The 72,089-nt window shown below is 36.0% G+C and overlaps 1 non-coding gene across 2 annotated transcripts; it reads left to right on the top strand.

Moving 5' to 3' along the window:
- Positions 1-7,371: 7,371 nt before the first annotated feature.
- LOC25480897 (uncharacterized) lies at positions 7,372-10,713 on the top strand. Of its 2 annotated transcripts, none has more exons than XR_005645957.1 (6): positions 7,372-7,597; positions 8,508-8,587; positions 9,528-9,613; positions 9,714-9,801; positions 9,925-10,022; positions 10,367-10,713. It is a non-coding gene; the product is annotated as an uncharacterized protein (transcript). The 2 variants fall into 2 exon arrangements; XR_005645956.1 differs by having other exon boundaries at positions 7,373-7,597; positions 8,487-8,587.
- The last annotated feature ends 61,376 nt before the right edge of the window (positions 10,714-72,089 follow it).

Here is a 72,089-nt window from a genome sequence, read left to right on the forward strand (position 1 = left end):
CAACAAATGGTAATTAAAACCAACAACAACGACTCATGCAACAACTCGACACCACCGCTAAGAATCATGCAAGACATGACAACTCCACTAAGACTCCTCAACAAATGCAACTATGCATGTGGTACCATAATCAGGGCCGTGACCCACACCGCTGTCGAATGGTTAAAGCATTCTCATCAGGACATAAGTCCTCACCGCTCAACACCGCTTTGAACAACTAGTGTTCCACCGCTTTGAACGACAAGGCGTTCCAGAGCCGAAGCTCTCCCACTTTTATGCTTATGCAACTGACTCCACTTGTGTATATCTACATACAACTCAACAACATCAACGACAACTACTACTCATCAATGCATATATGTAAATATGACTTCACCTCGACAATCCAATTAATAATACTTCAACCTTTGAAAAGAATTCAGCAACATGTATAATTTATTTAAATATAAATATACATCACAGTCAACAATAATCCATCATAATTGATCCAACGATTCCAGAAAATACACAATTTATCATAATCAACTAATGCATCAAGTTCATTCAACATAGTATATGTACGCTTGGTTTCATACTCAATCATCTCCAAATTCACTAAACTCAACAACGGCAACATCAACGACAACGTAGACAACGACAACTGTGTATAAATAATTATGACTTACTCCACAACTTGGTCAACATCAACAACTTAAGACTCCAATACTTTGGAACGACATCTTACATCTTAAACCGACACATGCAGCTTAATCAATTTACAACAGCAACATAGGCAGCACATAAACATCTCAAGATATAACAATACCAAATGATAATCAACATCAACTTAAAACATCTTATATAATCCACATAATGCATATACAAATATATCTCATTACTAACAACATCAAATCATATTATATATGACTCACTGAAAGGCTATACCTTTATAAACAACTTCCATTCCTACCCCAAGGACCAACTCATCAGACGCTTTATACAACGTTATTTCTTTCCTAAAAACATCTCTAGATGGTTAGGATAAAGTCCCTACACTTAGGAAGATGTTTGGAAGCATTTGGAGTGAAGAAAATTGCATTTTTAACGTTTCTTGGGTGACAGAATCGTGGCACGTTGGTCTCCCATCGTGGCACGATTTTTCCAGATTCGACAGACGACTTCAGATTTTCAACCTTCACGTTTTCGCACATAAAAATCAAACTGTTAACCCGTTTTCAATGCCGTTTTTGCCTAAACGCTGACACTTAGCTCTATCATAATCTACAGAAAAATTCAAGTTTCAACCACCCAAAAATCGATTTCCAAAACCTCACATAATCGCTTATTTGCAAAACGTTTAGACACCGACTTTTCAAGGGAAAATCCCAATTTTCATTAACCCAACCCCAAAACTGATTGGAACATTAGACAATGAATAACCTATAATCAGAACACCATCTGTACACAAATTCTATGAATTTTCTAGTGAATTAACAACTAATTATAAATCTCAAACCCTAATTCCCAACTAATTATAATTCTCAAACCACAACATGTCAAACTCAATTCCAGAATTTACATACACTATAATTATTGAAAGTTAGCCTCACCCTTACCTTGAATTTATGAATCAAACTCTACCAAAAATCTGATTCTCTTCACTTGACTCTTCTCCTAGCTTTCTCTTGGTTTTTCTCCCAAAAACTGTTTGTACGTGAAACTGCTTCTGACCAATTCTAATTTTCCACTTTTCTTTTCTAAACCTAATTCCACTTCTTCTACTTCCACTTAATCCCACACAACTCTCTTTATTTCTAAATCAGCCCCTTGAACTCCAAATATTCTAAATTCCCACTTATTCTATTAAATAGTAAAATAACTCATTTAATAAAATATAACACACCACATAATAATATAAAATCATATATAAAAAGACTTTAAATCAACCAATAATAATTAAATAAAATTTGGGGCGTTACAACTCTCCCGAACTTAAAGAATTTTCGTCCTCAAAAATATTACCTCATGAGAACAACTCTGGATAAGACTCCTCTACACAACAAACAATAATCAGGACAACAACAAGACAGTATTAACTGTCACACGACACTACGCGGCTCGACACGACTCTACTACTTGGCCGGACGGACCGACCTGCTCTGATACCAATTGTAACACCCCGTTATCCCAACATAAAAATTTCATAAATCAATCAGAGTAAAACACCTTAGACGGAATGTTACACTTCTTTTCATAAAAATCATAAATGGAATAATTAGATAATTATCCTTCAAATTTCAACAACGTAATAATTAAAACTTTGCAGCGGAATTAATTCAACGACAATAAGAGCTTCAACAACATGTTCCAAAATTGACACATAAAGGAATGATAAACATAGCAACAATTTCCCATCCCGTTATGTATCAGAGCCCTAAGACACTTGAGCCACCACTCCTACTAATCTTTAATACCTGCAAGTTACCCATACGAAGAGCAACATTTTTAAGCAGAAGGGATGAGATTCACAATCAATAATAATAATATATAATTCATCAAATGCATCTAACAACTTAAACTCCATCGGTTAGTAATAATAATTCCTTTAACGACTCCTAAACCATATCATGTACTCATCATATCCACTGTCATAACTCGATATCATAAACAACATCATAACGGCATCATTTAGCATCATAATCAACATCTTAATCATAATCATATAACATCATACTCATAATTCGTATACAACATGACAACTTCATAATCAATGACATAAACAACGTACCAACATCATATTCATAGTTCATATACAACATAACAACATCATTAATTCGTATTAACATTCTCCACCAAGCACCTCATTAACAACTCATGAATAGAGGACAACTTAGCAACTATACGTAACATCATCATTTCATAATAATAATTATTCATCAAACATTCCATTAGCAATTCATGAATAAAAGACAACTTATCAACTTAACATAACCATCATCAAGTACATTTAACAACTCATAGATAACATCACATAATCGTGATCACAACATTCATAATCATCATCATGTAACATCCTAACAACCTCATATTCAACACCATAAACAGTCATCATAACATTATAATCAATATCATAATAATATAAACAACAACAAATATTCAACAATAATGTTCTTACTTCTTTAACTTTAGTATCACTTGCTAATTCAACCAACAACGACGACAACACAAGATTCAACAACAACGACAACAACTTAATTAACAACAACAACAACAAATCTCTCAAGAACAATGACAACTACAATTATCCAATATATCTACATATTTCATAATCAACAATATCATCCATAATAGATATCTAATTCATCAATTAAATCTAACACCCTGTCATAATAATAGTTCATCAATATATAAGTATATCATCATTAACAACATCAACAACAAATGGTAATTAAAACCAACAACAACGACTCATGCAACAACTCGACACCACCGCTAAGACTCATGCAAGACATGACAACTCCACTAAGACTCCTCAACAAATGCAACTATGCATGTGGTACCATAATCAGGGCCGTGACCTACACCGCTGTCGAATGGTTAAAGCATTCTCATCAGGACATAAGTCCTCACCCCTCAACACCGCTTTGAACAACTAGTGTTCCACCGCTTTGAACGACAAGGCGTTCCAGAGCCGAAGCTCTCCCACTTTTATGCTTATCCAACTGACTCCACTTGTGTATATCTACATACAACTCAACAACATCAACGACAACTACTACTCATCAATGCATATATGTAAATATGACTTCACCTCGACAATCCAATTAATAATACTTCAACATTTGAAAAGAATTCAGCAACATGTATAATTTATTTAAATATAAATATACATCACAGTCAACAATAATCCATCATAATTGATCCAACGATTCCAGAAAATACACAATTTATTATAATCAACTAATGCTTCAAGTTCATTCAACATAGTATATGTATGCTTGGTTTCATACTCAATCATCTCCAAATTCACTAAACTCAACAACGACAACATCAACGACAACGTAGACAACGACAACTGTGTATAAATAATTATGACTTACTCCACAACTTGGTCAACATCAACAACTTAAGACTCCAATACTTTGGAACGACATCTTACATCTTAAACCGACACATGCAGCTTAATCAATTTACAACAGCAACATAGGCAGCACATAAACATCTCAAGATATAACAATACCAAATGATAATCAACATCAACTTAAAACATCTTATATAATCCACATAATGCATATACAAATATATCTCATTACTAACAACATCAAATCATATTATATCTGACTCATTGAAAGGCTATACCTTTATAAACAACTTTCATTCCTACCCCAAGGACCAACTCATCGAACGCTTTATACAACGTTATTTCTTTCCTTAAAACATCTCTAGATGGTTAGGATAAAGTCCCTACACTTAGAAAGAAGTTTGGAAGCATTTGGAGTGAAGAAAATTGCATTTTTAACGTTTCTTGGGTGACAGAATCGTGGCACGTTGGTCTCCCATCGTGGCACGATTTTTCCAGATTCGACAGACGACTTCAGATTTTCAACCTTCACGTTTTCGCACATAAAAATCAAACCGTTAACCCATTTTCGATTCAGTTTTCGCCTAAATGCACCTGACACTTAGCTCTATCATAATCTACAGAAAAATTCAAGTTTCAACCACCCAAAAATCGATTTCCAAAACCTCACATAATCGCTTATTTGCAAAACGTTTAGACACCGACTTTTCAAGGGAAAATCCCAATTTTCATTAACCCAACCCCAAAACTGATTGGAACATTAGACTATGAATAACCTATAATCAGAACACCATTTGTACACAAATTCTATGAATTTTCTAGTGAATTAACAACTAATTATAAATCTCAAACCCTAATTCCCAACTAATTATAATTCTCAAACCACAACATGTCAAACTCAATTCCAGAATTTACATACACTATAATTATTGAAAGTTAGCCTCACCCTTACCTTGAATTGATGAATCAAACTCTACCAAAAATCTGATTCTCTTCACTTGGCTCTTCTCCTAGCTTTCTCTTGGTTTTTCTCCCAAAAACTGTTTGTACGTGAAACTGCTTCTGACCAATTCTAATTTTCCACTTTTCTTTTCTAAACCTAATTCCACTTCTTCTACTTCCACTTAATCCCACACTACTCTCTTTATTTCTAAATCAGCCCCTTGAACTCCAAATATTCTAAATTCCCACTTATTCTATTAAATAGTAAAATAACTCATTTAATAAAATATAACACACCACATAATCCACATAATAATATAAAATCATATATAAAAAGACTTTAAATCAACCAATAATAATTAAATAAAATTTGGGGCGTTACAGAATTCAAAGAGGAGGGAATCAAGTAGTCCCCAACAACAACCCGAATTTCGTTAGATTTATTTTAATTCATCTTATGTGTGTTTATATGTGCTTGTTTGTGATTAATTGCCTCTGTGTGTATTTTGGTTGGGATTAGTAGAATTCGGTATTAGAAGGGCATTTTGGTCATTTTCTGAGCAGAAATAAATTAGTAATTTCACTATGAGTATTATTTTTACTGTTTAAGTGGGAACCATTATTTTACTAAGTTACTAGTGGGTTGTGGTAATTAGTTATGAGCCGATAATTATTCGATAACTTTTAACTGTAAGTGAATAGATACGTTGTGAATTAGTCTTGAGCCCATTAAGACATTTTCAGGGTTAAACCCTATTGTGTAGAGCCTATATAATATCTAGTCTTTAGAGGAAATAGGGTTACACATTCATTTAATAAGATTTTGAGAGAGGTAGAGAGAGAAAGTCCAAGAGGAAGAGAAAAAGGGTTAGAAGAGGAAAGCTTGAAGAATCTAGAAGGGGGTAGAGATTCAAGGAGCTAAATTGAAGATAAGGCTAGGTTGTGATTCAATTTAGGTAAGGGGGGGGGATATATTTCATTCATAATCTTTAAGTTATAATCTCTTTTCAACTTATATTCAAAAGTCCTTATTTGTGAAAAGTGATTAATTGTGAATTTAAATGTTGAAATTGGTGCTTGTGTTTTGATGTAATGTTTGGGTATGTGAGTTTGATGATAATTAAGTTGTTGAAGATGAAATTACATGTTCAATATATATATACATACACACACACATGTTGATGAAGTCATGGTTTATTGATGTTGTTGTTGTGAGATGTTTTTGTTGTTGCTCTATACCATGGGTATCGATAACCATGGAGTTTAATGTGAATTTGAGTTGTTCTTAACAGTTTTATGAAAAATGGGTCAAATGGTGATTTGTGATGGAATGATGTTTTGATTCAAGTTTCATACGGAATTGAGTGCCTTTTTATGTTTATAAACGTTTAGACAAACTTTGGGAACAAATTTGGGTGTTTGGTGTCACACCCTATTTCTATTAAAGCGATAAAACACGTGAATAAAGCATATATTTGATGAGATAAAACCGCAAGTGCACGGTCTTACCGAAGTAGTATGAAAAGAGTATCGTTCCGACAGGGAGTAGTTTAATTCAATTAACCTTTGATTATGATTAGAGGAGAAAAGAGTTGTAAGTTAGGGTTTTCAAGCGATTGAAAGATAATAATAATAAAAGGAGCCTTGGGATCGTTGGTTCATCTAAATGACAAGTCCTTCACAAACCAAACTATAAGCTTATAACTTTATGTTAGACCTAATTTCTCGAGACAGTTTCTCTTTTGTTCCTCTAGCAACCAAGCCTATTTCGCTGACTTGATTACTATTAGATTTTGGTTCCTCTAACAACCAAGCCTATTTCGCTGACTTGATCATTATTAGTTCCCTTGAAGATCGAAACTATATGTCTCAAAGATTGCAAAGACTATTTCGCTGCCTTTCCAATCCTTGTCTAACTTCACTTGTTCGAATATCAAAGCTCCACTTTCGTTTTATGAATTGATATTTGAGATGATGGATAAACAATTATCAAACCCTCCACTTTCGTTTCCACAGTTTGATAATGGTTGATCCAATTTAAAGCGGTGAATTTAGATAAGAAATTAGGGTTACATAAGATTAAGGCTTGGCTTGATTAGGATTATGTCATTTAGACTTATCCAACAATCCCAAGACAAAGAGAAGTCTACTCACTCATCACTACAAGAAATTTGTGATTTTCCTACAAAAATTACCTAGGGAATTACCGAGGAAATTACCGACGGAAATTCGTCGGAAAGCAGATGTCAGGCAAAAGGGGTCCCACATTCAAAGAAAAGACTTGAAACAGAGGACGTGGCGCTATGTGGTTGGTTGTAGTTACCGAGAATTTATTTCCTCGGAAAGCCTGGGGTCCATACGCTAAACTAAAACAAATGGTATATGCATATGTTGGTAAAACGTGTTACTTCTCTCCCCTCTCACCCCCAGTGTTCTCCCTCTTTCATGAAAACCTAAATCCCAAAATCCCCAAATTTCTTCTCCATTCAACGATCTCTCCATCTCACCGTCGTTGCTCTCAACCCAGTTCTATCGTTGACCGCCGATACCATCTTCCTCTGCATCTTTCGTTTGGGATTTGACTTTGCTTCATAGGTAAACTCATCTCTTTTGCTGATGTGTTAGTTTGTTCTTCTTTTTGGTGATTTTGTGGGGCTGATTATTGGGTTTCTGCTTATTAGTGCTCTACTTTACGATTTTCATACTGGGTTTCTGCTTAATAGTGCTCAAGTTCATACCTTTCTTACTGTGTCGATGCTTATTTTTGCAATAGTTTTCATTTTATTGCTGGGTCTATGTTTAATAATGATCAAGTTTAGGTTTTTCTTGTTGGGTCTTTGCTTGACAATGTTTAAGTGTAAAATTGTGATGTGCATTTAATCTGGTCCTGTTCATTGAATGAATCTTGCTCTGGACATGAATATGTGTTGGCTCTGTACATGAATATGTGTTATGATTCTTCTAAGTTCTAATTTGATTTTTGTATTAATATCCTTCGGTTAATTGAATCATGGCAAATGGGTTTAGTTATGAGAAAGAGGGGTTCTATGCAAATGGGTTCTGTTAATATGCTTATTTTGTTTTGGTAATTGAATCATGGCAAATAGGTTCCGTTGTTGGGTTTCTCACTTCTTAGTTCTGTTAATTGATCATGGCATGTTTGTCAGTCTGCAAGCTACAACCTGAATCATCTGCCTTCTGATTTTGTTAATTGATCTTTCAACTCTAGTAAGTCATCACTAGTTTGGATTCTATAGATCATTTATCACAGATTAAAATCGAATTGATCTTTCACAAAAAAAAAAATTTAAAAAAACTATTTGAGCATTGTGAAAATGAATGGTTAGTGTGATCTTAGTATTGCTCATTTTTTATGATATGTTCTTTGTTATCTTGTACGTACCATGATCATAGTATTGCCCATTTTTTATGATCTTAGTATTGCTCTTTTATTTTATTTTATGTTTTTTTGGTAAATTTCTAGATTTGTATTATGCATTCTCAGTTCTAAGTTCTATGCAATTGGTTTTGCTATTGGGTTTCGCCGTCGTTTGCACTTCAACTCTCCTACTCAACTTTCTCAAGGTAAAATTTATTCATATGAATCTTTGTTATCGGTATAGAAGAATAAGGAAATTACTCTTTAGGATTTTTGATATCGATATGCCTGATAACAAATTTTCACTGCTAGATATGCTACTCTGAATATTAGTCACATCTTTTCCATACATTATGCCTTGATTCCCACTGTCATTACTACTAACTATGCTGCTGCTGTTGCTGCTATTCTTCTACTTCTTTAACATCTTCGTCTTCTCATTATCTAAGTGATGTAACCTTCTAGGATTGAATATGAAACTTTTACTTGTTCTTATCTTTTAAATGTAAAGGAAAATTACTTGAAATAGAAAGGGGATTTATACGATCTTTGTTGAATGTTGTTTTTGGATTGTTTTCTCATAAGATTTTTGGGTTTATGATTCATGTTTATCATAAGTTTTGTTAAGTTTTCTTGTAACTTTAATTGATGACCATATGCTAGATGCTTTTGTTCACACATTTTGCAGATGGGAAACAACTGTTTCATGGTGATAACAGTAAAACCTACTAAACTACTATTACTTAATCCTCACCTCACCTACATTGCTCTCCTTGTGTTTGTAGTCTTGCCCTTTAGGAATAATGGTGTTTTTCGTTGCTACCACTATGACAAATGAGAAAATAATGCTCGGTAGTTACTAATTTATTTATTGTAACTTTTTATAAAATTATAGTGAGTCATTTGAGCTTATCCTCGGTATGTTCAGGCTCCCTTCATAACTCATTGCAGCTAGCATATAATTTAGTTATACTGATGAAAGTTTTTTTTGTAAAATATAGTTTTTTTTTTAGAAAATTGAGCTTTGCTGAGTTTGAAGGAAGAATTGATAGAAATAGAGATGTTTGTGGCCTTTCCTTAGACAAGGAACCCATGTTGTGATAGTAAAGTTCTAATCAATGTGATTTGGGTACTTTCATAATGCAGGAACCCATGTTGCATATTCCACATATGAAAATTATCAGCTGGCCAATGCATTAAACCTTGAGGACGCAATTAATGATCTCCCACTAGTATGTTGATTTTGTTCACTGATACATTGTGAATATAGTTTGTTTGATTCTTATAAAATTTTGATTCGACTTCTTTACTAGGTTTTCTTTTATCAAACAGGTTGAAAATGATGATAGCGATGATGAAAGGAGCTATGGGACTACTCCTCGTACTTATTTTCAAAAATATATCAGATTAAAGAGAAGCGGTAAGTTTTGTATTGATTTTTGAGTTTTGAAGTAGTCTTGGTTGTTTGCATTTTTAGTGTGTGAATCATATGGTGTTTGAATTAAATGTATTTTGATTTATCTAATTTAAACTATGTTTATAGGAACTTGGATCAACTTGAGGTGTTATCGAAGAAATAGAAGAAGCTTAATCAAAGACTATAAGAGTCGAGGCGTCTTCACAATCCATTGCTGCAACTAGGTTATCTGGTTGTGTTTTTCAATTTTAATTATTTATATAAGTATTGTATGATTCTGTTTTTAGCTATCAATGAACTTTGGATGACATATATTCAAGGTTATTATCTTTTTACCTCCGCTTCTTCAGCCATGTTTGATTGATGCTCATATCCGTACTTTGAAAGTTTCCTCCATAATACATATTATGTTCCTACTATTTTCTTAGTCATTACTTGACACATATATATATCTTATAGGCTAATATTACTATGTCAATTGTGTCCTGCAAATTTAATTATGTATTGACATGAGACTCTCTAGTCATTCCTATTATATTAATTTTTGTTTATTGTATAATCATACCAGGGATGTCTGGGCAAGACAATGATAAGGGTAAGGTTCATGTTGTAGAGGACGACGACAACATTGCACCAATTTAAATTGAGTTTGGGTGAAGCTGTTGCTGTACTGGTGTTTTATCTGTGTTATTGTAGTGTTGTTGGTGTTCTCTAGGCGATTTTTGGTGCATTTAGGTAGAAGCTTTGGAGCTGGTTTTTTTCCTGCTGTGTTTAGGATCCTGGGAATTATTAAATTTGAAATATGGGATTTTTTTATATATATATATATTACTTTCCTAGGAAAAGTTTCCTCGGAAACAATTATTAAAATAATAATAAAGTTTCCTAGGTAATTCCTCGGAAAACATGTGTCAATTGTGTCAGACTGTGCAAAAGCTAATTTCGTCGGTATTTCGTCGGAAAGCACATTTCCTCGGAAATTCCTAGGAATAGACCCAAAATTTCCTATAAAATTGTTCCTCGCTAATTTCTTCGGAAATCAATTTTTCCGACGAAAATGGTCTGTTTTCCTAGGAATTTTTTCCTAGGTAATTCGATGATTTCTTGTAGTGCATGTTCATCGTAGACAAGGGGAAGAAGAGAGAAAGCATAAAAGTAAATGATAAGAAAATAAAGGAAAAGGAAAGAACTTTTATTAGAAAAGCAATTGTCACTTATTGAATTCCAAGAAAAGATGAATATTTGTGATGGATAGCTACTCTATTTATAGCATACATTCGACTTAAAATCTAAGCAATTACATTACTGGAATGTTCCACAAGAAACTGCAGGCTAAAATAGAGTAGCTTAAAATCTAAGCAAAAGCAGCAAAAGTGACTCTGGAGGGTGGCACGGCTGTGCCAATGTTAGCACGGGCCGTGCCAAGCTTCTGACTTTGGGGAGACGTATTTTTGTCTCTGAATCTTCGTATTTTCGTACTAAATCAGCTCCAAGTTCCTTTCTTTTGCTCCAAGACTCAATCCATCAAATATTCGTTCCTGAAATATAATAAAATGCAATTTGTAGTAAACTAACTCAAAAAGGAAATAATACTAATATAAAATAAATTAAAATCTATTTAAAACTAAACTAAATAACATATAAAAATAGATATTAAATGACTCATCAATATTCAAGAAATAGACGCTACGTCTTCAACAAATAACATCAACATGCATATATAAAAATTCCTCAATAGCCGCAGCGGATATAAATCATACATCTCCAAAGTATACATGCCATGAGATCAATATGCATCATCACAAAAATCCTCCAAATCCCGACATATGGGTAAAATCTCAATAATAAATAAATCCAACAAAGACATAAAGACTAATGCCTAATTAGAGCCTAATCTAAGACTCAAAGAAACGATAATGGAGATTAGCTCCCGCTATCCAAAAGCAAACTACTCCTACAATCCGTCTACCCATTCATACAAACAGGTAGGCGGTCAAAACCACTAGGGGTTAGTTTTACATCAATCATAATCAACATAAACAAACATAACATTCAAGGATTTCATGCATAACATATATATATATATATATATATATATATATATATATATCCCTCCTAGAATACTAGCACCACATGATTATTATTGTAACACCCTATTTAATTATTTGATTATTTTATTGAGTTTAGAGTCCAGTTTTATGACTTATGTGATTTATATGATTTTTATGATGTGTTGTGATTTATTAAGTGACTTATTTTATTATTTAATAGAATAAGATTTGAAAATAAAATAAGATTAAGTTGTGTGGATTGTTTTGGAATTTGGAAGAATTTAGGGGAATAAGTGGAAATAAGATAAAGAGGGATGAGGAATAATTAGGAGAAACCTAAGTCAGAATAGTTTTTACGTGAAACAAGTTTTGGAGAAAAAGGGAGAAACAAGAGAAGTGAAGAACCAAGAGAAGAGAGGTTGCCGATCGTTAATCCTAAGGTAAGGGTGGGACTAACCTTCAATAATTCTGAGTATGTGATTCTGAAATCGAATTTAACATGGTTGTAGGTTGAAGTTTTAGAATTTGAGAGATTAGGGTTAAAAGTGAGTAATTGATGATTGGATGATGGACAACCGTTGAATTGATGTAGAAACTGTGTACATACCTTAGATAATCCATATGATGATAATCAAAATCAGTTTTAAGGTTAGAAACATGAGATTGGATGACTTTTGGAGAAAATATGCATTCTGCCCGAGCTGACATTCATCGCTCGCATCGCGAGCAAAACCTTTCGCCTCGCGAATGACCCATTGTTGCTCGCTGTAGCGAGTTGCCCAGTGAGTGAAACATGATTTTGTGAATTAATGTTAGAGTTCGAGTTTTAGATGATTTTGAGTGCCTTAATACGTATAAGAACGATTAGGCAAGTTTTTAGGTTTGAATTGGACATAGAGAAGTCAGAAAATGGTAATTTTGAGTGAAAAATGTCAAGTTCCCGAGATCACCCAGTTCTAGCTTGCCAAGGTGAGTAGCCTTTTTCCTGAACTCATCCTAGCGAGTAGAGTGGCTCGCCTCGCGAGTTATACAGTGGTAGACTACCTTGTTTAGGGTTCTTGCTATCTTTGTCGCACGAGAGGTTATGAGTTGGTCCTTGGGGTAGGAATGAGAGTTGTTTATAATATATTATTGTTTAGAGAGCCTGATTTAAGATGAATTAACGTTGTTGGTAATGTGATATAGTTATATAAGTATTGTGTGGAAAATGTTTGATCTTGAAGTTGTCGTTGATTACCATTGATTATTGTTATGTTGTGAGTTGCTTATGTGCTGCCTCTGCTGATGTTGAATATTAATTAAGTTGCAAGTGTCGGTCTAAGTTACAGAGTTGTAAGATGTTGTTCCAAAGTATTGGAGTCGTATAAGTTGTTGACGTTGTCCAAGTTGTAAGTTGTTGAGTCCATGCATACTCATTGAGTTGAGAGCTTGATGCCCTGTGAGCTTTTGCTCCTTACGTTGAGGGCTTGACGCCCTGTGAGATTTTTCTCTTATGTTGAGGGCTTGATGCCCTGTGAGTGTATTTATGCTCTTATGTTGAGGGCTTGATGCCCTGGTTGGTACCACATGCATGATTAAGAAGAAGTGGTTGCACTGTCGAGTTGAAGTCGTAGATGTTGCATAGCCGTTGTTGATAAGTTGTCATATACCCATAAGTTGTTAATGAAGTATTATATGAAGAATTATTATTATTATAAATTGATGTTGTTTATGTTGTTAAATGCTTTTGATGAATTATATGCTTATTATTATTGAATGTGAAATCTCACCCCTTCTGCTTGGAAATGTTGCCCTCACAATTGGGTAACTTGTAGGTGATCAAGAATAGTTGCAGTCGTGAGTGGATCTTCTCTCACGTGTGTCTTAGGTGCTCTGATACGTAATAGGATGAGAATTTTGTTGTTGCTTTCTATTTCTTACGTATTATTTTATGAACTTTCATGAACATGTTGTTAGAATAATTTTAAGAGATTTTAAGTTGAGGCCTCGGTGCCAAAGATGTTTAAATGTTGAATAAATTCCGATGCGATGTAATAATTGGTATGTTGTTGAATCTGAAGGATAAATAGTTATTTTATTCTGCTTATGATTTTATGAAAGAAGTGTGACATTCCGTTTATGTTGAAATACTCTAATTTATATGTGAAATTTTTAAGTTGGGAAAACGGGATGTTACAATTGGTATCAGAGCTGGTCTGTCCGTCCGGCCAAGTAGTTGATTCGTGTCATGTAGAGTAATAGTTGTAATACTGTCTTAAGCTTTCTTGTTGTTGTGTAAAGAACTAAAATGGCTGGAAGAAATGACGCTGCGATTGCTGCTGCTTTGGAAGTTCTGGCTCAAGCTGTGGGGCAATAGCCTAATGCTGGTGCTGGTGCTAATGCTGAGGTTAGAATGTTGGAAACTTTTATGAGGAATCATCCATCTACTTTCAAAGGAAGGTATGATCCAGATGGAGCTCAGATGTGGCTCAAAGAGATTAAGAGGATTTTACGAGGTATGCAATGCAATGAGGTTCAGAAGGTGTGCTTTGGTACACACATGCTAGCTAAGGAAGCTGATGACTGGTGGGTGAGTATTCTACCTATCCTAGAGCACGGAGGTGGAGTTGTTACTTGGGCTGTGTTTAGGAGAGAGTTTCTAGACAGATACTTTCCGGAAGATGTTTGTGTGAAGAAAGAGATTGAGTTTCTTCAGCTGAAATAGGGTGATAAGTCGGTGACTGAATATGCTGCAAAGTTTGTGGAGCTGGCTAAATTTTATCCACACTATACTGCTGATACTGCTGAGTTCTCCAAGTGCATCAAGTTTGAGAATGGTTTGCATGCTGAGATCAAGCGAGCCAACGGGTATCAGAAGATCCGTAACTTTTCTGAGCTGGTGAGCAGCTGCAGAATCTACAAGGCTGTGAATGAGAGGAGACCCAGAAATCAGCAAAATCGTCCTAAGCCTTACAGTGCTCCTGCTGATAAGGGTAAGAAAAGATTTAATGATGAAAGAAGGCCTAGAAAGAAAGACACTACGGCTGAGGTTCTTTGCTATACTTGTGGTGAGAAAGGCCATAAGAGTAATGCTTGTACTGGAGATGTGAAACGGTGTTTCCGTTGTGGCAAGAAAGGGCATACTATTACATAATGTAAGCATGATGATGTTGTGTGTTTTAACTGCAATGAAGAGGGTTACATTGGTTTGGAATGCAAGAAACCTAAGAAGGCGCAAACTACAAGAAGAGTTTTTGCTTTGACTGGTACGCAGACAGAGAATGAGGATCGATTGATTAGAGGTACATGTTATTTTGATAGTACTCCTTTAGTTGCTATTATTAATACTGGTGCTACGCATTGTTTTATTGCTCTTGATTGTGCTTCTAAGTTGGGTCTTACTATGTCAAATATGAATGGAGAAATGGTTGTCGAAACTCCAGCTAAGGGTTCGGTGACTACTTCTTTAGTGTGTTTAAGATATCCTTTATCTATGTTTGGTAGATATTTTGAGATTGATTTGGTTTGTTTGCCTTTGAGTGGAATGGATGTAATTCTTGGTATGAACTGGTTGGAGTATAACCATGTTCACATTAATTGTTATAACAAGTCAGTGTATTTTTCTTCTGTCGAAGAAGAGAGTGGAGCAGAGTTCTTGTCTACTAAGCAGCTGAAACAGTTAGAGCGTGATGAAATTCTAATGTTTTTTTTATGGCGTCCTTGTCTGTTGAGAATCAAGCAGTGATTGATAAGCTACAAGTTACGTGTAATTTTCCAGAAGTTTTTCCTGATGAAATTCCTGATGTGCCTCCAGAAAGAGAAGTTGAATTTTCGATTGATCTTGTTCCGGGAACGAAGCCTGTGTCTATGACGCCTTACCGTATGTCAGCTTCTGAGTTGGCCGAGTTGAAGAAACAATTAGAAGATTTGCTTGATAAGAAGTTTGTGAGACCAAGTGTTCCACCTTGGGGAGCGCCGGTATTGCTAGTTAAGAAGAAAGATGCTAGTATGAGGTTGTGTATTGATTATCGACAGTTGAATAAAGTGACAATAAAGAATAGGTATCCACTTCCGAGAATTGATGATTTGATGGATTAGTTAGTGGGTGCACATGTGTTCAGCAAGATTGATTTGAGATCAGGTTATCACCAGATTAAAGTAAAAGACGAGGATATGCAGAAGATGGCTTTTAGAAAACGTTATGGACATTATGAGTATTCAGTGATGCCTTTGGGTGTTACAAACGCGCCAGGTGTGTTTATGTAGTACATGAATCGCATTTTTCATGCGTATCTAGATCGTTTCGTGGTTATATTCATCGATGATATTTTGATATACTCTAAGACTGAAGAGGAATATGCTGAGCATTTGAAGATTTTTTGCAAGTGTTCAAGGAGAAGAAGTTATATGCTAAGTTGTCAAAGTGTGAATTCTGGTTGAATGAGGTAAGTTTTCTTGACCGTGTTATTTCTGGTAATGGTATTGTGGTAGATCCGTCTAAAGTTGATGTAGTATCACAGTGCGAGACTCCTAAGTCGGTTACCGAGATTAGAAGCTTTTTGGGTTTGACAGGTTATTACCGCAGGTTTATAGAAGGATTTTCTAAGTTAGCACTTCCGTTAACTCAGTTGACTTGTAAAGGTAAAGCTTTTGTGTGGGATGTTTAGTGTGAGAATAGTTTTAATGAATTAAAGAAGCGATTGACGATGGCTCCGATTTTGATTTTACCAAAGTCCGATGAACCTTTTGTTGTGTATTGTGATGCGTACAAGTTGGGCTTAGGTAGTGTGCTTATGCAGGATGGTAAGGTAGTAGCTTATGCATCGAGACAGTTGAGGATTCATGAACGAAATTATGCTACTCATGATCTTGAATTAGCTGCAGTGGTCCTTGTACTCAACATTTGGAGACATTACTTGTATGGTTCGAGATTTGAAGTGTTCAGTGATCATAAAAGTCTGAAGTATTTGTTTGATTAGAAGGAATTGAATATGAGACAACGAAGGTGGCTTGAATTGTTGAAAGATTATGATTTTGAGTTGAATTATCAACCAGGTAAAGCTAATGTTGTTGCAGATGCTTTAAGTAGGAAAACTCTACATATGTCCGCTATGATGGTCAAGGAATTTGAGTTACTTGAACAGTTTAGAGATTTGAGCTTAGTCTGTGAAGTGTCACCTCAGAGTGTGAAGTTAGGAATGCTGAAGATTGATAATGAATTCTTGAACAATATTAAAGAAGCGCAAAAAGTTGATGTTAAGTTTGTGGACTTGTTGGTTGCTAGTAATCAGACTGAAGATAATGACTTCAAGGTTGATGATCAGGAGGTGTTGCGATTCTGAGGCAGAATTTGTATTCTTGAAGATGATGAGATGAAGAAGATGATTCTTGAAGAGAGTCACAAAAGTAACTTGAGTATTCATCCGGGAGCTACGAAGATGTATCATGATTTGAAGAAGTTGTTTTGGTGGTCTGGGTTGAAACGTGATGTGGCACAGTTTGTGTATTCCTGTTTGATTTGTCAGAAGTCAAAAGTTGAGCATCAAAAACCTGTTGGGTTGATGCTATCTTTAGATGTGCCAGAGTGGAAATGCAATAGTATATCCATGAATTTTGTGACGAGTTTGTTGAATACTCCAAAAGGGAATGACGATATTTGGGTGATTGTAGATAGATTGACGAAGTCGGCTCATTTCATTCCGATTAATATCAGTTTTCCTATATCTTAGTTGGCGGAGCTTTACATCAAATTGAATCACCAAGTGTATAAGCACAAACAAGTAAGACATGCAATTAGAGCATAGCTCAATTATTTACAACCATCAACAAGGTCCACAATTGTACATATACACCAATCCACATAGATCACAACGTTCAACAAATTTCACCAATGTACAAGTTCATCAAGTCACATATTCAATTATGACACAATTCATTAATCAATCAATTCCAAATATCACAAGTATGTATTCATCAAACACACTTATCATCAACAATCATCATTCACATGCAACAATTAAGACTCATGCCAATATGATATGTGTAACACCCTGTTATCCCAAAGCAATTAAATAATAAATAAATATACATCAGAGTATATCTCAAACGGGCATGTCACACTACTTTTCAAAATTTCTTAAATATATTATAACACTATTTAATAAACATCTTTCATAAAACCTCAATAATTTGCAGCGGAATATTCTTCAAACATTAAACATCAACATCCAACAATAAATCCTGGCACAAAGGCCCCAACATAAATATTCATTATTAATTGTTTCAAATAAAAATAAAAAGGCTCCACAATAGGTTTTCAAAATTTGATACATAAGGAATGAAAATAAATAAGAAATCCAATCCCGTACGTATCAGAGCCCTAGACATTGAACCACCACCTACTACTCAGGATCACCTGCAAGTTACCCATAGGAAGGGCAACATTTTCAAGCAGAAGGGGTGAGATTCACAACAATAAATATAGATATAAAATTCATCAATTGAATCTAACACCCTAACATAATAATAATTATTCAATATGAATATATACTTCAAAATCAACAACATCAACAATAATGGTAATTACAACCAATAACACGACTCATGCAACTACTCGACAACTCCACTAAGACTCCTCGACAATGCACATGCATGTGGTACCAATTTACAGGGCAGAAGCCCTCACCAGATATTGAATGGTTAACGCATTCATCAGGGCATAAGCCCTCACCGCTTTGAACAACGAGGTGTTCCAGGACATGAGTCCTCCTGCTTTGAACGACAAGGCAGGGCATGAGCCCTCCCGCTTTATATGCTTATGCAACTGACTCCACTTGTGTATATCTACATACAACTTATATATGTATATATGACTTACAACTACATAATTCAACAACATGTATGATTTAATTAAATAAAAGCATACATCACAGTCAACAACAGATCATCATAATCAATCAAATAATTCCAGAAAATGCACAACTAATCATAATCATGCTCATACATCAAATTAATTCAACATTATTCAAAAACATAATAAACAACTCAAATACTGGGCAACTCGCCTCGCGAGTGCATCTGCTCGCCATGGCGAGCTCAGGCAAAAGGTTACTCGCTGTGGCGATTACGAGGCGAACTAGAAAAGGGGTGCTCTCGGGAGTTTTGACATTTTTCTCACTAAATCTTCATTTTTAAGCTCCCTATTCATCTTTTTAATCTGAAAACTGTCCCAGTCCTCTCTAAAATCATCTAGGCGCTTAAAACTATCCATATTACAACTTATAACAACAATTCAAAAATCATGATTTTCACTCACTAACTCGCCATGGAAAGTGGTTCTGCTCGCGAGGCGAGCCATGAAGATGGCTCCCTTGCGAGGTGAGACAGGACTACTCGCGGGGCGAGCAATGAATGTCAGCACAAGCAGAATGCAGGTTTTTCCCCAAAAATCACATTTTCCTCTAATTCACTCCCCAATTTAGTTTACAGATGCAAAACTAAGTGTTGTATGCAACCAGAACCTAATTCTAACATCAGAACCACAATCTCTACACCCAAAACTCAATAATTCATCATAAACCTACAATCCCCAATTTCTACCAAAAGCTTGTTAAACCAAAATCAGAATTTAATAACTACACTATTGAAGCAAACCTGACCCTTACCTTAAATCAGATGAACAAATGCACAACAATCAGATTCTCTTGGCTCTTCTCCCTTGTTCTTGGTTTTCTCTCCCAAAGCCTGTTTTCACGTAAAAGCAGTTCCCACTCTTTCTTTTCCTAACTCCCCAATATAACTCCCCTTTATTTCATTTACTCCCCCTTAATTCTATTAATTCCTAATTAACTCCCCAACCCCCAAAATAATATTAATTCACACATTATTCTAATTATATTGAAATAAACTATATAATAAAATAATGCACACCACATAATCAACAAATATTATTTAAAATCATATAAAAGACTCTAAATAAATCATAATAAATAAAATAACGACTAGGGCATTACAACTCTCCCCAACTTAGAGCATTTCGTCCTCGAAATCTTACCTGAAACAAACAACTCTGGATACGACTCCCGCATCTTACTCACCAGCTCCCAAGTCAAACTTTCACCGGTTACTCCACCCCAAACAACCTTCCCTAGAGGTATATCCTTACCTCTCAACTTCTTCACCTCACGGTCTTCGATTCTCAACGGTAAGGTCTCAACTGTGAGGTTGTCTCTAACCTGCACATCATCTCTTGGAATAACATGCGAAGGATCCGCTACATACTTCCGAAGTTGCGACACATGAAACACATCATGCAAGTTCGAAAGATGTGGTGGCAAACCCATTTTGTATGCCACTGTTCAAACCCTCTCTGATATCTGATACGGACCAATGAACTTTGGAGTCAACTTCTTAGACTTCAATGCACGTCCTACACCCGTCATAGGAGTAACTCTCTAAAACACATGATCTCCCTCTTGAAACTCAAGGGCCTTCCTACGCTTGTCATGATAACTCTTCTGTCGACTCTGCGACGCTTTCATCTTTTCCCTTATCATCTTGACTTTCTCTATAGTCTGATGAACCAAATCCGGTCCCAACACAAAACTTTCTCCTGATTCAAACCAGCATAAAGGAGTCCTGCACCTCCGACCATACAAAGCTTCGAACGGTGCCATACCAATACTCGAATGGTAACTGTTGTTGTACGTGAACTCTATTAACGGTAGATGACTATCCCAAGCTCCACGTTGCTCAAGTACACACACTCTCAGTAAATCCTCCAATGATTGGATTGATGAGTCATTTATTATCTATTTTAATATGTTATTTAGTTTCGTTTTAGTTAGATTTAAGTTTATTTTATATTTATATTATTTCCTTTTTGAACTATTTTACTTTAATACCATATTGTTATATTTCACGAACGAATATTTGATGGATTGAGTCTTGGAGCAAAAGCAAGGGATTTGGATCTGATTCGGTACGAAAATACAAAGATTTGGAGACCAAATATGTCTCCTCCAAAGTCAGAAGCTTGGCACGGCCCGTGCTAGAATTGGCATGGCCGTGCCACCCTCCAGAGTCACTTTTGCTGCTTTTGCTTAGATTTTAAGCTACTCTATTTTTAGCCCGCAGTTTCTTATGGAACATTCTAGTAATGTAATTGCTTAGATTTTAAGTCGAATGTATGCTATAAATAGAGTAGCTAGCCATCACAAATATTCATCTTTTCTTGGAATGCAATATGTGACAATTGTCTTTCTATTACAAGTTCTTTTACTTTCTTGTTATTAACGGTAGATGACTATCCCAAGCTCCACGTTGCTCAAGTACACACACTCTCAGTAAATCCTCCAATGATTGGATTGATGAGTCATTTATTATCTATTTTAATATGTTATTTAGTTTCGTTTTAATTAGATTTAAGTTTATTTTATATTTATATTATTTCCTTTTTAAACTATTTTACTTTAATTCCATATTGTTATATTTCAGGAACGAATATTTGATGGATTGAGTCTTGGAGCAAAAGAAAGGGATTTGGATCTTATTCGGTATGAAAATACAAAGATTTGGAGACAAAATATGCCTCCTCCAAAGTCAGAAGCTTGGCACGGCCCGTGCTAGAATTGGCACGGCCGTGCCACCCTCCAGAGTCACTTTTGCTGCTTTTGCTTAGATTTTAAGCTACTCTATACAAAAATACAAAAATACAACTTTCTACTTTCTATACTTTAATTCTAATCATTGCTAAAAGATAATTGAATTCATAACTCCCTGTCGGAACGATACTCTTATTTTACTACTTTGATAGAACCGTGCACTTGCAGTTTTATCCCATCAAGTTTTTGGCGCCGCTGTCGGGGAGTTATTGTAATTTGATTAACTTTTTAATAGTGGTTACTCTAAATATATATATATATATATATATATATATATATATAATATTTTCTTTCCTTTTCTTATCTTTTTATTTTTCTAATTATATATATATATATATATATATATATATCCATCCTTTTCTCTTTTATTTTATTTTGTTATTTTTTATTTTTTACCTGTTCTGATCTCAGGCATGGCCCAAAACTACTATCCTTGGACTCCTTCCCCTGTTTTGCCTCCTTGTTATGGAATATTTGGTCATACTGGTCAACTAGGTAGTATTGTTAGAAGTCCTGAGCAAGTAAACTATGCTCATTATAATCAAGGGTTTAGGAAAGATCAATCTTTTCAAACCCCTCAAAATCATTTTGGACAGCAAACAACACCGCCTGGTTTTGAAAATAACCAAGGAGTCCCTCAAAGATCCAACTTGGAACTTTTGCTAGAAAATCTTGTATTAGATAACTCTAGGCACAAAAAGAATTTGAAATCCAAGCTAGAAATTTGAAGGACTCTCTCGATAGACTTTCCTCAAAAGCAGATTCTCTTTGTACTCAAAACAAAATTCTAGAGATTCAAATCCCTCAAGTAGGCCATCAAGTAGCCTCTCCCTCCCAAACCTCCGGAATCCTTCCGAGCCAACCTAAGGCTAACCCAAAGGGTCAACCGAATGATGTTACATGTAACGCCCACTTTCGTTTAATCGTTATTTAATCGAGTTTAGGCAATTATATTATAATTATATAATATATGCATGATTTTGATATGTTTGATGATTTGTGGTGAATTTAGTGATTTGATTGATGACGTGATAAGTTATGAGTTTTGGAGGATTTGATTAAGATTAGAGAATATATTTTATTGTTAAATAAAATAAAGATTTGAAAATAATATAAAATATTTAGTTGAGGGTTGTTTTGATATTTTAGATAGTTTTGGGGGAGAAATTGAGATAAGATAAGTAATTAGGAAGAGATATAAATAGAGAAGACCTAATTGTTAGAAAAACTGATTGTACGTGAAAACTTTTGGAAAAAGGAGAAAAAGCTTAGAGAGGAGCAAGTGACCAAGAGGGCTGCGATTTTCTTCATAACCAGGTAAGGGTGGGACTAATAACTCAGTAGCATTAACCTCTGTAATTCTGATGATTAGTTGACAAAGTTAGGATTGATTTAGAAAAGTTTTGGAATTAGGTTAAAACCCTAAAAATTGATGATCAAACGGTAAAACTTGTTTAGATTGATGTAGAAACCGTCCTTTAACCTTAGAATATGTTTAGGATGAATTCTGGAATCAAAATTAGGCTTTGAACCATGTTGTGTGATGGATTTTTGAGAAAAACCCTAGTCTGCCCGTGCTTCTGTTCATCGCTCGCCACAGCGAGTGATGAACCTCGCCTCGCGAGTGATGGACTTCATCGCTCGCCACGCGAGCCCCTTTCCTTCGCCTCGCGAGTTGTTTGGTCCAACTCGCCATGGCGAGCAACCCTTTCTCGCCTCGCGAGCTTAGGCAGAGTGCATGTCATATTTTGTATTTTTGACTTTTTAGTTGGACCTTGAGTGCCTTTAAGTGCCTAAACATACCTAGAGATGATTAGGAATGATTTTAGGACAGGATTGAACCCAGAACAACATTAGTTGGGAGTTTGAGTGGTACTCGCCATGGCGAGTAAGGACTCTCGCCTCGCGAGCAAGTCCAGAATGTAGTGTTTTGTGTGTTTGTGCGATCTGTGTCGCACCTTTCGATCAAGAGTGAACCCCTAGTTGGTAATGAAACCTAAAGATAACGTTTAATGCAGTTTGTAAAGCTTTTAAGATACATTGATGTTAATTGAGCATGATTAAGGTATTATGCAATATGTAAGATATAATGAAACGATTATGATTTTATTGAATTAATGTTAATATGTTTATATCCCCTGCTGTTATGTGACTTGATTATGCTGCTGCTGTTATTTAACTGAGTATGCAATGTTTATTTTTGAATATAAAGAAATGAAGACGTTTCGCTTCAAGTTATTGAATGCATATGATTACGATGAATACGATGTTTTGTTATTAAGAGTCCATGCATAGCATATCATTGAGCTTAGTCCTCACCACGAAAATTAGGAGCTTTGTCCTCCGCACGTTTTATAGGAGCTTTGTCCTCCGCACGATTAAAGTATATTAATACTTATGATGACGATTGGTACCACATGCATATATGGAGTCTAGGAGCATTGTCACATTGTCATGATTAAGATGCCTTGTTGATAATGGTTGAATATGTGATTACGTGATACGTGCTTATTGATTATGTTATGTTACTCCTAATTAATGGATATATGATTACGTGTTAAAAGTTTAGCAATTATGCAAAGTTAATTAATGAAATGACCATGTTGTTAACTTATGATTCTTAATTGCATTGTTTAATGTTAATCTGTTATGAAATCTCACCCCTTCTGTTTGAATGTTACCTCGACCGTGGGTAACGTGCAGGTGATCGTGCTTAGTGTGCAGTTGCCGTCGTGAGTGGCCTTGCCTTCACTGTGTCGTCTAGGTCGCTCTGATACGTAACGGGATGGGGTTTAATGCTATAACATGCTTCATTCTTTTACGTGAACTGCTTATGTTTTGATAAACTCTTTTGAGATACTTGTTGGGCCTGCGTGCCAAAACGTTTATGATTTATGTTTATGATTTTCCGCTGCTATGTTAAGGATATTTGTGAGGGTTAAATTATCATTTAACTGTTTTTGGATTACGTTTCTATGTGATATCCCGTTTATGGTTTTACTCTGATAATTGTTTATGAAATTTGTATATTGGGAAAACGGGGTGTTACAATTGGTATCAGAGCAGGTCGATCCGTCCGGTCAATTAGAGAGTCGTGTCGAGTCTTAGTAATATTTATATTACTATCTTATGTTGTTGTTGCTACTTTTGTAGAATATCAGAATGGCTGGAAGGAATGATGCTGCGTTAGCTGCTGCTCTACAAGCTGTTGCCCAAGCTGTGGGACAACAACCTAACGCAAATGCTGGTGCGAACGCGGAAGCTAGGATGTTGGAGACGTTCATGAAGAAGAACCCTCCGACCTTCAAAGGACGTTATGACCCTGATGGAGCCCAGACGTGGCTTAAGGAGATTGAGAGGATTTTCCGAGTTATGCAGTGCACTGAAGATCAGAAGGTGCGGTTTGGTACTCATCAGCTAGCCGAGGAAGCTGATGACTGGTGGGTTGCTCTTCTGCCTACCCTTGGGCAGGAGGGAGCTGTTGTGACTTGGGCTGTTTTCAGGAGAGAGTTCCTGAGAAGATACTTTCCGGAGGATGTTCGCGGGAAGAAAGAGATCGAATTCCTTGAGCTGAAGCAAGGAAACATGTCCGTGACAGAGTATGCTGCCAAGTTCGTGGAGCTGTCTAAGTTCTATCCGCACTATACTGCAGAGAATGCTGAGTTCTCGAGATGTATCAAGTTCGAGAACGGTTTGAGGCCCGACATCAAGAGGGCGATTGGGTACCAACAGCTGAGAGTTTTTCAGGACTTAGTTAATAGCTGCAGGATCTATGAAGAGGATACGAAGGCTCACTACAAGGTAGTGAATGAGAGGAAGGGTAAGGGACAGCAGAGTCGTCCTAAGCCGTACAGTGCCCCTGCTGATAAAGGGAAACAGAAGATGGTCGATGTTAGGCGGCCTAAGAAGAAGGATGCTGCAGAGATTGTGTGTTTCAATTGTGGTGAGAAAGGCCACAAAAGCAACGTCTGCCCGGAGGAAATCAAGAAGTGTGTTCGGTGTGGCAAGAAAGGTCACGTTGTAGCTGATTGCAATCGTACGGACATTGTGTGCTTTAACTGCAATGGAGAGGGTCACATTAGCTCTCAGTGTACTCAGCCGAAGAGGGCGCCGACTACTGGTAGGGTCTTTGCTTTGACTGGGACTCAGACAGAGAATGAGGATCGTTTGATCAGAGGTACTTGCTATATTAATAATACTCCTTTAGTTGCTATTATTGATACTGGTGCTACGCATTGTTTTATTGCTTTCGATTGTGTTTCTGCTTTGGGTCTTGATTTGTCTGATATGAATGGAGAGATGGTTGTCGAAACTCCAGCTAAGGGTTCGGTGACTACTTCTCTCGTATGTTTGAAATGTCCTTTGTCTATGTTTGGTCGTGATTTTGAAATGGATTTAGTTTGTCTACCTTTGAGTGGTATGGATGTGATTTTGGGTATGAACTGGTTAGAGTACAACCACGTTCTTATTAATTGTTTTAGCAAGTCAGTGCATTTCTCTTCCGTTGAAGAGGAAAGTGGTGCAGAGTTTTTATCTACCAAGCAGCTGAAGCAACTGGAACGCGACGGTATCTTGATGTTTTCGTTAATGGCTACTTTATCTATTGAGAATCAAGCAGTGATTGGCAGGTTACCGGTGGTGTGTGAATTTCCTGAAGTTTTTCCAGATGAGATTCCTGATGTGCCTCCAGAGAGAGAAGTTGAGTTTTCTATTGATCTTGTTCCTGGAACGAAGCCGGTCTCGATGGCACCTTATCGTATGTCTGCTTCTGAGTTATCTGAGTTGAAGAAACAGTTGGAAGACTTGCTTGAGAAGAAGTTTGTTAGACCAAGTGTTTCACCTTGGGGAGCGCCGGTTTTGCTAGTAAAGAAGAAAGATGGTAGTATGCGGTTGTGTATTGATTATCGACAGTTGAACAAGGTAACTATCAAGAATAGGTATCCACTTCCGAGAATTGATGATTTGATGGATCAGTTAGTGGGTGCACGAGTTTTCAGCAAGATTGATTTGAGATCAGGTTATCACCAGATTAAAGTAAAGGATGAAGATATGCAGAAGACGGCTTTCAGAACGCGTTATGGTCACTATGAATATAAAGTTATGCCTTTTGGAGTTACCAATGCACCTGGAGTGTTTATGGAGTATATGAATCGCATCTTCCATGCATTTTTGGATCGGTTCGTAGTTGTGTTCATCGACGATATTTTGATTTACTCCAAGACTGAAGAAGAACATTCTGAGCATCTGAAGATTGTTTTGCAAGTGTTGAAAGAGAAGAAGCTTTATGCTAAATTGTCTAAGTGTGAATTCTGGTTGAAAGAAGTGAGTTTTCTAGGCCATATTATTTCTGGTGACGGTATTGCAGTGGATCCGTCTAAAGTTGAAGCGGTATCACAGTGGGAGACTCCAAAGTCCGTTACAGAGATTAGAAGTTTCTTGGGTTTAGCTGGTTACTATAGAAGGTTTATTGAAGGATTTTCTAAGTTAGCTCTTCCGCTAACGCAGTTGACTTGTAAAGGTAAAACTTTTGTGTGGGACGTCCATTGTGAGAAAAGTTTCGGTGAATTGAAGAAGCGTTTGACGACTGCTCCCGTGTTAATTTTGCCGAAGTCGGATGAACCTTTTGTGGTATATTGTGATGCGTCCAAGTTGGGTTTAGGAGGTGTACTTATGCAAGAAGGTAAAGTGGTAGCTTATGCTTCAAGACAGTTGAGAGTTCATGAGAAGAATTATCCTACGCATGATCTCGAGTTGGCGGCTGTAGTCTTTGTATTGAAGATATGGAGACATTATTTGTATGGTTCGAGGTTTGAGGTGTTTAGTGATCACAAGAGCTTGAAGTATTTGTTCGATCAGAAGGAATTGAATATGAGACAGCGAAGATGGCTAGAGTTGCTAAAGGATTATGACTTTGGTTTGAATTATCATCCAGGTAAAGCTAATGTTGTTGCAGATGCCTTGAGTAGGAAGACATTGCATATGTCCGCCATGATGGTCAGAGAGTTCGAATTGCTTGAACAGTTTAGAGATATGAGTTTGGTTTGCGAATGGTCACCTCAGAGTGTGAAACTGGGTATGCTGAAGATTGATAGTGAATTTCTGAAAAGTATCAAGGAAGCACAGAGAGTTGATGTAAAGTTTGTGGACTTGTTGGTTGCTAGAGATCAGACTGAAGACAGTGATTTTAAAATCGATGATCAAGGTGTGTTGAGATTCCGAGGAAGAATTTGTATCCCAGACAATGAAGAGATTAAGAAGATGATTCTTGAAGAGAGTCATAGAAGTAGCTTGAGTATTCATCCGGGAGCTACGAAGATGTATCATGATTTAAAGAAGATTTTCTGGTGGTCTGGTTTGAAACGAGATGTGGCACAGTTTGTGTATTCCTGTTTAGTTTGTCAGAAGTCGAAAGTTGAGCATCAGAAACCTGCTGGGATGATGGTACCTTTAGACGTGCCAGAATGGAAATGGGATAGTATATCGATGGATTTTGTGACGAGTTTGCCGAATACTCCGAGAGGGAGCGACGCAATTTGGGTTATTGTTGATAGGTTGACGAAGTCAGCTCATTTCCTACCTATTAATATTAGTTTCCCTGTTGCCCAGTTGGCAGAGATTTACATCAAAGAGATTGTGAAGTTGCATGGTGTTCCTTCGAGCATTGTATCAGATAGAGATCCAAGATTTACTTCTAGATTTTGGAAAAGTTTGCAAGAGGCTTTGGGTTCGAAGTTGAGATTGAGTTCGGCGTATCATCCACAGACAGATGGTCAGTCGGAAAGGACAATTCAGTCGCTAGAGGATTTGTTGAGGATTTGTGTTCTTGAGCAAGGAGGAACTTGGGATAGTCATCTTCCGTTGATCGAGTTCACTTATAATAATAGTTATCATTCTAGTATTGGAATGGCACCGTTCGAGGCTTTGTATGGTCGGAGATGCAGAACTCCGTTGTGTTGGTTTGAATCAGGAGAAAGAGTGGTCTTAGGACCAGAGATTGTTCAGCAAACTACTGAGAAAGTTCAGATGATCCAAGAGAAAATGAAGGCGTCGCAGAGTCGACAAAAGAGTTATCATGATAAGCGTAGAAAAGATCTTGAATTTCAGGAAGGAGACCACGTGTTTTTGAGAGTCACTCCTATGACTGGTGTAGGACGTGCTTTGAAGTCAAAGAAGTTGACCCCGAAGTTCATTGGTCCGTATCAGATATTGGAAAGAGTTGGAACGGTGGCTTACCGAGTGGGTTTACCGCCGCATCTTGCGAATTTGCACAACGTTTTCCATGTGTCGCAACTTCGAAAGTATGTTCCGGATCCATCTCATGTCATCCAAAGCGACGATGTGCAAATTAGAGACAACCTTACGGTAGAGACTTTACCGTTGAGGATTGATGATCGTAAAGTGAAGACGTTGAGAGGCAAGGAGATACCTCTCGTGAGAGTCGTTTGGTCGGGAGCGACTGGTGAAAGCTTGACGTGGGAACTTGAGAGTAAGATGCTGGAGTCTTATCCAGAGTTGTTTGCTTGAGGTAAATTTTCGAGGACGAAAATCTTTTAAGTGGGGGAGAGTTGTAACGCCCACTTTCGTTTAATCGTTATTTAATCGAGTTTAGGCAATTATATTATAATTATATAATATATGCATGATTTTGATATGTTTGATGATTTGTGGTGAATTTAGTGATTTGATTGATGACGTGATAAGTTATGAGTTTTGGAGGATTTGATTAAGATTAGAGAATATATTTTATTGTTAAATAAAATAAAGATTTGAAAATAATATAAAATATTTAGTTGAGGGTTGTTTTGATATTTTAGATAGTTTTGGGGGAGAAATTGAGATAAGATAAGTAATTAGGAAGAGATATAAATAGAGAAGACCTAATTGTTAGAAAAACTGATTGTACGTGAAAACTTTTGGAAAAAGGAGAAAAAGCTTAGAGAGGAGCAAGTGACCAAGAGGGCTGCGATTTTCTTCATAACCAGGTAAGGGTGGGACTAATAACTCAGTAGCATTAACCTCTGTAATTCTGATGATTAGTTGACAAAGTTAGGATTGATTTAGAAAAGTTTTGGAATTAGGTTAAAACCCTAAAAATTGATGATCAAACGGTAAAACTTGTTTAGATTGATGTAGAAACCGTCCTTTAACCTTAGAATATGTTTAGGATGAATTCTGGAATCAAAATTAGGCTTTGAACCATGTTGTGTGATGGATTTTTGAGAAAAACCCTAGTCTGCCCGTGCTTCTGTTCATCGCTCGCCACAGCGAGTGATGAACCTCGCCTCGCGAGTGATGGACTTCATCGCTCGCCACGCGAGCCCCTTTCCTTCGCCTCGCGAGTTGTTTGGTCCAACTCGCCATGGCGAGCAACCCTTTCTCGCCTCGCGAGCTTAGGCAGAGTGCATGTCATATTTTGTATTTTTGACTTTTTAGTTGGACCTTGAGTGCCTTTAAGTGCCTAAACATACCTAGAGATGATTAGGAATGATTTTAGGACAGGATTGAACCCAGAACAACATTAGTTGGGAGTTTGAGTGGTACTCGCCATGGCGAGTAAGGACTCTCGCCTCGCGAGCAAGTCCAGAATGTAGTGTTTTGTGTGTTTGTGCGATCTGTGTCGCACCTTTCGATCAAGAGTGAACCCCTAGTTGGTAATGAAACCTAAAGATAACGTTTAATGCAGTTTGTAAAGCTTTTAAGATACATTGATGTTAATTGAGCATGATTAAGGTATTATGCAATATGTAAGATATAATGAAACGATTATGATTTTATTGAATTAATGTTAATATGTTTATATCCCCTGCTGTTATGTGACTTGATTATGCTGCTGCTGTTATTTAACTGAGTATGCAATGTTTATTTTTGAATATAAAGAAATGAAGACGTTTCGCTTCAAGTTATTGAATGCATATGATTACGATGAATACGATGTTTTGTTATTAAGAGTCCATGCATAGCATATCATTGAGCTTAGTCCTCACCACGAAAATTAGGAGCTTTGTCCTCCGCACGTTTTATAGGAGCTTTGTCCTCCGCACGATTAAAGTATATTAATACTTATGATGACGATTGGTACCACATGCATATATGGAGTCTAGGAGCATTGTCACATTGTCATGATTAAGATGCCTTGTTGATAATGGTTGAATATGTGATTACGTGATACGTGCTTATTGATTATGTTATGTTACTCCTAATTAATGGATATATGATTACGTGTTAAAAGTTTAGCAATTATGCAAAGTTAATTAATGAAATGACCATGTTGTTAACTTATGATTCTTAATTGCATTGTTTAATGTTAATCTGTTATGAAATCTCACCCCTTCTGTTTGAATGTTACCTCGACCGTGGGTAACGTGCAGGTGATCGTGCTTAGTGTGCAGTTGCCGTCGTGAGTGGCCTTGCCTTCACTGTGTCGTCTAGGTCGCTCTGATACGTAACGGGATGGGGTTTAATGCTATAACATGCTTCATTCTTTTACGTGAACTGCTTATGTTTTGATAAACTCTTTTGAGATACTTGTTGGGCCTGCGTGCCAAAACGTTTATGATTTATGTTTATGATTTTCCGCTGCTATGTTAAGGATATTTGTGAGGGTTAAATTATCATTTAACTGTTTTTGGATTACGTTTCTATGTGATATCCCGTTTATGGTTTTACTCTGATAATTGTTTATGAAATTTGTATATTGGGAAAACGGGGTGTTACATTACACTTAGGGATGGTAAACAATTAAAAGACCCCGTTGTGGAAACCAAGACTAATGAAGTTGAGGTAGAGAGTGAAAAGCCACAAAGTGAGAAAGTTGTGATAGAGAGTGAAAAGCCTAACATATCACCACAATATGAGTCAAAAATTCCTTTCCCACAAGGGTTTGATGAGTCCAAACTAGATGAGCAGTTTAAGAACCTTATTGAAATCATTCAAGACAAATTGCCATCTAAACTTAAGGATCCAGAGAGATTTTCCAAAGCATGTGTCATAGGATAGGAAAACCTTTCTTAATGTCAAGCTAATGACTATAAAGGAGCGCTTCGTGGGAGGCAACCCACGCATTTAACTACTTTGTTTATTTTTTTGTTGTTTTAGGTTATTTTGTAGGTAATTGTCCAAGAACAATTCAAGAAAATGAAAAATTTTGAAGCCCCGGAGCCCAGAACCTTGGCACGGCCCGTGCTCGCACTGCACGGCCGTGCCAGATCTTCCCTTCTTCACTAAACCAAACATCTCTCATCCTTCCATCTTCTCTCTAAAACCTTCATAACCATAAAAACCATTTCAACCACAACCCTTCATTCAAAAACAACTTTCATCCACCCAATCAAAAAATCATCCAAATTCGTAGCCCCCATTAACCTCACCCAAAACCCCAAAAATTCATCACCAATTTCCACAAACCAACCCCCTCCACCAAAAACATTCACTAAACTCAACCTTCACCAACACCACACCAAGTCCAACCAAGGTCAAGGCTATGGTTTCCAAATGAAGTGGAAAAGAAGTTGCAACATCTTCAAGAAAACCTCCCCCAAAGAAGCAAGTACCGGCAAAGAATCATGGCATAATATTCAAGGACAACAAGCAGAGGGATAGGTATAAAAATCTCATCTCTAAACCTTTACATCCTTGCAGGTACCCTGATAATTATGACTTGGTTACACTAGGCCTTAGAGACAACGTGTTTAAATTGCTAGGACGATTAAGGTGGGTTGCTATGTTACGACCTATGCGGGGTTATGAAAATTTCACCTATGAGTTTTTAAGTTCAATTGTTTTTACAAAGGATAGGATGAATTTTGATAACCCTAATCATAGAATCTCTTTCCGGCTTATGAACATTGATTACGAGATGTCTCTCCAACACTTTTGTGATGAGATGGGCTTCGCTAACGTGGGGTTCATCCACGACTCTTGGGATCAAAGTCTTAAGCTGGTTGACTATCAACCCGCCACCTTTTGGGAACGGCCTTAGGCAATTTAACACACGTTCAAACAAAGCTAGTAATATTCACAACCCGGTGCTTAGGTACCTTCAAAAGGTAATGACTTGCACTATTTGGGGTAGGACCGAATTGGGGAACACTAGGACGGATGAACTCTTCATGTCGTGGGCCATGCTTAACAACCACCCCGTTAACACATGCTTTTACTTGCTTGATTACCTTTTCCATGTCGGTAATAGGTCTGATAGTAGGGGAGAGATAGTTATGGGTGGTATCATCACATACATAGCTAGGCAATTGGGAGTGGGTGAGGACCAAGGGATTACCAAAATTGAGGGAAACAATAGGCTTAACATAGATATCCTTATCTTTATGAAATTCATTAAACCCCATCCACCCATGTCCTAAACACTCAAACTCAATGTGCCTATTTTGATTATACTTTTTAACGCATCTCGGACTAACACCGAGGTGAAAGAAAATTTGTTGTATGTTGTTGATAATCCATAGGTACATGAGAACACGATGATGAAGGCGAGGAAGATGCACATTTGCACCAAGAAGAGGAAGGTGCACAATTGCACCATGATGAGGAGCACCATGACCATGATGCCGGAGAAACCAATGAAAATTTAAGATGGGCATGGATGCATACCGAGGTCGAGAGGATAAGCACCGAGCAACTAAGGTAAGGTGTTGAATTGTCGGGACTAAGGAATGATGTCCTAAGGGGCAACCGCATATCCGAAGAAAATAACCAAATGCTTCGGAACATGATGCACAATTTTCACCTCCAAGGTCCTCCCTATAGAACTCAATGAAAAATGTGAGCTTTCCTCTTCCTCTATTCTCTTACTCCTCCTCCTCCTCCTCCTTCTTCTTCTTGTTCTTCTTCTTCTTCTTTATTTCTCTTATTTTGAATCATTGAGGACAATGCTTCTCCTAAGTGTGGGGGGAGCCTAATAAAGTGTCTTTAGTCGTAGTGTTTCCAAACTCCCTTGAACTTTATTCTTTTGTTCTGTTTTATTGTCAAAGGCATGGTTAAGTAGCTTATTTTTATTGAAAAATATCATGACATAATTTTTTTTATTGTCTCCTCTTAATTGGTAAATTCTTGTACATGAAAGTAAACTCTTGTGTTTTAAGTTTTCTTGATATACCCGCATCTTGTTTTAACGTGAATAAATTCTCCAATGAGAAAAACACAAAGTTGCTTCCCTTGAGTAAGTGTATGAATAGGTATTTTAAGGAAATGTGATCTAATTTTAGTGGTACGTTGACCTTTAAAAATTCTCAAAGTAAAAGTAGTATAAGTTTGTATAAGAGAGTTTATAAAAAGCCAAAAAGCCAAATTGGTTTCAAGGTTGCATCATTGGATCTAGATTGGGGAAGGGGGTAGGCCCTCCGACTTCCTACGTGAAGGTGGTGTTATCTTGAGAAACTTTAAAAAGCATCATTGAATCTAGATTGGGGAAGGGGGTAGGCCATCCGACTTCCTACGTGAAGATGACGTTTTAAGGGGCAACATTGAATCTAGATTGGGGAAGGGGGTAGGCCCTCCGACTTCTTACGTGAAGGTGTTGTTTCCTTAAATAAAGTGTGTTGAAATGTGTAAATGGCAAAGATCAAATGATCACAAATACTCTCATCTCTCTTATATGAAATAAAGAAAGAGTTTTTATTGGTTGGTTTAGTACTAGGATTAGAACATGTTTCCTCATAATATCTATCTTATACAGGAGCAAGAAAAGGGTTGGACTAAACACACACACTCACTTGAAACTTGATTGTTGGGTTGAATAAGGTTTACAAGAAATGCTTGAGTTTGTGATTAGTGTACGCCTGAAATTGAAGCCCTTGAGGAGACATGTGTTTTAATTAAATTGTCATATGATAATATTAGTTTGTGCTACTGATAGATTTTTTAGCAAGTGTACTAAATACTATCGAAGTAGTAAAAATATCGTTCCTACGTTGTGTTAATCTCAATTTCGCAATAAAGTAAATATTTAGGATGTATAAATTTCTTTTAGTTGCCCTAGGCAGTAGTTTTGGTTTGCATAAAATTAAATAAACATAATATAAAGATAGAGTTGGAAAGAATAAGAGAGAGATGAGACTAGGTCTTTCGAATCATCTATGTTCCCCTAATTGGTATACTGCACCTATTCTTATGAATGATTTTCTAGTTCCACGATAGTTAACAAAATAGTCATAATCAATCCCTTGAGTTAGGACCCTCTTCTCAAACTACAGCCCCTAATTCCTTAGGTGGTCTAATAATTTTTGAAGGTTTTAAGAACGTTAACCTAATATCACTAACAAACGATTATCCATTCCTAGACTAACCATATTTATTAGAACAATTCAATTTTGTCTAAGTAGAAAGCTATGGTCAGTATTCATTCATTCTCACTAAATCATGTTTATATTTGATCAGGATATAAAAAGCATTAAAAACAATTGAATTGAATAAAAACTAGATTGTCATTCACAATAAATAGAGTTTTACAGCAACATGTTTCAATTAGGGTTACACAGAATCATCTCAGACCTAATCCCTATAAAAACTTAGCAACTCATGATAAAAAGATTAAGCAATATTAATAAAAGAAATTACAGATTTGGATCATGAGAATTCCTTGAATTTGATATGCTAGTTTCCCTTTGTGCATGCGCTAGTCTTCTGCCTCTTTCCTTGTCTCGGGATCCGTGCGTCTTTTTTCTTCCAAGACATGCCTTCTCTCTGTACCAAGCGTGAGTCTTTATTGTGATGTGCAGCTTGTCCTTATATAGCACGCAAGTGACCTAGTTGCTATGTTTTGGTCAAAGCCCAATTAGTTTTCTTAATGCTAGCGACACCTCTATGTATTATGTGTATCAACTCAAAAATATATGCCGCCACTATGGTATGCTTCCTAAAATCGTGTCACGAAATAGCCATCGTGACACGTTTTAAACAATGTCGAATGAACTTCATCCTGTGCTCTAAATCGTGACACATTTTCAACAATCGTGACACGATTTTGCTTTCTTCAAAATCTTCTATTTTTCTTGCTTTCTTTGTTGTTTAAGCTTGCTTGTGAACTCAAAATATTATGAAAATGACACTAAAAATAAGGAATGACTGACTGTCATCAGCTACCATGTTTATGCCTTTTGCTTGAGGACAAGCAAAGATTCAAGTGTGGGGGAGTTTGATGAGTCATTTATTATCTATTTTAATATGTTATTTAGTTTCGTTTTAATTAGATTTAAGTTTATTTTATATTTATATTATTTCCTTTTTGAACTATTTTACTGTAATTCCATATTGTTATATTTCAGGAACGAATATTTGATGGATTGAGTCTTTGAGCAAAAGAAAGGGATTTGGATCTGATTCGGTACGAAAATACGAAGATTTGGAGACAAAATATGTCTCCCCCAAAGTCAGAAGTTTGGCACGGCCCGTGCTAGAATTGGCACGGCCGTGCCACCCTCCAGAGTCACTTTTGCTGCTTTTCCTTAGATTTTAAGATAGTCTATTTTTAGCCCTCAGTTTCTTATGGAACATTCTAGTAATGTAATTGCTTAGATTTTAAGTCGAATGTATGCTATAAATAGAGTAGCTAGCCATCACAAATATTCATCTTTTCTTGGAATGCAATATTTGACAATTGTCTTTCTAATAAAAGTTCTTTTACTTTCTTGTTATTTACTTTTATGCTTTCTCTCTTCTTCCCCATGTCTACGATGAACATTAGTGAGTAGACTTCTCCTTGTCTTGGGATTGTTGGATAAGTCTAAATGACATAATCCTAATCAAACCAAGCTTTAAACCTTAATCTTATGTAACCCTAATTTCTTATCTAAATTCACCGCTTTAACATGGATCAACCATTATCAAACTGTGGAAACGAAAGTGGAGGGTTTGATAATTGTTTATCCATCATCTCAAATATCAATTCATAAAACGAAAGTGGAGTTTTGATATTCGAACAAGTGAATTTAGACAAAGATTGTAAAGGCAGCGAAATAGTCTTTACAATCTTTGAGACATATAGTTTTGAACTTCAAGGATTCTAAATTGTGATCAAGTCAGCGAAATAGGCTTGGTTGCAACTTAGGACCAAAATCTAATAGTAATCAAGTCAGCGAAATAGGCTTGGTTGCTAGAGGAACAAAAGAGAAACTGTCTTTAGAAGTTAGGTCTAACATAAGGTTATAAGTTTAATAGTTTGGTTTGAGAAGGACTTGTCGTTAGGATGAACCAATAATCCCAAGGCTTTTATCTTTTATTATTATTTTCCTTTAAATATACAAAAATACAACTTTCTACTTTCTATACTTTAATTCTAATCATTGTTAAAAGATAATTGAATTCATAACTCCCTGTCGGAACGATACTCTTATTTTACTACTTCGATAGAACCGTGCACTTGCGGTTTTATCCCATCATGGATCGTCGTCTCCGACTGACCATCTGTCTGAGGATGATAAGCCGAACTCAACCTCAACTTCGAACCCAATGCATCTTGCAGACTCTTCCAAAATCTTGAAGTGAACCTCGGATCTCTATCCGACACAATACTCGACGGTACACCATGTAGCTTTACAATATTATGAATATAAATCTCCGCCAACTGAGCTACCGGATAACTGATATTAATTGGAATAAAATGCGCCGACTTCGTCAACCTGTCGACAACAACCCAAATGACATCATGCTCTCTCGGAGTGTTCGGTAAACTCGTCACAAAATCCATAGAAATGCTGTCCCACTTCCACTCCGGCACATCCAACGGTGTCAACAACCCTGCAGGCTTCTGATGCTCAACCTTAGACTTCTGACAAGTCAAGCATGCATACACAAACTAAGCAACATCACGTTTCAACCTAGACCACCAAAACAGCTTCTTCAAATCATGATACATTTTCGTAGCTCCCGGATGAATACTTAAGCTACTCTTGTGACTTTCATCTAAAATCAACTTTTTCAAATCATCATTATCAAGAATGCAAATTCTTCCTCTGAACCTCAACACACCCTGATCATCAACTTTAAAGTCACTATCCTCAGTTTCATTACCAGTTACCATCAAATCAACAAACTTGACATCTACTTGTTGTGCTTCTCGGATACTATTCAAGAAATCACTATTAATCTTCAGTATCCCCAACTGTACACTCTGAGGTGTCAACTCACAGACAAGACTCAAGTCTCTATACTGCTCTAGCAAATCGAATTCTTTCCCCATCATAGCAGACATATGCAACGTCTTCCTGCTCAACGCATCTGCAACCACATTGGCTTTACCCGGATGGTAATTCAAACCAAAATTATAATCCTTCAACAGCTCTAACCATCTTCTCTGCCTCATGTTCAATTCTTTCTGATCAAATAAATATTTTAGACTTTTGTGATCACTAAACACTTCAAATCTAGAACCGTACAAATAATGCCTCCAAATTTTCAAAACAAAAACCACCGTAGCCAACTCCAAATCATGTGTAGGATAATTCTTTTCATGAATTCTCAACTACCTAGAAGCATATGCTACCACTTTACCATCTTGCATTAAAACACCACCTAAGCCCAACTTAGACACATAACAATAAACCACAAAAGGTTCTTCCGGCTTCGACAAAATCAAAGTAGGAGCAGTTGTCAACCTTTGCTTCAATTCATTGAAACAACTCTCACACTGAGCATTCCACACAAATGACTTACCCTTACAGGTCAATTGAGTCAACGGAAGTGCTAACTTTGAAAATCCCTTAATGAACCTGTGGTAATAACCAGCTAAACCCAAGAAACTTCTAATCTTAGTCACTGACTTTGGAGTCTCCCATTGTGATACTGCATCAACTTTTGATGGATCAACTGCAATACCACTACCAGAAATAATATGGCCAAGAAAAATTACTTCACTTAACCAGAATTCACACTTTGACAACTTCTTTTCTTTCAATACTTGCAATACAATCTTCAGATGCTCTGCATGCTCTTCTTCAGTCTTTGAATAAATAAAAATGTCATCAATAAACACAACCACGAATTTATCCAGGTAGGCATGGAAAATTCGGTTCATATACTCCATAAACACACCAGGCGCATTAGTAACACCAAAAGGCATCACTTTATATTCATAGTGACCATAACGTGTCATAAAGGCCGTCTTCTGCATATCCTCATCCTTCACCTTAATCTGATGATAACCTGACCTCAAGTCAATCTTACTAAACACACGTGCACCCACTAACTGATCCATAAAGTCATCAATCCTCGAAAGTGGATGCCTGTTCTTTATCGTAACTTTGTTCAACTGACGATAATCAATGCATAACCTCATGCTACCATCCTTCTTCTTAACCAACAACACCGGCCCTCCCCAAGGTGAAACACTTGGTCTTACAAACTTCTTATCAAGCAAGTCCTCCAACTGTTTCTTCAATTCAGCAAACTCGGAAGCTGACATACGATAAGGTGCCATCGACACCGGCTTCGTTCCTCGAACAAGGTCAATTGAAAATTCAACCTCCCTCTCTAGTGGCACATCTGGAATCTCATCAGGAAAAACCTCAGGAAACTCATTCACAACTGGCAACTTGTCAATCACAGCTTGATTCTCTAACGACAAATATGCCATCAAAGAAAACATTAAAATTCCATCACGCTCCATCGGCTTCAACTGTTTAGTAGATAGCAACTCCGCTCCACTATCTTCTTCAGCAGAAGAAAAATGCACCGTCTTGCTAAAGAAATTGATATGAACTTGGTTATACTCTAACCAGTTCATCCCAAAAATAACATCCATACCCGTCAACGGTAAACAAACTAAGTCGACTTCAAAATCTCTACCAAACATAGACAACGGACATCTTAGACAAACAAGAGAAGTAGTTACTGAACCCTTAGCTGGAGTTTCAACAACCATTTCTCCGTTCATATTGGATACAACCAGATCCAACTTATATGCACAATCAACAGCAATGAAACAATGAGTAGCACCAGTATCTATAATAGCAATTAAAGGAGTACTATTAGCTGTTTGCGTACCGGTCAAAGCAAACACCTTACCACCAGTCCTAACCTTCTTCGGCTGCGTACACTGCGAACTGATATGACCTTCCTCATTGCAGTTATAACAAACAATGTCCCCACGCTTACAATCAGCTAAAGTGTGTCCTTTCTGACCACACCTGAAGCACTTCTTCTCATCTCTATCACAAACATTACTCTTGTGGCCTTTCTCGCCACACTTGAAGCAAACAATCTCGGTAGGAGCATCTCTCCTCTTGGGCCTCCTCTCATCATTTAACCTCTGCTTACCCTTGTCAGCAGGAGCACTATACAGCTTCGGATGACTCTGCTGTCCCTTACCTCTACGTTCACTCATCACCTTGTAATGAGCTTTTGTATCTTCTTCATAGATCCTACAGTTGCTTACCAACTCATAAAAGTTTCTAATTTTCTGATATCCAATAGCTCTCTTGATATCAGCTCTCAAACCATTTTCAAACTTTATACATTTGGAGAACTCAGCAGTCTCCGTAGTATACTGAGGATAGAACTTAGCGAGTTCCACAAATTCGCAGCATACTCCGTCACAGACATATCCCCCTGTTTCAATTCCAGAAACTCAATTTCCTTCTTACCTCGGACATCTTCCAGAAAGTACCTATTCAGAAATTCTCTCCTGAACACAGCCCAGGTCACAACAGCACCATTGTAACGCCCTAGTCGTTGTTTTATTTATTTTTGATTTATTTAGAGTCTTTTATATGATTTTAAATAATATTTGTGATTTATGTGTTGTGTATTATTTTATTATATAGTTTATTTTAATAATAATTAGAATAAGTGGGAATTAATATTATTTTGGAGGTTGAGAAGTTAATTAGGATTTAATAGAATTAAGGGGGAATGAATGAAATAAGGGGAGTTATATTTTGAGTTGTTAGGAAAAGAAAAGAGTCAGAACTGCTTTTACGTGAAACCAAGCTTTGAGAGAGAAAACCAGGAACAAGGAAGAAGAGCCAAGAGAATCCAATTGCTGTGCATTTTTCCTTCTGATTTAAGGTAAGAGTGAGGTTTGCTTCAGTAGTATAGATATTGAATTCTGATTTTGGGTTTAACAAGTTTTGGTAGGAATTTTGGATCTAGGTTTATGATGAATTATTGGGTTTTGGGTGTTGAGATTGTTGTTCTGATGTTAGAATTAGGTCTTAGTTGCATACGTCACTTAGTTTTGCATCTGTAAACTAATTTGGGGAGTGAATTTGAGGAAAATGGGATTTTTGGGTAAATACCTGCATTCTGGTCGTGCTGACATTCATCGCTCGCCTAGGCGAGTGGACTTTCCCGCCTCGCGAGTGAGCAATGTTCATAGCTCGCCTCGCGAGCAAGACAACTCGGCATAGCGAGTACCTGTGAGAAAATCATGATTTTTGAATTGTTGTTATAAGGTGTAAGATGGATAGTTTTGAGTGCTTAGATGATTTTAGAGAGGTCTGGGACAATTTTTAGATTAAAAAGATGAATAGGGAACTTAAAAATGAAGATTTAGTGAGAAAAATGTCAAAACTCCCGAGAGCACCATATTTTCATTCGCCTTGAGTTCGCCACGGCGAGCAACCCGTTTTCTTGTGCTCGCCATAGCGAGTAGATGTACCCGCGAGGCGAGTTGCCTAGTTCTGAAGCTGCTTGTTCTTTAATTGAATAATGTTGAATGAACTTGATGTATGAACATGATTATGATCATTTGTGAATTTTCTGGGATTGTTGGATTAATTATTCTGACTTGTTGAGGACTGTGATGTATGCTTTTATTTAATTAAATCATACATGTTGTTCAATTGTGGGTTGTGAGTCATATATACATATATGCATTTGTAACACCCCGTTTTCCCAATATGAAAATTTCTTAAACAATTATCAGAGTAAACAGCATAAACAAACGGGATATCACATTAACATAATCAAAACCAGTTAAATAACAATTTAACCCAAATAACATAAACTTTGCAGTGGAAATTATTTCATAATCCATAAAACGTTTTGTCACGCAGGCCCCATCAAAATATTTCAAATCAAAATCTATAATATTATAAAAATAACATAGTAGTCACGTAAGAGAATGAAGCATGCATAACATATAACCCCATCCCGTTACGTATCAGAACGACCTAGAGGACACAGTGAGGCAAGGCCACTCACAACAGCAAACTGCACACTTAAGCACGATCACCTGCAAGTTACTCATACGAAGAGCAACATTTTCAAGCAGAAGGGGTGAGATTTCATAATACAATAACATTAATCATTATAATTCAAAAATCATAACTAACATCATAATCAGTCTTAATCAACTTTGCATCTTTGATAAACAAGTATCACATAATCACAACTTCAATCTTCATCAATAACATAAACACCTTTAAACTCGACAATGCAACTTAGACACTTATATGCATGTGGTACCAATCGTCATCATAAGTATTAATATACTTTAATCGTGCGGAGGACAAAGCTCCTAAAACGTGCGGAGGACAAAGCTCCTAATCATGGTGAGGACAAAGCTCAATGAATGCTAATGCATGGACTCTAACAACAAAACACCTTAATCAACTTATCACTTATACTTCCAATAATTTGGAGTTCATCATCAACTTATTCATAATCATGCAACTTAGTTAAATAACAATTGCAGCATAATCAAATCACATCAAGTTAAATAACAAATCATTCTCAATAGTTTCTTGATCATTCAACAACAATTCAAGTAATTATAATTCAATCCATAATTCACTTCATAATCATTTAACAACTCATAAAGCTTCACAGTTCATGATCAGTATCTTTAATAGGTCACCCTAAGTACCTAAAGCTCCTTTCTAACCATTCCAAAAAACTCAGGTCTCACAATGCACTAAAACTCTCAATTCTGGAAGTGCTCGCAAGGCGAGAGCATCTGCTCGCCATGGCGAGTACAAGCCAACTCTCCAACTAAGGTTGTTCCAGGTTCAATCTCATCCCATTCGTTCCCTAATCATTAGTAGGCACCTAAAGGTACTCAAAGGCATCTAAGGTTCAACTCAAAAGTCAAAAACTCGAAAATCAACATGCTCTCTGGTGATACTCGCTATGGCGAGTAAGGTTGTTCGTCGTGGCGAGATGTACCAAAAAGACTCGCGAGGCGAAGGAAAAGGCTCGCGTGGCGAGCGATGAAGGTCATCCCTCGCGAGGCGAGATTCATAGCTCGCTATGGCGAGCGATGAATTTCGGCTCGGGCAGAATGCACTTTCTACACGAAAATCATCATCTAACAAGGTTCTAAGCCTAATTTCAATCTCATAATTCATCCTAAACATATTCTAAGGTTATAGGACGGTCTCTACATCAATCTAACACAGTTTTACCGTTTGATCATCAATTTTTAGGGTATTGACCTAATTCCAAAACTTTTCTAAATCAATCCTAACTTTGTCAATTAATCATCAGAATTGTAACAACTAACATTACTGAATTATTAGTCTCACCCTTACCTTGTATGAAGAAAATCGCAGCCTTCTCTTGGTTCTCTCTTCTCTTAGCTTTTTCTCCCTTTTCTCCAAAAACGTATGTACAGTAATATTTCTTTTTTCTAAACTAGGTCTATCTCTTTTATATCTCCTCTTAATTACTTATCTTATCTCACTTTCTCCCCCAAAACTATCTAAAATATCAAAACAGCCCTCAACTAAATATTTTTCATATTTCTATTTTCTTATCAAAACTTATTTTATTTAACAATAAAATAAGTCTCATAATCTTATCAAATCATCAAAACACATCAAATTATCCGAATCAACTTCAATCATCTTAATTCAACAAAACTCACACATATATCATAAAAATATGATATAATCGCTTAAACTCGATTAAATAAATAATTAAACGAAAGTGGAGTCAGTTGCATAAGCATATAAAGCGGGAGGGCTCTTTCCCTGGAACGCCTTGTCGTTTAATGCGGGAGGACTCATGTCCTTGAACACTTATTGTTCAAAGCGGTGAGGGCTTAGGCCTTGATGAATGCTTTAACCATTCAATATCCGGTGAGGGCTACTGCCCTGTAAATTTGTACCACATGCATGTGCATTGTAGAGGAGTCTTAGTGGAGTTGTCGAGTGTTGCATGAGTCGTTGTCTTGGTTGTAAATACCATTGTTGATGATGTGTTAATTATGAAATATACATTTATATGTGAATCATTATTATTATGTTAGGGTGTTAGATTCAATTGATGAATTTATTATCTATATTTATTATTGTAAATCTCACCGCTTCTGCTTGAAAATGTTGCCCTTCCTATGGGTAACTTGCAGGTGATCCTGAGTAGTAGGTGGTGGCTCAATGTCTAGGGCTCTGATACGTACGGGATGGGATTTCTTATTGTTTTTCATTCCTTATGTATCAATTTTTGGAACTTGCTGATGTAGCCTTTATTTGGTTGTTGGATTTATTTAGATGAGGCTTTTATGCCAAGATTATTTAATGGATAATTAATATGTTGGATGTTTGTGGTTAATTAATGTTGAAACTATTCCGCTGCAAGGTTTTGGTGAAACTATTAAGTTGTTGATTTATTAAATAGTGTGACATGCCCGTTTTGGGATATACTCTAATGTGTTTATTTATTATTTAATTGTTTGGGATAACGGGGTGTTACAATTGGTATCAGAGCAGGTTGGTCCGTCCGACCAAGTAGTAGAGTCGTGTTGAGCCACCTAGGATAGAGTATCAACTCTAATGTTGTCTTTGTTGTTGTTGTGAATTGTTGTTTCTTATGTAGAACTTTGAGATGGCTGGTAGAAATGACGCTGCTATTGCTGCTGCACTTGAGGCTGTTGCTCAAGCTGTAGGACAGCAACCGAATGCTAGTGCTGGTAACGATGGTGTTAGGATGTTGGAGACTTTCCTGAGAAATCATCCACCAACTTTCAAAGGAAGGTATGATTCTGATGGCGCCCAGAAGTGGCTTAAGGAAGTTGAAAGGATCTTTGGTAGGTCCGCAAGTGCACGGAAATATCGGTTTTAGTATAAAAGATTGTCGAACCACAGAGACCAATGTCAAGTACCATAATTAATTGTTACGTTGTTTATCTAAGGCGATGCAAATTACTTTGGTTGCAAAATTGGGAAAATAACTTGGTTTTTTACTACATTTAAATGACGAAAGCCCGGAATATAATTCGTGTCGTCCGTTGATGCTTGCTAAATTGTATTTTATTATTGCAACATGACAATATTTTCACGAGTAAAAAGAACAAATTTAAAGGTATCGTCGACTTTCGTACGTCCGATACCGTATTTTAAACTCACAAGCGTCAGCTTTCGCATGTACAACTGCAAGTTTAAAATAGCCTTTTTGAAAATTTGAAATCTCTAAATTAATTAGAGAAAATGCTTTCGCTGAATTTCAAAATTAATTCCTAAAAATTCTACGGTCAGATACAGGTTTCACTCTTTCGATATGAAACCGGTATCACTGTATTTCAACTTTCATTGTAAATGTTAATTATTTAAAATCAGAATTTTTAGACTTTAAAAATAGTTCATGTTACAATTTCTAATCATACAAATTAACATAGCATCGTTGGTGCAACATTCATCACATTCCGGACTCTATGGAAATCTACTCAGACATAATTAAATTAAACACTAAATATCCTTCTACCGAGTTCATGCTAAATAGAAAGCTAATAAATATTGAAAGTGCCTAACCTGTTATCAGATGGCAACTAAAACGAGTAAAAGAGCAGCTGCAATAATCACCACTTTAACTGAGTGTAAGTTCCTCAAACAAATTCTATGCAAACTGCTAAATAAGTATTCCGCTGCAAAACACAAATTACTAAACAAACAATACTACGCAGTAGCTTGTACAGGCAATAGTCAAACAAAAGAGAATTATAAACAAGATATAAAAGAGAAATAGGAACAATGGTGCAGAAACGTAAACAGAAGGACTCAGGGACTAAATTGCACGAAATTTAGAAGACAAGTCTGGATGTTATTTCTTCACAAAATGAACCGAAATCTGATTACAATTCTGTGGATATAATTCTTGCTCAAATCGGAATTGTAAAACTGGTGAAATACTAACTTAAGCTAAAATGGGAAATAAGTTGTTTTCTGAAAATCTAAAACTAAAGCTAAAAAAAAACGTCCGTTCTTCAAGACTCCTCTCCGGATCTATTTATAGGCCAAGCTTCATTGGAAACGTGCTCTGATCGTGCTTCTGCAGGTGGAACGAGTGGGAGAGAAATCTGGAAACCGTTTCAGATAATGGGGGAGATTGCTTCTTCCGAACCCGTGACGGGCGTCACAGGGTCTGACGATCTGCTCGTCACGGGGTGATGACGGTTTGGGATGCTGGTGACAGCCAGGTCGAGTTGGAGGGTGACGATCAGCCCGTCACAGGGTATGACGGCCGTCACCCTGAAGCTGAATTCCTTAAGACTTCTTTCCTTCTTTGTTTTCTCACTGAATTCCGTCATTTTTGTGCATGAAGGCCTTTATTGCTGTGTACCTGAAACATAGCCATACAACCCAGCATAACATAGACAAAACAAGAGAATTTAGGCCTAAACTACACACAAAACGAGCTGAAATGATGTTGTATTTTCCATGTTATCAAACTTGTAACGCCCTAGTCGTCATTTATTTATTTTAGAGTTATTTAGAGTCTTTTATGCATTTTATGAAATTATGTGTGACTTATTTGGTGTGTTATTTTATTTATATGATTTAATTTAATTTAAATAGAATAAAATGAATAATAAAGTTATTTAGGAGGTTAGGGATTAATTGGAAATTAATAGAATTTAGGGGAGGTTTAATGTAATAAGAGGAGTTACACTTTAGAGACGGCCTAAGAAAAAGGATGTTCCTGCTGAGATTACTTGTTTCAATTGTGGTGAGAAAGGCCACAGGAATACTGTTTGTCCTGAGGAGGTGAAGAAGTGTTTCCGGTGTGGCAAGAAGGGTCACACGTTAGCTGATTGCAAGCATGTTGATATCATGTGTTTTAATTGCAAAGAGGAGGGTCATATTGGTTCCCAATGCAAGCAGCCTAAGAGGGCGCCTACTACGGGTCGAGTTTTTGCTCTGGCTGGTACTCAGACAGAGAATGAGGATCGTTTGATCAGAGGTACTTTGTAACGCCCTCTTTGAATTATTTGATTTATTTAATTATTTAATTGAGTCTAAAATTTATTAAAAAGAGTTTAAAATATATTTATTTGATTATGTGATTAATTAAGTGGCTTATGTTGTTATTTAATAGATTAAGATTTGAAAATAGAAATAAGATTGAGTTGAGAGTTTGTTATGAGATTTTAGAGAGTTTTGGGGGAGAAAGAGAAATAAGATAAAATAGAAAAAAGGGTTATAAATAGGAGAAACCTAGTTTAGAAAAAACATAACGTACGATCAATTTTGGAGAAAAGGGAGAAAAGGCCGAGAGGAGGGAGAAGACCTAGGAGTGCTGCGATTTTCATCTATAAGGTAAGGGTGGGACTAACATTCAATAATCTTAAGTCATTGATTCTGAAAATTGGATTTAACATGTTTTAGGTTTTAGTTTTTGAGAATTTGGGAATTAGGGTTAAAAGTCATTATTTGATGATTTTCTAAAATAATGTTTTGGGTCAAGTTTAATATGGTTTTGAGTCTCTTTTGATGTATATAAATGTTTAGACAAACTTTGGGATCAAATTTGAGCATAGGGAAGTTAAAATTGGGATTTTGGGGTGAAAAGTGTGTTTTTTCCCGAGTTGCTCTCTGACAGCATGTCCTGTTTCATGTTCTTGCGTCTTTTTCATACGTTTCTGTTTTGAATTAGCCTTTGGTGTAAACATGAAAGTTGTAGATAATTGTGTTAGCTTTACAGTGGCGTCGGTTTGACTTGAAAATGATTTTTGGTTTATGAGTTATGGTTAAATTACTGCGCGTAGGTCACAGTGAATTTTTATGAATTTCAGCACAACTTTGTCCGAATTTGAAATGAAAACTGGTAAAGATTGGTACCACATGCATGATTAGAAGATTAAGTTGCATAGTCAAGAGGTTAAGTTGTCAAGTTGTCAAGTTATCAAGTTGTCGAGTTGTTAAGTTGTTAAATCATGAAATTGTTTAAAGCTGTGATTCTTTATATGAACTATTAAAGAAGTGAATTATGATATATTATTATCTATGATGAATATTTTGATGATTACATGATGTTGTCTATGAGTTGTTAAATGTAATTGATGAATTATATGCTTAATATTATTGTTTGTGAAATCTCACCCCTTCTGTTTGCCCACCATGGGTAACTAACAGGTAACCAAGAATAGTTGATGTCGTGTGAGCTTTCCTTCTCGTGTGTCTTAGGTGCTCTGATACGTAACGGGATGGGAACTTTGTTATTGCTTTTCTATTCCATACGTATTGTTTTTGAAGATTTATGACTATGTTTTTAGATTAGATTTTTATACGACATTTATGAAGAGGCCTTCGTGCCAAAGACTGTTTTAGTTATTGAAATAAATTCCGCTGTGAAGTATTAAAGATCTTGTATTTGAATTTTAAAGGATAAATAGTTATTTATTCAGTTTATGATTTTAAGAAAAGAATGTGACATTCCGTTTATGTTGAAAAACTCTGATTATTTATGCAAAATTTTTATGATGGGAAAACGGTGTGTTACAATTGGTATCAGAGCAGGTCGGTCCGTCCGGCCAAGTAGTTGAGTCATGTCAAGTCGTGTGACAGTTGAAATACTGTCTTATGTTGTCTTGATTGTTGTTGTGTTTTCTGACTAATGGTTATGTTTATTATGTGATCATGTTTGATTGACTAACATTGATGTGGCTTACATGTTTTGTTTGAAGTTTCTATTTGGCTATGTTTGGTTTAAGATGTTTAGGCAATAATTGAATTCCTTTCTTGTGTGCTTTGAATTTCGAGGACGAAATTCTTTTAAGGGGGGTGGAGTTGTAACGCCCTCTTTGAATTATTTGATTTATTTAATTATTTAATTGAGTCTAAAATTTATTAAAAAGAGTTTAAAATATATTTATTTGATTATGTGATTTATTAAGTGGCTTATGTTGTTATTTAATAGATTAAGATTTGAAAAAAGAAATAAGATTGAGTTGAGAGTTTGTTATGAGATTTTAGAGAGTTTTGGGGGAGAAAGAGAAATAAGATAAAATAGAAAAAAGGGTTATAAATAGGAGAAACCTAGTTTAGAAAAAACATAACGTACGATCAATTTTGGAGAAAAGGGAGAAAAGGCCGAGAGGAGGGAGAAGACCTAGGAGTGCTGCGATTTTCATCTATAAGGTAAGGGTGGGACTAACATTCAATATTCTTAAGTCATTGATTCTGAAAATTGGATTTAACATGTTGTAGGTTTTAGTTTTTGAGAATTTGGGAATTAGGGTTAAAAGTCATTATTTGATGATTTTCTAAAATAATGTTTTGGGTCAAGTTTAATATGGTTTTGAGTCTCTTTTGATGTATATAAATGTTTAGACAAACTTTGGGATCAAATTTGAGCATAGGGAAGTTAAAATTGGGATTTTGGGGTGAAAAGTGTGTTTTTTCCCGAGTTGCTCTCTGACAGCGTGTCCTGTTTCATGTTCTTGCGTCTTTTTCATACGTTTCTGTTTTGAATTAGCCTTTGGTGTAACCATGAAAGTTGTAGATAATTGTGTTAGCTTTACAGTGGCGTCGGTTTGACTTGAAAATGATTTTTGGTTTATGAGTTATGGTTAAATTACTGCGCGTAGGTCACTGTGAATTTTTATGAATTTCAGCACAACTTTGTCCGAATTTGAAATGAAAACTGGTAAAGATTGGTACCACATGCATGATTAGAAGATTAAGTTGCATAGTCAAGAGGTTAAGTTGTCAAGTTGTCAAGTTATCAAGTTGTCGAGTTGTTAAGTTGTTAAATCATGAAATTGTTTAAAGCTGTGATTCTTTATATGAACTATTAAAGAAGTGAATTATGATATATTATTATCTATGATGAATATTTTGATGATTACATGACGTTGTCTATGAGTTGTTAAATGTAATTGATGAATTATATGCTTAATATTATTGTTTGTGAAATCTCACCCCTTCTGTTTTCCCACCATGGGTAACTAACAGGTAACCAAGAATAGTTGATGTCGTGTGAGCTTTCCTTCTCGTGTGTCTTAGGTGCTCTGATACGTAACGGGATGGAAACTTTGTTATTGCTTTTCTATTCCATACGTATTGTTTTTGAAGATTTATGACTATGTTTTTAGATTAGATTTTTATACGACATTTATGAAGAGGCCTTCGTGCCAAAGACTGTTTTAGTTATTGAAATAAATTCCGCTGTGAAGTATTAAAGATCTTGTATTTGAATTTTAAAGGATAAATAGTTATTTATTCAGTTTATGATTTTAAGAAAAGAATGTGACATTCCGTTTATGTTGAAAAACTCTGATTATTTATGCAAAATTTTTATGATGGGAAAACGGGGTGTTACAATTGGTATCAGAGCAGGTCGGTCCGTCCGGCCAAGTAGTTGAGTCATGTCAAGTCGTGTAACAGTTGAAATACTGTCTTATGTTGTCTTGATTGTTGTTGTGTTTTCTGACTAATGGTTATGTTTATTATGTGATCATGTTTGATTGACTAACATTGATGTGGCTTACATGTTTTGTTTGAAGTTTCTATTTGGCTATGTTTGGTTTAAGATGTTTAGGCAATAATTGAATTCCTTTCTTGTGTGCTTTGAATTTCGAGGACGAAATTCTTTTAAGGGGGGTGGAGTTGTAACGCCCTCTTTGAATTATTTGATTTATTTAATTATTTAATTGAGTCTAAAATTTATTAAAAAGAGTTTAAAATATATTTATTTGATTATGTGATTTATTAAGTGGCTTATGTTGTTATTTAATAGATTAAGATTTGAAAATAGAAATAAGATTGAGTTGAGAGTTTGTTATGAGATTTTAGAGAGTTTTGGGGGAGAAAGAGAAATAAGATAAAATAGAAAAAAGGGTTATAAATAGGAGAAACCTAGTTTAGAAAAAACATAACGTACGATCAATTTTGGAGAAAAGGGAGAAAAGGCCGAGAGGAGGGAGAAGACCTAGGAGTGCTGCGATTTTCATCTATAAGGTAAGGGTGGGACTAACATTCAATAATCTTAAGTCATTGATTCTGAAAATTGGATTTAACATGTTGTAGGTTTTAGTTTTTGAGAATTTGGGAATTAGGGTTAAAAGTCATTATTTGATGATTTTCTAAAATAATGTTTTGGGTCAAGTTTAATATGGTTTTGAGTCTCTTTTGATGTATATAAATGTTTAGACAAACTTTGGGATCAAATTTGAGCATAGGGAAGTTAAAATTGGGATTTTGGGGTGAAAAGTGTGTTTTTTCCCGAGTTGCTCTCTGACAGCATGTCCTGTTTCATGTTCTTGCGTCTTTTTCATACGTTTCTGTTTTGAATTAGCCTTTGGTGTAAACATGAAAGTTGTAGATAATTGTGTTAGCTTTACAGTGGCGTCGGTTTGACTTGAAAATGATTTTTGGTTTATGAGTTATGGTTAAATTACTGCGCGTAGGTCACAGTGAATTTTTATGAATTTCAGCACAACTTTGTCCGAATTTGAAATGAAAACTGGTAAAGATTGGTACCACATGCATGATTAGAAGATTAAGTTGCATAGTCAAGAGGTTAAGTTGTCAAGTTGTCAAGTTATCAAGTTGTCGAGTTGTTAAGTTGTTAAATCATGAAATTGTTTAAAGCTGTGATTCTTTATATGAACTATTAAAGAAGTGAATTATGATATATTATTATCTATGATGAATATTTTGATGATTACATGATGTTGTCTATGAGTTGTTAAATGTAATTGATGAATTATATGCTTAATATTATTGTTTGTGAAATCTCACCCCTTCTGTTTGCCCACCATGGGTAACTAACAGGTAACCAAGAATAGTTGATGTCGTGTGAGCTTTCCTTCTCGTGTGTCTTAGGTGCTCTGATACGTAACGGGATGGGAACTTTGTTATTGCTTTTCTATTCCATACGTATTGTTTTTGAAGATTTATGACTATGTTTTTAGATTAGATTTTTATACGACATTTATGAAGAGGCCTTCGTGCCAAAGACTGTTTTAGTTATTGAAATAAATTCCGCTGTGAAGTATTAAAGATCTTGTATTTGAATTTTAAAGGATAAATAGTTATTTATTCAGTTTATGATTTTAAGAAAAGAATGTGACATTCCGTTTATGTTGAAAAACTCTGATTATTTATGCAAAATTTTTATGATGGGAAAACGGTGTGTTACAATTGGTATCAGAGCAGGTCGGTCCGTCCGGCCAAGTAGTTGAGTCATGTCAAGTCGTGTGACAGTTGAAATACTGTCTTATGTTGTCTTGATTGTTGTTGTGTTTTCTGACTAATGGTTATGTTTATTATGTGATCATGTTTGATTGACTAACATTGATGTGGCTTACATGTTTTGTTTGAAGTTTCTATTTGGCTATGTTTGGTTTAAGATGTTTAGGCAATAATTGAATTCCTTTCTTGTGTGCTTTGAATTTCGAGGACGAAATTCTTTTAAGGGGGGTGGAGTTGTAACGCCCTCTTTGAATTATTTGATTTATTTAATTATTTAATTGAGTCTAAAATTTATTAAAAAGAGTTTAAAATATATTTATTTGATTATGTGATTTATTAAGTGGCTTATGTTGTTATTTAATAGATTAAGATTTGAAAATAGAAATAAGATTGAGTTGAGAGTTTGTTATGAGATTTTAGAGAGTTTTGGGGGAGAAAGAGAAATAAGATAAAATAGAAAAAAGGGTTATAAATAGGAGAAACCTAGTTTAGAAAAAACATAACGTACGATCAATTTTGGAGAAAAGGGAGAAAAGGCCGAGAGGAGGGAGAAGACCTAGGAGTGCTGCGATTTTCATCTATAAGGTAAGGGTGGGACTAACATTCAATAATCTTAAGTCATTGATTCTGAAAATTGGATTTAACATGTTGTAGGTTTTAGTTTTTGAGAATTTGGGAATTAGGGTTAAAAGTCATTATTTGATGATTTTCTAAAATAATGTTTTGGGTCAAGTTTAATATGGTTTTGAGTCTCTTTTGATGTATATAAATGTTTAGACAAACTTTGGGATCAAATTTGAGCATAGGGAAGTTAAAATTGGGATTTTGGGGTGAAAAGTGTGTTTTTTCCCGAGTTGCTCTCTGACAGCATGTCCTGTTTCATGTTCTTGCGTCTTTTTCATACGTTTCTGTTTTGAATTAGCCTTTGGTGTAAACATGAAAGTTGTAGATAATTGTGTTAGCTTTACAGTGGCGTCGGTTTGACTTGAAAATGATTTTTGGTTTATGAGTTATGGTTAAATTACTGCGCGTAGGTCACAGTGAATTTTTATGAATTTCAGCACAACTTTGTCCGAATTTGAAATGAAAACTGGTAAAGATTGGTACCACATGCATGATTAGAAGATTAAGTTGCATAGTCAAGAGGTTAAGTTGTCAAGTTGTCAAGTTATCAAGTTGTCGAGTTGTTAAGTTGTTAAATCATGAAATTGTTTAAAGCTGTGATTCTTTATATGAACTATTAAAGAAGTGAATTATGATATATTATTATCTATGATGAATATTTTGATGATTACATGATGTTGTCTATGAGTTGTTAAATGTAATTGATGAATTATATGCTTAATATTATTGTTTGTGAAATCTCACCCCTTCTGTTTGCCCACCATGGGTAACTAACAGGTAACCAAGAATAGTTGATGTCGTGTGAGCTTTCCTTCTCGTGTGTCTTAGGTGCTCTGATACGTAACGGGATGGGAACTTTGTTATTGCTTTTCTATTCCATACGTATTGTTTTTGAAGATTTATGACTATGTTTTTAGATTAGATTTTTATACGACATTTATGAAGAGGCCTTCGTGCCAAAGACTGTTTTAGTTATTGAAATAAATTCCGCTGTGAAGTATTAAAGATCTTGTATTTGAATTTTAAAGGATAAATAGTTATTTATTCAGTTTATGATTTTAAGAAAAGAATGTGACATTCCGTTTATGTTGAAAAACTCTGATTATTTATGCAAAATTTTTATGATGGGAAAACGGTGTGTTACAATTGGTATCAGAGCAGGTCGGTCCGTCCGGCCAAGTAGTTGAGTCATGTCAAGTCGTGTGACAGTTGAAATACTGTCTTATGTTGTCTTGATTGTTGTTGTGTTTTCTGACTAATGGTTATGTTTATTATGTGATCATGTTTGATTGACTAACATTGATGTGGCTTACATGTTTTGTTTGAAGTTTCTATTTGGCTATGTTTGGTTTAAGATGTTTAGGCAATAATTGAATTCCTTTCTTGTGTGCTTTGAATTTCGAGGACGAAATTCTTTTAAGGGGGGTGGAGTTGTAACGCCCTCTTTGAATTATTTGATTTATTTAATTATTTAATTGAGTCTAAAATTTATTAAAAAGAGTTTAAAATATATTTATTTGATTATGTGATTTATTAAGTGGCTTATGTTGTTATTTAATAGATTAAGATTTGAAAATAGAAATAAGATTGAGTTGAGAGTTTGTTATGAGATTTTAGAGAGTTTTGGGGGAGAAAGAGAAATAAGATAAAATAGAAAAAAGGGTTATAAATAGGAGAAACCTAGTTTAGAAAAAACATAACGTACGATCAATTTTGGAGAAAAGGGAGAAAAGGCCGAGAGGAGGGAGAAGACCTAGGAGTGCTGCGATTTTCATCTATAAGGTAAGGGTGGGACTAACATTCAATATTCTTAAGTCATTGATTCTGAAAATTGGATTTAACATGTTGTAGGTTTTAGTTTTTGAGAATTTGGGAATTAGGGTTAAAAGTCATTATTTGATGATTTTCTAAAATAATGTTTTGGGTCAAGTTTAATATGGTTTTGAGTCTCTTTTGATGTATATAAATGTTTAGACAAACTTTGGGATCAAATTTGAGCATAGGGAAGTTAAAATTGGGATTTTGGGGTGAAAAGTGTGTTTTTTCCCGAGTTGCTCTCTGACAGCGTGTCCTGTTTCATGTTCTTGCGTCTTTTTCATACGTTTCTGTTTTGAATTAGCCTTTGGTGTAACCATGAAAGTTGTAGATAATTGTGTTAGCTTTACAGTGGCGTCGGTTTGACTTGAAAATGATTTTTGGTTTATGAGTTATGGTTAAATTACTGCGCGTAGGTCACTGTGAATTTTTATGAATTTCAGCACAACTTTGTCCGAATTTGAAATGAAAACTGGTAAAGATTGGTACCACATGCATGATTAGAAGATTAAGTTGCATAGTCAAGAGGTTAAGTTGTCAAGTTGTCAAGTTATCAAGTTGTCGAGTTGTTAAGTTGTTAAATCATGAAATTGTTTAAAGCTGTGATTCTTTATATGAACTATTAAAGATGTGAATTATGATATATTATTATCTATGATGAATATTTTGATGATTACATGACGTTGTCTATGAGTTGTTAAATGTAATTGATGAATTATATGCTTAATATTATTGTTTGTGAAATCTCACCCCTTCTGTTTTCCCACCATGGGTAACTAACAGGTAACCAAGAATAGTTGATGTCGTGTGAGCTTTCCTTCTCGTGTGTCTTAGGTGCTCTGATACGTAACGGGATGGAAACTTTGTTATTGCTTTTCTATTCCATACGTATTGTTTTTGAAGATTTATGACTATGTTTTTAGATTAGATTTTTATACGACATTTATGAAGAGGCCTTCGTGCCAAAGACTGTTTTAGTTATTGAAATAAATTCCGCTGTGAAGTATTAAAGATCTTGTATTTGAATTTTAAAGGATAAATAGTTATTTATTCAGTTTATGATTTTAAGAAAAGAATGTGACATTCCGTTTATGTTGAAAAACTCTGATAATTTATGCAAAATTTTTATGATGGGAAAACGGGGTGTTACAATTGGTATCAGAGCAGGTCGGTCCGTCCGGCCAAGTAGTTGAGTCATGTCAAGTCGTGTAACAGTTGAAATACTGTCTTATGTTGTCTTGATTGTTGTTGTGTTTTCTGACTAATGGTTATGTTTATTATGTGATCATGTTTGATTGACTAACATTGATGTGGCTTACATGTTTTGTTTGAAGTTTCTATTTGGCTATGTTTGGTTTAAGATGTTTAGGCAATAATTGAATTCCTTTCTTGTGTGCTTTGAATTTCGAGGACGAAATTCTTTTAAGGGGGTGGAGTTGTAACGCCCTCTTTGAATTATTTGATTTATTTAATTATTTAATTGAGTCTAAAATTTATTAAAAAGAGTTTAAAATATATTTATTTGATTATGTGATTTATTAAGTGGCTTATGTTGTTATTTAATAGATTAAGATTTGAAAATAGAAATAAGATTGAGTTGAGAGTTTGTTATGAGATTTTAGAGAGTTTTGGGGGAGAAAGAGAAATAAGATAAAATAGAAAAAAGGGTTATAAATAGGAGAAACCTAGTTTAGAAAAAACATAACGTACGATCAATTTTGGAGAAAAGGGAGAAAAGGCCGAGAGGAGGGAGAAGACCTAGGAGTGCTGCGATTTTCATCTATAAGGTAAGGGTGGGACTAACATTCAATAATCTTAAGTCATTGATTCTGAAAATTGGATTTAACATGTTGTAGGTTTTAGTTTTTGAGAATTTGGGAATTAGGGTTAAAAGTCATTATTTGATGATTTTCTAAAATAATGTTTTGGGTCAAGTTTAATATGGTTTTGAGTCTCTTTTGATGTATATAAATGTTTAGACAAACTTTGGGATCAAATTTGAGCATAGGGAAGTTAAAATTGGGATTTTGGGGTGAAAAGTGTGTTTTTTCCCGAGTTGCTCTCTGACAGCATGTCCTGTTTCATGTTCTTGCGTCTTTTTCCTATGTTTCTGTTTTGAATTAGCCTTTGGTGTAAACATGAAAGTTGTAGATAATTGTGTTAGCTTTACAGTGGCGTCGGTTTGACTTGAAAAGGATTTTTGGTTTATGAGTTATGATCAAATTACTGCACGTAGGTCACAGTGAATTTTTATGAATTTCAGCACAACTTTGTCCGAATTTGAAATGAAAACTGGTAAAGATTGGTACCACATGCATGATTAGAAGATTAAGTTGCATAGTCAAGAGGTTAAGTTGTCAAGTTGTCAAGTTATCAAGTTGTCGAGTTGTTAAGTTGTTAAATCATGAAATTGTTTAAAGCTGTGATTCTTTATATGAACTATTAAAGAAGTGAATTATGATATATTATTATCTATGATGAATATTTTGATGATTACATGATGTTGTCTATGAGTTGTTAAATGTAATTGATGAATTATATGCTTAATATTATTGTTTGTGAAATCTCACCCCTTCTGTTTGCCCACCATGGGTAACTAACAGGTAACCAAGAATAGTTGATGTCGTGTGAGCTTTCCTTCTCGTGTGTCTTAGGTGCTCTGATACGTAACGGGATGGGAACTTTGTTATTGCTTTTCTATTCCATACGTATTGTTTTTGAAGATTTATGACTATGTTTTTAGATTAGATTTTTATACGACATTTATGAAGAGGCCTTCGTGCCAAAGACTGTTTTAGTTATTGAAATAAATTCCGCTGTGAAGTATTAAAGATCTTGTATTTGAATTTTAAAGGATAAATAGTTATTTATTCAGTTTATGATTTTAAGAAAAGAATGTGACATTCCGTTTATGTTGAAAAACTCTGATTATTTATGCAAAATTTTTATGATGGGAAAATGGGATGTTACATACTTGCTATATTAATAATACTCCTTTAGTTGCTATTATTGATACTCGTGCTACGCATTGCTTTATTGCTTTCGATTGTGTTTCTACTTTAGGTCTTGAATTGTCTGATATGAATGGAGAGATGGTTGTCGAAACTCCAGCTAAGGGTTCGGTGACTACTTCTCTCGTATGTTTGAGATGTCCTTTGTCTATGTTTGGTCGTGATTTTGAAATGGATTTAGTTTGTCTACCTTTGAGCGGTATGGAGGTGATTCTGGGTATGAATTGGTTAGAGTACAACCATGTTCATATCAATTGTTTTAGCAAGTCAGTGTATTTCTCTTCGGTCGAAGAGGAAAGTGGAGCAGAGTTCTTATCTACTAAGCAGCTGAAGCAACTGGAACGCGATGGTATTTTGATGTTTTCGTTGATGGCCTCTTTATCTATTGAGAATCAGGAAGTGATTGATAAGCTACAAGTGGTATGCGATTTTCCTGAAGTTTTTCCAGATGAAATTCCTGATGTGCCTCCAGAGAGAGAAGTTGAGTTTGCTATTGATATTGTTGCTAGAACTAAGCCGGTGTCGATGGCACCTTATCGTATGTCAGCTTCCAAGTTAGCTGAGTTGAAGAAACAGTTAGAAGATTTGGTCGAGAAGAAGTTTGTTAGACCAAGTGTTTCACCTTGGGGAGCGCCGGTTTTGTTAGTAAAGAAGAAAGACGGTAGCATGAGATTGTGTAATGACTATCGACAGTTGAACAAGGTAACTATCAAGAATAGGTATCCACTTCTGAGAATTGATGATTTGATGGATCAGTTAGTGGGTGCACGTGTTTTCAGCAAGATTGATTTGAGGTCAGGTTATCACCAGATTAAAGTAAAAGATGAAGATATGTAGAAGACAGCTTTCAGAACGTGTTATGGTCACTATGAATACAAAGTTATGCCTTTTGGTGTTACCAATGCACCTGGAGTGTTTATGGAGTATATGAATCGCATCTTCCATGCATTTTTGGATCGGTTCGTGGTTGTGTTTATCGATGGTATTTTGATTTACTCCAAGACTGAAGAAGAACATGTTGAGCATCTGAAGATTGTCTTGCAAGTGTTGAAAGAGAAGAAACTTTATGCTAAATTATCTAAGTGTGAGTTCTGGTTGAAAGAAGTAAGTTTTCTTGGCCATGTTTTTTCTGGTGATGGTATTGCAGTAGATCTGTCTAAAGTTGAAGCGGTATTGCAATGGGAGACTCCTAAGTCAGTTACAGAGATTAGAAGCTTCTTGGGTTTAGCTGGTTACTACAGAAGATTTATCAAAGGATTTACCAAGTTAGCACTTCCGCTAATGCAGTTGACTTGTAAAGGTAAAGCCTTTGTGTGGGATGTTCAATGTGAGAACAATTTCAGTGAATTGAAGAAACGTTTGACGACTGCTCCGGTTTTGATTTTGCCGAAGTTCGATGAGCCTTTTGTGGTGTATTGTGATGCGTCCAAGTTGGGTTTAGGAGGTGTACTTATGCAAGATGGTAAAGTAGTAGCTTATGCTTCAAGACAATTGAGAATTCATGAGAAGAATTACCCGACGCATGATTTAGAGTTGGTGGCTGTGGTCTTTGTATTGAAGATATGGAGACATTACTTGTATGTTTCGAGGTTTGAGGTGTTTAGTGATCACAAGAGCTTAAAGTATTTGTTCGATCAGAAGGAATTGAATATGAGGCAACGAAGGTGGCTCTAGTTATTGAAAGAATATGACTTTGGTTTGAATTATCATCCAGGTAAAGCTAATGTTGTCGCAGATGCCTTGAGCAGGAAGACATTGCATATGTCCGCTCTGATAGTTAGAGAGTTCGAGCTACTTGAACAGTTTAGAGATATGAGTTTAGTTTGTGAATGGTCACCTCAGAGTGTGAAACTGGGAATGTTGAATATTGATAGTGAATTTCTAAAGAGTATTAAAGAGGCACAGAAAGTTGATGTTAAGTTTGTAGACTTGTTGGTTGCTAGTAATCAGACTGAAGATGGTGACTTTAAAGTCGATGACCATGGTGTGTTGAGATTCTGAGGTCGGATTTGCATTCCTGACGATGAAGAGATGAAGAAAATGATTCTTGAGGAGAGTCATAGAAGTAGCTTGAGTATTCACCCGGGAGCTACGAAGATGTATCGCGATTTAAAGAAGATTTTCTGGTGGTCTGGATTGAAACGTGGTGTGGCACAGTTTGTGTATTCCTGTATAGTTTGTCAGAAGTCGAAGATTGAGCATCAGAAACCTTCTGGTATGATGGTATCGTTAGATGTGCTAGAATGGAAATGGGATAGTATATCCATGGATTTTGTGACGAGTTTGCCGAATACTCCTAGAGGGAACGACGCAATTTGGGTGATTGTTGATAGATTGACGAAGTCAGCTCATTTTCTGCCGATTAATATTAGTTTCCCTGTTGCCCAGTTGGCAGAGATTTATATCAAGGAGATTGTGAAGTTACATGGTGTTCCTTCGAGCATTGTATCAGATAGAGATCCAAGATTTACTTCTAGATTTTGGAAAAGTTTGCAAGAGGCTTTGGGTTCGAAGTTGAGATTGAGTTCGGCGTATCATCCGCAGACAGATGGTCAGTCGGAGAGGACAATTCAGTCGCTAGAGGATTTGTTCAGAGTGTGTGTTCTTGAGCAAGGAGGAACTTGGGATAGTCATCTTCCGTTGATTGAGTTCACATACAATAATAGTTATCATTCTAGTATTGGAATGGCACCTTTTGAGGCTTTATATGGTCGGAGATGCAGAACTCCGTTGTGTTGGTTTGAGTCAGGAGAAAGAGTGGTCTTAGGACCAGAGATTGTTCAGCAGACTACTGATAAAGTTAAAATGATTAAAGAGAAAATGAAAGCGTCGTAGAGTCGACAGAAGAGTTATCATGATAAGCGTAGAAAGATCTTGAGTTTCAAGAAGGAGACCACGTTTTTGAGAGTCACTCCTGTGACTGGTGTTGGACGTGCTTTGAAGTCAAAGAAGTTAACTCCGAGTTGGAACGGTGGCGTATCGAGTGGGATTACCACCGCATCTTTCGAATTTGCATGATGTTTTCCATGTGTCGCAACTTCGGAAGTATGTTCCGGATCCATCTCATGTGATCCAGAGTGATGATGTGCAAGTTAGAGACAACATTACGGTAGAGACTTTACCGGTGAGGATTGATGATCGGAAAGTGAAGACGTTGAGAGGCAAGGAAATACCCCTTGTTAGAGTCGTTTGGGATGGAGCGACTGGTGAAAGCTTGACGTGGGAGCTTGAGAGTAAGATGTTGGAGTCTTATCCAGAGTTGTTTGCTTGAGTTTAATTAATTATTTAATCGAGTTTAGACGATTATATTATATTTATATAATATATGTGTGAGTTTTGTTGATTTAGATGATTTGGATGATTTTGATGTGTTTTGATGATTTGATGAGATTATGAGACTGATTTTATGGTTAAATAAAATAAGATTTGAAAATAAAATAAAATATTTAGTTGAGGGCTGTTTTGAGATTTTAGATAGTTTTGGGGGAGAAAGTGAGATAAGATAAGAAATTGGAAAGAGATATAAAAAGGAAAGACCTAGGTTTAGAAAACGTTTTGTACGTACGACTGTTTTTGGAGAAAAGGAGGAAAAGCCATAGAAGGGAGAATCACCAAGAGAGTGCTGCGATTTTCTTCATACAAGGTAAGGGTGAGACTAACGATTCAGTAATGTTAATTCTTAAAATTCTGATGATTAATTAGCAAGAATTAGGATTGAATTGGAGAAAACGAAAACTAGTTCAAATCCCTAAAATTGATGATCAAACTGTGAAAATTGATTAGATTGATGTAGAAACTGTCCTATGACCTTAGATTATGAATAGGATGAATTATGGAATCGAAATTAGGCTTTAAACCATGAGATTAGATGAATTTTTGAAGAAAACTGCATTCTGCCCAAGCCAACATTCATCGCTCGCGCTGGTGAACGATGATCCTCTCCTCGCGAGGGATGAAGTTCATCGCTCGCCACGCGAGCCATTTTCCCCTCGCCTCGCGAGTTACAAGTCGTAACTCGCCACAGCGAGCAACCCTACTCGCCATAGCGAGTATGACCAGAGAGCATGTTGATTTTCATATTTTGGACTTTTGAGTTGAACCTTAGATGCCTTTGAGTACCTTTAGTTATGTATTAAAGATTTGAGGATGACTTAGAACAAGATTGAACCTGGAACAACCATAGTTGGAAACCTGGCTTGTACTCGCCATGGCGAGCAGATGCTCTCGCCTCGCGAGCACTTCCAGAACTGAGTGCTTTTGAGAATGTTATGACCTGAGTTGTTTGGATTGGTTAGGAATGGAACTTTAGGTAGTAATGAAACCTATCTAAGATGTTAACTGGAATTTGTGAAGCTGTTATGAATTGTTAAGCTGTTTGTAATGTGATTTAATGATTAAATGCATTACTTGATTTATTCTTGAATAATCCTTGATGTTGTTGAAATGAATTGTTGTTATGAAATTATGATGTTGCTGTGATCTGATTATGTTGCTGCTGTTATTTAACTAAGTTGCATGAGTCTATACATGATGAATAAGATGTTGTTGAGCTCCAAATTATTGGATGCATATTGAGATGTTGATTAAGATTGTTTTAGATTGATTGAGTCCATGCATTAGCATACTTTTGTTGGGGGCTCATGCCCTGGAGCTTTGTCCTCACCACGAATTGAGCTTTGTCCTCACCACGATGCTTAAAAGTATATTAATACTATGATGTTGGGGGCTCATGCCCTGATTGGTACCACATGCATAAAGAGGTTTAGATTTGTATTGTCGCATTTGTCGAGTCAAAAGATGTTATGTTATTGATGATGATTGAATGATGTGATTACTTGATAATTGTTTATCAAAGATGCAATGATGTTTAAGATTGTTTATGTTGTTAATTATGATTTTGAATTATATTGATTAATATTATTGTTTTGTGAAATCTCACCCCTTCTGCTTGGAAATGTTGCTCTTCGTATGAGTAACTTGCAGGTGATCGAGCTTAGTGTGCAGATTGCTGTCGTGAGTGGCCTTGCCTCACTGTGTCTTCTAGGTCGCTCTGATACGTAACTGGATGGGGTTTTATGATATGCATGCTTCATTCTCTTACGTGAACAATTATGTTATTTTATGATATTGATTAACTCATTTGAGACATTTTGATGGGGCCAACGTGCCAAAATAATTTATGGATTTCGAATTAATTTCCGCTGCAATGCTTAAGATATTTTGTTGAAAGTTAAATTGTTATTTAACTGATTTTTGGATTTTGTTTGAATGTGATATCCCGTTTATGATGTTTACTCTGATAATTGTTTAGAAATTTTCATATTGGGAAAACGGGGTGTTACACAAACCACTAGTGAGGACCGACTTATCAGAGGTACTTGTTTCTTTAATAGTACTCCTTTAATTGATATTGATTGTGTATATAAGTTGGGTCTGGTTGTATCTGATATGAAAGGGGAAATGGTTGTTGAAACTCCAGCTACGGGTTCAGTAACTACTTCTCTTGTTTGTCTAAGATGTCTGTTGTCTATGTTTGGTAGAGACTTTAAAGTCGACTTAGTTTGTTTACCGTTGACGGGTATGGATGTTATTTTTGGGATGAACTGATTAGAGTATAACCGATGTAACGCCCTCTTTGATTTATTTGTTTTATTTAATTGTTTAATTGAGTCTAGAATCTATTAAGAAGAGTTTAGAATATATTATATGATTATATGATTTATAAGGTAGCTTATTATATTATTTAATAGAATAAGATTTGAAAATAAAATAATATTGAGTTTAAGGGTTGTTATGAGATTTGAGAGAGTTTTGGGGAGAAAGAGAAATAAGATAAAATAGAATAAAGAGTTATAAATAGGAGAAACCTAGTTTAGAAAAAAACATAACGTACGATCAATTTTGGAGAAAAGGGAGAAAAAGCCAAGAGAAGGGAGAAAGACCTAGAAAGCGGCGATTTTAAGTTATAAGGTAAGGGTGGAACTAACATTCAATAATCTTGAGTCTATGATTCTGATAATTTTATTTAACATGTTGTAGGTTTAGTTTTTGAGAATTTGAGAATTAGGGTTAAGAGTGATGATTTTGAATGAAAGTGAAGTTGAATAACATAGGTTGCTTTTTCTGATTTTTCTTTCCATCTCTGCCCCGAATTTGAAATGAAAACTGGTATCGATTGCTACATAATTGCACGTAGGTCATAGTGAATAATTGAATATGATTGATGAATTAGTATATGTATATATATGTTTGTGAATACGATATTGTTCATGATTGATGAAGTGTTATATGAATGTATATGTTTATGAGTATGATGTTGTTTATGATTGATGAATTAGTATATGTATGTATATGTTGTGAATACGATATTGTCCATGATTGATGAAATGTTATATGTATATATGATGTTTTAAGATGTTGATTATTATTTGATGTTGTTATATTGTGATATAATTGTATATGCATTAATTGAATTATATGTGAATAATTGAGACGTTGATTGACTTGCATTTGATATTATTATGTCATGCTGTTTTTGTATACTGCTGTGTCGCTGTTGTTATTTAACTAAGCTGCATGAGTCGGTCTAAGTTGATTAAGATGTTGAAGTTCCAAATTATTGGATTATATAAGAGGTAGTCGATTTAAGAAGTTTAAGAGGTCGAGTCCATGCATTAGCATTTCATTGTTGGGGGCTTGATGCCCTGGAGCCTTTGCTCACTTAAGTTGAGGGCTTGATGCCCTGGGAGCCTATTTACGCTCAAATATGTTGGGGGCTTGATGCCCTAGATTGGTACCACATGCATGATTAGAAGATTAAGTTGCATAGTCAAGTTGTCGAGTTGTCAAGATTGTCAAATTGTCGAGTTGATAAGTTGTAGAAGTTGCGTTGTCGTTGTCGTTGAGTTGTCATTTGTCAATGAGTTGTTAATAAAGAACTAAGTGAAGTAGTAATATTTATTAATCATTGTTGTTTATGTTGTTGTTATATCAATATAAGATGATGAATATGTTGTTTGTTTATATGATTATGATTAAGATGAATATGTTGTTTGTTTATATGATTATTATCATTAAGTGATGATTATGTCATGTTTATATGATTATTATTATTAAGTGATGATTAATTTGTGTTGTTATGTTATTATGAAATGATGATTATAAGTTGATTGAACTATTAAGAATTATTGCATGAAGAATTATTATTACTAATAGATGAAGTTATTTATGTTGTTAAATATAATTATTGAATTATATGCTTGATATTATTGTTTTGTGAAATCTCACCCCTTCTGCTTGGAAATGTTGCTCTTCGTATGAGTAACTTGCAGGTAACCAAGAATAGTTGATGTCGTGTGAGCTTTCTCTCTCGTGTGTCTTAGGTGCTCTGATACGTAACGAGATGGGATCTTTTGTTATTGCTTTTCTATTCCTTGCGTATTGTTTTGGAAGATTTATGACTATGTTTTTAGATTGGATTTTTATGAGACATTTATGAAGAGACCTTCGTGCCAAAGACTGTTTAGTTATTGAATAAATTCCGCTGCGAAGTATTAAAGATTTTGTTATTGAATTTTAAAGGATAAATAGTTATTTATTCAGTTTATGATTTTAAGAAAAGAATGTGACATTCCGTTTATGTGAATACTCTGATTATTTTTATGAAATTTTTATGTTGGGAAAACGGGGTGTTACAACCGAGTTCATATCAATTGCTTTAGCAAGACCGTGCATTTTTCTTCATCTGAAGAAGAGAGTGGAGCAGAGTTCCTATCTACTAAACATTTGAAGCAGTTGGAGCGTGATGGAATTCTTATGTTTTCTTTGATGGCATACTTGTCATTGGAAAATTAAGCTGTAATTGACAGGTTGCCAGTTGTGAATGAATTCTCGGAAGTTTTTCCTGATGAGATTCCAGATGTGCCACCAGAAAGGGAGGTTGAATTTTCAATTGACCTTGTTCCAGGAACGAAGCCGGTGTCAATGGCACCTTATCGTATGTCGGCGTCCGAGTTGGCTGAGTTGAAGAAACAATTGGAAGACTTGCTTGATAAGAAATTTGTAAGACCAAGTGTTTTACCGTGGGGAGCGCCGATATTGTTGGTTAAGAAGAAGGATGGTACCATGAGATTATGCATCGATTATCGTCAGTTGAACAAAGTTACGATAAAGAACAGGTATCCACTTCCGAGGATTGATGACTTAATGGATCAGTTAGTGGGTGCAAAGGTTTTCAGCAAGATTGACTTAAGGTCAGGTTACCATCAGATTAAGGTGAAGGATGAGGATATGCAGAAGACGGCCTTTAGGACACGTTATGGTCACTATGAATACAAGGTGATGCCTTTCGGTGTTACTAATGCGCCTGGTGTGTTCATGGAGTATATGAACCGAATTTTCCATGCCTACCTGGATAAGTTCGCGGTTGTATTTATTGATGACATTCTGATTTATTCTAAGACTGAAGAAGAGCATGCAGAACATCTGAAGATTGTATTACAAGTATTGAAAGAAAAGAAGTTGTATGCCAAGTTGTCGAAATGTGAGTTCTGGTTAAGTGAATTAAGTTTTCTTGGCCACATTATTTCTGGTAGTGGTATTGCAGTTGATCCATCGAAAGTTGATGCAGTATCACAATGGGAGACTCCGAAGTCAGTGACTGAAATCAGAAGCTTCTTGGGTTTGGGAGGTTATTACCGCAAGTTTATTGAGGGATTTTCGAAGTTAGCACTTCCGTTGACTCAGTTGACCTGTAAGGGTAAGTCTTTTGTGTGGGATGCTCAGTGTGAGAGTAGTTTCAATGAGTTGAAGCAAAGGTTGACAACTGCTCCTATTTTGATTTTACCGAAGCCAGAAGAACCTTTTGTTGTTTATTGTGATGCGTCTAAGTTGGGCTTAGGTGGTGTTTTGATGCAAGATCGTAAGGTGGTAGCTTATGCTTCTTGGTAGTTAAGAATTCATGAAAAGAATTATCCTACACATGATTTGGAGTTGGCTGCGGTGGTTTTTGTTTTGAAAATTTGGAGGCATTATTTGTACGGTTCCAGATTTGAAGTATTTAGTGATCATAAAAGTCTAAAATATTTATTTGATCAGAAAGAATTGAACATGAGGCAGAGAAGATGGTGAGAGCTGTTGAAAGATTATGATTTTGGCTTGAATTACCATCCGGGTAAAGCCAATGTGGTTGCAGATGCGTTGAGCAGGAAGACGTTGCATATGTCTGCTATGATGGTAAAGGAATTTGATTTAATATAGCAGCTTAGAGACTTGAGTCTTGTCTGTGAATTGACACCTCATAGTGTACAGTTAGGGATGCTGAAGATTAATAGTGACTTCTTGAATAGTATCCGAGAAGCACAGCAAGTAGATGTTAAGTTTGTTGATTTGATGGTTGCTGGTAATGGCACTGAGGATAGTGACTTTAAGGTTGATGATCAGGGTGTGTTGAGGTTCAGAGGAAGAATTTGCATTCCTGATAATGATGATTTGAAAAAGTTGATTTTAGAGTAAAGTCACAAGAGTAGCTTAAGTATTCATCCGGGAGCTACGAAAATGTATCATGATTTGAAGAAACTATTTTGGTGGTCTGGTTTGAAACGTGATGTTGCTCAGTTTGTGTATGCGTGTTTGACTTGTCAGAAGTCTAACGTGATGTTGGATGTGCCGGAGTGGAAATGGGACAGTATTTCTATGGATTTTCTGACGAGTTTACCGAACACTCCGAGAGGGCATGATGCCATTTGGGTTGTTGTCGACAGGTTGACGAAGTCGGCACACTTCATTCCAATTAATATCAGTTATCCGGTAGCTCAGTTGGCGGAGATTTATATTCATAATATTGTGAAGCTACATGGTGTACCGTCGAGTATTGTGTCGGATAGAGATCCGAGGTTCACTTCAAGATTTGGGAAGAGTCTGCAAGATGCATTGGGTTCGAAGTTGAGGTTGAGTTCGACTTATCATCCTCAGAGAGATGGTCAGTCGGAGAGGACGATCCAATCATTGGAGGATTTACTGAGAGTGTCTGTGCTTGAACAAGGTGGAGCTTGGGATAGTCACCTACCGTTGATAGAGTTCACATACAACAACAGTTACCATTCATGTATTGGTATGGCACCGTTCGAAGCTTTGTATGGTCGGAGGTGCAGGACTCCTTTATGCTGGTTTGAGTCAGGAGAGAGTGTTGTGTTGGGACCGGATTTGGTTCATCAGACTACGGAGAAGGTAAAGATGATAAGAGAAAAGATGAAAGCGTCGCAGAGTCGACAGAAGAGTTTTCATGACAAGCGTAGAAAGGCCCTTGAGTTTCAAGAGGGAGATCATGTATTTCCGAGAGTTACTCCTATGACGGGTGTAGGACGTGCATTGAAATCGAAGAAGTTGACTCCAAAGTTCATTGGTCTGTATCAGATATCAGAGAGGGTTGGAACATTGGACGTGCTTGATGTGTTTCATGTGTCGCAACTTCGGAAGTATGTAGCGGATCCTTCGCATGTTATTCCAAGAGATGATGTGCAGGTTAGAGACAACCTTACAGTTGAGACCTTACCGTTGAGAATCGAAGACCGTGAGGTGAAGAAGTTGAGAGGCAAGGATATACCTCTAGTGAAGGTTGTTTGGGGTGGAGTAACTGGTGAAATTTTGACTTGGGAGCTGGAGAGTAAGAAGCGGGAGTCGAATCCAGAGTTGTTTGTTTGAGGTAATATTTCGAGGACGGAATTCTCTAAGTTGGGGAGAGTTGTAATGCCCTAGTCGTTGTTTTATTCATTTTTGATTTATTTAGAGTCTTTTATATGATTTTAAATAATATTTGTGATTTATGTGGTGTGTATTATTTTATTATATAGTTTATTTTAATAATAATTAGAATAAGTGGGAATTAATATTATTTTGGAGGTTGGGGAGTTAATTAGGATTTAATAGTATTAAGGGGGAGTGAATGAAATAAGGGGAGTTATATTTCGAGGAGTTAGGAAAAGAAAATAGTCAGAACTGCTTTTACGTGAAACCAAGCTTTGGGAGAGAAAACCAGGAACAAGGGAGAAGAGCCAAGAGAATCCAATTGCTGTGCATTTTTCCTTCTGAGTTAAGGTAAGGATGAGGTTTGCTTCAGTAGTATAGATATTGAATTATGATTTTAGGTTTAACTAGTTTTTGTAGGAATTTGGGATCTAGGTTTATGATGAATTATTGGGTTTTGGGTGAAGAGATTGTTGTTCTGATGTTAGAATTAGGTCTTAGTTGCATACAACACTTAGTTTTGCATCTGTAAACTAATTTGGGGAGTGAATTTCAGGAAAATGGGATTTTTGGGTAAAAACCTGCATTCTGGTCGTGCTGACATTCATTGCTCGCCTAGGCGAGTGGACTTTCCCGCCTCGCGAGTGAGCAATGTTCATAGCTCGCCCCGCGAGCAAGACAACTCGCCATGGCGAGTACCTGTGAGAAAATCATGCTTTTTGAATTGTTGTTATAAGGTGTAAGATGGATAGTTTTGAGTGCTTAGATGATTTTAGAGAGGTCTGGGACAATTTTTAGATTAAAAAGATGAATAGGGAACTTAAAAATGAAGATTTAGTGAGAAAAATGTCAAAACTCCCGAGAGCACCATATTTTCATTCGCCTTGAGTTTGCCACGGCGAGCAACCCGTTTTCTTGTGCTCGCCATAGCGAGTAGATGTACCCACGAGGCGAGTTGCCTAGTTCTGAAGCTGGTTGTTCTTTAATTGAATAATGTTGAATGAACTTGATGTATGAACATGATTATGATCATTTGTGAATTTTCTGGGATTGTTGGATTAATTATTCTGACTCGTTGAGGACTGTGATGTATGCTTTTATTTAATTAAATCATACATGTTGTTAAATTGTGGGTTGTGAGTCATATATACATATATGCATTTGTTGAAGTTGTATGTAGATATACACAAGTGGAGTCAGTTGCATAAGCATATAAAGCGGGAGGGCTCTTGCCCTAGAATGCCTTGTCGTTCAAAGCGGGAGGACTCATGTCCTGGAACACCTATTGTTCAAAGCGGTGAGGGCTTAGGCCCTGATGAATGCTTTAACCATTCAATATCCGGTGAGGGCTACTGCCCTGTAAATTGGTACCACATGCATGTGCATTGTAGAGGAGTCTTAGTGGAGTGGTCGAGTGTTGCATGAGTCGTTGTCTTGGTTGTAAATACCATTGCTGATGATGTGTTGATTATGAAATATACATTTATATGTGAATCATTATTATTATGTTACGGTATTAGATTGAATTGATGAATTTATTATCTACATTTATTGTTGTGAATCTCACCCATTCTGCTTGAAAATGTTGCCCTTTCTATGGGTAACTTGCAGGTGATCCTGAGTAGTAGGTGGTGGCTCAATGTCTAGGGCTCTGATACGTACGGGATGGGATTTGTAACACCCCGTTTTCCCAATATTTAAAATTTCTTTAAAAGCATAACATTTATCAGAGTAAGCATCAAGCAACGGGATATCACATATAACGTAATCCAACAGTTAAATAATAATTTAACCAATATCTTAAACATTTGCAGCGGAAAATCATAAACATAAATCGTAAACGTTTTGGCACGCAGGCCCAACAAGTATCTCAAAAGAGTTTAACGAAGCATACATTATCATGGCAGTTCACGTAAAAGAATGAAGCATGTTATAGCATTAACCCCATCCCGTTACGTATCAGAGCGACCTAGACGACACAGTGAGGCAAGGCCACTCACAGAAGCAACTGCACACTAAGCACGATCACCTGTAAGTTACCCATACGAAGGGCAACATTTTCAAGCAGAAGGGGTGAGATTTCATAATAAAATAACATTAATCAATGTAATTGCGAATCATAAATTAACATTATAATCATTTCTTTATTAACTTTGCATAAATGCTAAACAGTTATCACGTAATCATATATCCAATCATTATAAACAACATAACATAATCAATGAACACTTATCACGTAATCACATATCCATTCATCATCAACAAGGCATCTTAATCATGACAATGTGACAATGCTCCTAGACTCCTTATATGCATGTGGTACCAATCGTCATCATAAGTATTAATATACTTTAATCGTGCGGAGGACAAAGCTCCTATAAAACGTGCGGAGGACAAAGCTCCTAATTTTCGTGGTGAGGACAAAGCTCAATGATATGCTATGCATGGACACATATGAACAAAACAACGTAATCGACTTATCAACATGCATCCAATAATTTGGAGCTAAACTTCATCATATACTTATGCACTTAGTTAAACAACGGAAGCAGCATAAACAAGTCACATATCAAGATGATATCATTATATCAATAGCACATAAATTGCATTATTATCACATCTTCTCATTTTGCATGAATATACAATACAATAGTTCTTATCCAATTAATATTAATATAACTTAAACAACTCTACAGTCTGTATTAAACAACATCACTAGGTCTCATTACCAGATAGGGGTTTACTCTTGATCAACTAGTGCGACACAGATCGCACAAACACATAATCAAGTTCATCCTGGCTATACTCGCGAGGCGAGAGCTCTTACTCGCCATGGCGAGTACCACTCAACTCCCAAACTAAGGTCGTTCTGGGTTCCCTCTGATCCTACATTCATTCCTAATCAATACTAGGTATGTTCAGGTACTCAAGGGTATACAAGATTCAACTAAAAAGGTCGAAACACGAAACATGACATGCTCTCTGCCTGAGCTCGCGAGGCGAGAAAGGGTTGCTCGCCATGGCGAGTTGGACCAAACAACTCGCGAGGCGAAGGAAAGGGGCTCGCGTGGCGAGCGATGAAGTTCATCACTCGCGAGGCGAGGATCATCCCTCGCCGTGGCGAGCGATGAACAGAAGCACGGGCAGACTAGGGTTTTTCTCAAAAATCCATCACACAACATGGTTCAAAGCCTAATTTTGATTCCAGAATTCATCCTAAACATATTCTAAGGTTAAAGGACGGTTTCTACATCAATCTAAACAAGTTTTACCGTTTGATCATCAATTTTTAGGGTTTTAACCTAATTCCCAAAACTTTTCTAAATCAATCCTAACTTTGTCAATTAATCATCAGAATTACAACAATCAATGCTATTGAATTACTAGTCTCACCCTTACCTTGAATGAAGAAAATCGCAACACTCTACCTTGATTCCTCTAGACTTGGCTTTTCTCCCTTCTTCCAAAAGTTTTCACGTACAAAATGAGTTTCTAAAATATTAGGTCTTCTCCTATTTATATCTTTTTCTAATTACTTATCTTATCTCACTTTCTCCCCCAAAACTATCTAAAATATCAAAACAGCCCTCAACTAAATATTTTATATTATTTTCAAATATTTATTTTATTTAACAATAAAATAATTCCCATATCATAATCAAATCCTTCAATACTCATAACTTAACACGTCATCAATCAAATCATCAAAATCACCACAAATCATCAAAACATATCAAAATCATGTATATATTATATAATTATAATATAATTGCCTAATCTCGATTAAATAACGATTAAACGAAAGTGGGCGTTACAACTCTCCCCCACTTAAAAGATTTTCGTCCTCGAAAATTTACCTCAAGCAAACAACTCTGGATAAGACTCCAGCATCTTACTCTCAAGCTCCCACGTCAAGCTTTCACCAGTCGCTCCCGACCAAACGACTCTCACGTGAGGTATCTCCTTGCCTCTCAACGTCTTCACTTTACGATCATCAATCCTCAACGGTAAAGTCTCTACCGTAAGGTTGTCTCTAATTTGCACATC

Source organism: Medicago truncatula, chromosome 4 (assembly GCF_003473485.1).
Source record: "Medicago truncatula cultivar Jemalong A17 chromosome 4, MtrunA17r5.0-ANR, whole genome shotgun sequence".
Lineage (NCBI taxonomy): Eukaryota > Viridiplantae > Streptophyta > Magnoliopsida > Fabales > Fabaceae > Medicago > Medicago truncatula.